This window comes from Trifolium pratense, linkage group LG7, assembly GCF_020283565.1.
Source record: "Trifolium pratense cultivar HEN17-A07 linkage group LG7, ARS_RC_1.1, whole genome shotgun sequence".
Lineage (NCBI taxonomy): Eukaryota > Viridiplantae > Streptophyta > Magnoliopsida > Fabales > Fabaceae > Trifolium > Trifolium pratense.
Window position 1 is genome coordinate 23,518,605 of NC_060065.1, and position 72,089 is coordinate 23,590,693.

General features: G+C 32.9%; 4 protein-coding genes and 2 long non-coding RNA genes across 6 annotated transcripts; 4 read left to right on the plus strand and 2 right to left on the minus strand.

Annotated features, from left to right (window-relative positions):
• Window positions 1–18,612: 18,612 nt before the first annotated feature.
• Window positions 18,613–24,581, plus strand: LOC123895602. The gene is made up of 3 exons (XR_006804440.1): window positions 18,613–18,851; window positions 19,124–20,802; window positions 24,168–24,581. It is a non-coding gene; the product is annotated as an uncharacterized LOC123895602 (long non-coding RNA).
• Window positions 24,582–26,668: 2,087 nt separating this feature from the next.
• Window positions 26,669–28,680, minus strand: LOC123895605. Its single transcript, XR_006804442.1, has 2 exons — window positions 28,543–28,680; window positions 26,669–27,396 (listed from the first exon to the last, which is right to left on the minus strand). It is a non-coding gene; the product is annotated as an uncharacterized LOC123895605 (long non-coding RNA).
• On the plus strand, window positions 28,323–32,401 carry LOC123895603 (transcription factor SRM1-like). Its single transcript, XM_045946057.1, has 3 exons — window positions 28,323–28,795; window positions 29,260–29,646; window positions 30,247–32,401. The coding sequence occupies exons 2-3, from the start codon at window positions 29,273–29,275 to the stop codon at window positions 31,013–31,015; spliced, it is 1,143 nt and encodes a 380-aa protein (XP_045802013.1). The 5' UTR covers window positions 28,323–28,795; window positions 29,260–29,272; the 3' UTR covers window positions 31,016–32,401.
• Window positions 32,402–33,517: 1,116 nt separating this feature from the next.
• LOC123895604 (RING-H2 finger protein ATL47) lies at window positions 33,518–35,955 on the plus strand. Its single transcript, XM_045946058.1, has one exon. The coding sequence runs from the start codon at window positions 34,153–34,155 to the stop codon at window positions 35,161–35,163; it is 1,011 nt and encodes a 336-aa protein (XP_045802014.1). The 5' UTR covers window positions 33,518–34,152; the 3' UTR covers window positions 35,164–35,955.
• A 3,990-nt stretch (window positions 35,956–39,945) lies between these two features.
• On the minus strand, window positions 39,946–52,523 carry LOC123895606 (AP-1 complex subunit gamma-2-like). The gene is made up of 18 exons (XM_045946059.1): window positions 52,109–52,523; window positions 50,144–50,446; window positions 49,881–50,022; window positions 49,252–49,425; window positions 48,420–48,599; window positions 47,296–47,450; window positions 45,958–46,048; window positions 45,698–45,861; window positions 45,125–45,179; window positions 44,577–44,699; window positions 44,399–44,494; window positions 43,227–43,354; window positions 42,805–42,909; window positions 42,443–42,699; window positions 41,439–41,705; window positions 41,178–41,353; window positions 40,649–40,753; window positions 39,946–40,532 (listed from the first exon to the last, which is right to left on the minus strand). The coding sequence occupies exons 1-18, from the start codon at window positions 52,138–52,140 to the stop codon at window positions 40,437–40,439; spliced, it is 2,649 nt and encodes an 882-aa protein (XP_045802015.1). The 5' UTR covers window positions 52,141–52,523; the 3' UTR covers window positions 39,946–40,436.
• Window positions 52,524–57,431: 4,908 nt separating this feature from the next.
• Window positions 57,432–60,649, plus strand: LOC123895607. The gene is made up of 6 exons (XM_045946060.1): window positions 57,432–57,592; window positions 57,674–57,847; window positions 57,959–58,126; window positions 59,134–59,331; window positions 59,958–60,055; window positions 60,137–60,649. The coding sequence occupies exons 1-6, from the start codon at window positions 57,523–57,525 to the stop codon at window positions 60,566–60,568; spliced, it is 1,140 nt and encodes a 379-aa protein (XP_045802016.1). The 5' UTR covers window positions 57,432–57,522; the 3' UTR covers window positions 60,569–60,649.
• Window positions 60,650–72,089: the final 11,440 nt, after the last annotated feature.

Below are 72,089 nucleotides of genomic sequence, written 5' to 3' on the forward strand. Positions count from 1 at the left end.
AACTTGATAACCTTATCTATAACAATGATGAATAAGGATCAAATAAGATTTGAACCTTGTAAATTAGTGGCAATTAATATTGTTTAGTACTAATAAGTGAGACACACATTTCTAGATTCCATAGATAGGAATTTTGGACTCATTTGATTTATATCATTTGAAGGGTGTAAGTTCCACTTTTGAAAATAGTTCAGTATGTCAATTACCAACTAAGACAAAGTGACATTTGATCTATTTGAAATATATACATATGAGATGTATATGAACCACTAAACTAATTATTTGCTAGATATAATTTTATTTCTTTTACTTCATTTACATTACTAATTAGCTTAGTAGATGTGAATATGTGTGGTTGACACAAAGTATGATTCTTTGAAATTGTTCAAAGAATTTATGAATGAAGTAAAGGAATAATTTTGAAAAGTATCAAGACCATACGAACAAGTCGTAATGGTAAATACTTAGATAAGGAGTATAGTAACAACTATTTATATTACATCATGTTCGACATGATTACAAATAAGATAGTTCGTTTATATCTTCGGCGACTCTTTCGAAAATTTATTTTAATTAGAGTTATTCTTTACCCACAAAAGTTCCAATAAAAGAAATCATAAAGACACCATATTTGATATGGAGGTAAGAGTACCTAGTTCGACTTTATGATAGTTTGGATTGTAAGGTTTATTAGATAAACTTAATTCCGACTTGGATGAATGTGTATTTGTGGAGGTATCCTAAAAAAAAACTTAGGAATACTAATTCTACAATGCTCACTATGACAAAAGTTCTTTTGTCACTAAAACTAAAATATTCCTTTAGAAGGAATGTGTCTCTAGAAGAGATAGTAGGAGTAATGTAGAACTTGAGTAAATTCAAGTACCACAAAATACATATCTTTTGAGAATGAACATGGAATCAGTTCCACAAGGGTTGTTATTGGATCACCAATTCGAGTAGCACAAGACCTATATAAGTCGGATATGTCATATCACACGGTTGAGAGACATGGTTTTACCATGACTCAACAAGGTGATCTGATGCTCATAAAAGATGAAAATGTGACTTATTATGAGGTCGTGAGTGACCTAAATTCTGAGAAGTGGCGGAATCTTAAATAGAGTCCATGTACACAAACCATATATTGATATTGGTTTTGACATCTAAATGGGTAAGACCCATATGATGAAATTGGGTCTTGTTGTAAAGACTCACATGGATGGTATTGTGAATACCTTTAAGGTGTGATTGGATGTGAAAAGTTTCACACAAATGATGAAACCTTTATTTCAATCATAGTACTTAAACTCATTTGATTTCACTTGCAATTGTTGTATCTTTTACTACGAGTTCTGGCAGATGGACAACGAGGTTACATTCCTTAATTGGAATGACCTTACATTTGTATTTGACATATGGATGGGGTTTCGTTAATCTAAAGGATGCTAGAAAGTGTAAAAATTACAAAATTCATTTATGAATTTGTTCAAATTTCTCAAAGTTGAATTATCGGTTTTGTTGATCAAGTTTTATGAAAACTAAGATTAATAAAGGAAATATTGTGCACACAAGAAATTCAGTGGGAGTATTTAAATTAATCTGGTATTATATGTGGATGACATACTGATCATCAAGACAATTTTCATACACTACACATGTAAGACATGATTAGGTAATTATTTCTTGATGAAATGCTTAGGTGAGACTTCCTAAAAGATAGGAATCAAAATCTATAGAGATAAATTGTTGACATATCTCAACCTTAGCCTACATACATATTTGATGAAGTGTACAGACACCTCGTGTGCTTAATTTTATTAAAATTATTGCATACGTCACATGATGTATTTTGTCTCAAAGACAATATCCAACCTCATTAAATGAGAAAGGGATGCATGAGAAGTATCCAAATACTTTGGCAATTGGATTGATCATGTACATCATGATATGTACTAGACCAGATGTACTATATGCTATTAGCATAAACAACATGTACCAAATTATTTCTAGTGATTGTCATTAGATCACCATCAAGAATATCCATGGATATCTTAAAAGGACTAATGATGGCTTCTTGATTGGATCTAGAAAGGATCATTGTAAATGAGTTACAATGATATTGATTTTCCAAATCGAAGAACAGTATACCCAGATTGTAGTCTGGAATAAACTTTATGCTCGGATGTCAACTCTGTAAGCTTACAAGCTTCAAAAGATTGATATATCTATTACAAATGTCAAATATATGATTTGAATCGTTTGTCTCATAAGATGAGGAAGAAAATTGTTTTTCCTTATGTTGCAGATTCCCTTGACCTCATTAAAGATGGTAATGGTTTAATCTTGCAAGCAACGGAAAACCAGATCTCACCAACGATTCAAATACAAGTTTTGACACTTTATTTCCTTTTGATAGAAGATCAAAAGTGTAAATTGGAAGATGTATTGGGTACCAACATAGGAAAGAGTTCCTTATCCACTAATAGAAAATCTTGCATAGAACATGCTTGATGATGACACTAGTCCAATAGATGTTGAGTTAATATTTAATTGGCTTTAAGTGCTAGTGGGAGATTGTTGGAGTAAGCCCTAAAAGCCAATCTATTTTGATAGAATCGTCTTTTGTATGATGACTTTGATTAATATATATATATTTAATATATATAAAAAGGCATTTCTTTATTATGTTTGTATGTCCAAAATGATAAAGTCCCTAGAATAGTAGAATTCATTTAACTATTCTTAAAGTATCCGTAGTCGAGTTTTATTATGAATTGGGATAATAATAAAACATAGAGACTATTATGAAGATAGACTGATGATCACATCTCATGGATCATAGGATAAGGACTTATCAAGTCTTGACATAGGTATAAATATTAGGAGTAATATTTATACTGGATTGACCCGCTATGAGAGTACTACATATAATGTTATGCAAGATGTCATAAGTTGCTCTCATGGTGATAGTGGTGTATACCACCCTCCGACCTGAAACCACTATGGACCCTAAATGTAGAGTCAGGTACTTTGTTGCTGATCAAACGTTGTCCGTAATAGGATAACCATAAAGACAGTTAATGGGTACTTCACAAAGCATGTTGAGGGACATGAGTGACCTAGATGGAATTTGCCCGTCCTGCATAACAGGATAAATGTCTAAGGGCCCAATATTGAATCGAACAAGGGTGACACAGTGTATGCCTTGTGTTCAATATAGACATAGGGGCAAAAGGGTAATTATACACATAAGCATTATCACGGATAAGGTTTGTCAGATCACAAGACAATTCCGTGACTTGGGTAGCAGTGATGTGTTGCTAGATACCGCGCACTGTTTGTTATAATTAAATGTATAACTGCCAACGTTACGAAAACCTACAAGGGTCACACACATAAGGACAGCCTAGTGTGAGATAAGGAACACCGTAAGGTACGGTGTACCTCAGAGGAATATGGAGATGTGATAAGGGTATCACATGACAAGTGTTTTTGTCTTGGTGCACAAGACAAGGAATTCTATAAATAGAACCCTTGTGATAGTGAGAAAATAACTTGAAGCAAATTCTCTTGCTAAACTCTAAATCCTAATTCCTCCCACCTCTCACTAAAAACCTTCATCCTTGGAGCTAGCACTCTTCTTGAAGGTTGTTGTTCGTGTGGACTAGCTAGAGGCGTTGCCGTTCATCTTCAACGCTCGTAATCAATTTTGATTGTGAATCAAATCTCATCCTTCACAAGAGGTAAAAGTTCTTAACACGAATCATGCTCATTCGTAAGGATCAACAAAGGAAAATTTTAAATTTCGCTGCCCTTTTTAATCACTATTTTCCTTCAGTTGAGGAACAATTCTTGAAGCCATTGCAAAACTCTTGTTGTTGTCGTTGTTGTTGTTGAATTTTTGTATGATTGGTTCTTGGTGGTAGAATCAAAGAGTGTTGTTCTCTTCTGTGATTGTAGAATGAATGAATGAATGAATAGGAATGAGAGTGAAAAAACTCAATTACTGTCGAATTTTTAGGCAAAGTGATTTTTAATACACAGAGATAGTGAAATATGGACCGTGAAACAGGTAGTATTATAGCCCAATAATATTGTTATATATTATTGTTAAAAGATTCGTACTTTTCGCACCCCCTAAATTCACTCAATCACCCCCTGAAATTCTTAAAAACTATAGGGACTAAAAGCAAAATTCTGGAAAATCTTTTACCCGTGCGATCGATGGATATAAATATAGACTATATTTTATAGTAAAAAAATTTGGTAAAAACAATGGTAAAATATCTTTGTTTAGGTAACATAAGTTATAAATGATCTTAGATATATAATTTTTTTATGATCGAGATAAATATTTTTTAAAAATACCCATGAGCGCTTAAATGAGATGGCGTAGAATTATTCTAACTAAACTAAAATCCTGATCTATATCCCTAACTTAATAAGGATGCAACAACATTAAAACGATTAGGGAGAACTTGTTGTCCACTTGGGTTCCGCAATGCTCAAGAGATTATACAATTGTGCGTAGAGGATACCTCGTTTACGGCAAAAAAAGTAAAAATGAACAGTTTCTAAAAATAGTCACTAATAAAAGGATTGTCTCCAAAAACTAACAACATTTTTAAAATCAAAATTAATTTAAATTTCCTAGAAGTTTTAATGTAAATTGTTTATCTCTATATATCATATTTTGATAAATAAAAAAAATTGAAAGGGCAATATTATAATTATAAAAATTTCATTTCATTATTATGAATTTTTTTAAAATGATCAATATATTAATAATTAGTTGTTAGATTATTTGTTTTGTCCAATTTAAATTTTAACCTAAAACCTCCAACTCCTTTAACTCTTAACTCAAATCTTTTTAGCTACACACCTAGAGCTGTCAAAAAGGGCCGGGCTATCGGGCCGGCCCATTAGCCCTATCCTTTTACACGGGCCGGGCTTCATAAAAAGGGGGTCGGGCCTTATCGGGCCGGACCTTATCGGGTCAGGCTTTTTCATGGGCCGGCCCACAGGCTTTTGTGTCGGCCCCTTAAAGAATTTAAAAAATTATTTTAAAAAAATTTATAATTTTTTTATTGTTATATTTTGGTCCTATTTTTATGCATAAATTCATATATAATTTTTTATTTTATTTTTGTTGTTTTATTGTTATTATTTGTGTTTTGTTCCTATCAATAATCTGTTTTATTCCTATTTTTAAGCATATCATCATTTTATATTTTTTTTTGTGCAATTACAATGAAGGATATAAAACTTGGAATATGGTTATTTTAAGCCTATCACATTTTTATTGTATTTATTTTATATTCTTTCTATATTTTTGTTTTTTTTTACTTAAATTACAATGGATGAATGAAAGATATAAAACTTGGAATTTTTTTTTGTAGTAATAATAATAATTTGACAAAAAACTTATTGGATTAGAATGAGATTATTTGTTAGAGATTTGTTTGTTTGATGAGGATAAAGAGGAAGATATTGTTGTTTGGAAGATTATGTGAGAAAATATAGAGATACGAATTACCTTCTTGAAGATTTAGTTGAGAAATATAACATAAATTTAGTAGAATATTTTTTTTTTCAGAAAAAAAATATTATGAAAATTAGTGGGCCGGCCCATCGGGCCATGTAGGCTTTTGCTTATCGGGTCGGGCTAAGCGGGCCGGGCTGAGCCGACCCTTTATTTGACCAGGCCCCTCAAGGCCGGCCCCTTTGACAGCTCTATACACACCCTTGATTATTACTATAATTATAACACATCTTTAGTTGAATATATATACCAAAATTGGATGAGAAACTTTTTATATAAATCCCATGGAGTATTTAAAATGAATTATGGCCAAATCTATATATATAATTCCTAAATAGTTGTGGAACCACTAATCTAACCCTAATCCACATAAGCCGCTTACATCCAATTAAATCACTCAACAATGCCACATCACTTTCTTATATTATATCATTGTCATTATTATGTACACTTCATATACTCACATCAATAACATTTATATAGATGACTTTTCAAGTTTTTTTTTTTTTTTTTGTAAATTTTCAAGTTTTTATTGTAAATAATATTCTTCACATTGTCTACTAAAATTTGATTAAGATTTTAGGTGGAGTTTATTTTTACTTTTCAAGATTTTTTCTATTTTTTTTTGTAAATAATCACCCACATTAAAATCTCAGTCAATTTATTAATTGTCTAACTAATTATTATTTTTTGGCTAAAGAAATTTTCTAATTATTTTAGTCTTATTCTTGGATTCTTTTTTCTTTTTTTGGGTACATACATATTCTTGCATTCTCTTACTTAGTGATTAGTATCAATTTTGTTGATAGTTTACTCTAGATTTCTTTAGTTGTTGGGTTATTGATTTGTTGTAATATACTAATGTAATTTCAAATATATGGTGGATAGAGAAAATTTTCGAAATGTATAAACAAATATTTACATCGATATATTATATTTAGATGATTTTTATTTTTATTATTATTATTATTATTATTATTATTATTATTATTATAATTTTGATAATAATTATTATTTCAACTTATACAAATAATTTTTCCGCGTTATAATGTAAAATAGCGCATAAAATCCGTGCATCGCACGGGTAAGGGTCTAGTAAAAATTGGATGCAAAATATTTAATATAACTGAAAAATTTAAATTTTTTTATAATTGTGAGATATAACATTTTTTATTATATAATGATAACAACTTAAGATCTTTTATATTGTAGAAAATTAAAGTTAAATTCAAGATATGTATTGATTTAAAATTTTCAATAAAACTAAATAATGTTATCTATTTGGAAAACTATTTTTTTTTTTTACATAACATATTAAAGTTTGCTCTTTTTTTTTACCTAATATATTAAATTTATTGGAAAGAGAAAGTGTGTGTAAAAAAATAAGAATTTATTGGTGGATTAAAATTAGGGAGTTAGGATCCTCTCCATTTCCAATTCTTTCCATTTCCTCCATTATTATATAGTTTTGGGAATATAAATGCAAAAATGTGACATCAAGTGGGTCCAAATGTCATTTATACACCCCCAAAATATTTAAAAACTTTGGTAATGGAAGAAATGGAAAACATAAGAAATGGAGAGGATCTCAACTCAAAATTAGGGTATCATAGGAAGTTTTTTTTTTTTTTGAATGAGGGTATAATAGGAAGATAATAAAGTGCAAAAATATACTTTTTTAATTTGATGTTACTATTCTAAATGAACACTTGGTGTCAAAAAATAATCTAAATTGACACTTAAAAAAACGGAGGGAGTAAAACATATTACCTCCGTCCCTAATTATAAGACCATGTTTGACAAAATTGTACTATTCATTTACCTTGTTTTGACCGTATTTTTTTAATAATATATAAATGTAAATATTAGCATATAAGATCTTGTTCAATTCGTTTTGATGAGTATTTTCAAAATATTAAATTTTTATAATTTTTACTTATAGACAATTAAAGATATTAGTGATTAAAATTATGCATTGACATACGTTAAGTAGTCAAACAGGGTCTTATAATTAGAGACAGAGGTAGTCCAGAGTTCAGGGCGAGTTATGGTATCAAGTGGTTTCAGTCCCCTCCCAAATATAGTTGCGAGGGATCGAACCGAGGTCCTCCCTACCAAGTTCAGCGCCAAATACCACTGAACCAACTAACATTTGGTGATGTATTGATCTTTAATATAGATTAGATTAGATATATTAGTTATTTAATTATTCAATGAATCTTTTTTTAAAAAAAAAAAAGTTATTAATTGAATTTGAAAAGCGAATAATTGTTTATAATTAAGATCAGAGGATATATAACAAAAAAGAAAATAGTTCCGTAAATATAGCTCAATTAATGATAACTATCAGAGATATATATTATTATAGAGGCAGATGTTCGAACCCTAGATTTTCTATTTCTCAACATTTAAAAATCTAGTCGCTTACATAATAAGTCGATTATATAATTTCTAGTTTTCAAATTATAACTTTTCACTTATTGCTGGACATTTTTTTGGTCAAGTAGTCTAGTCTAATTGTTATAGATTCTTAAAAACACTTGAAGCTAAAAATAATCAGAAAATAACTAAAAATTAGAAGCCGGTAAGAGTAGCTTCTCAAATAATAGTTTTTTTTTTCAGAGAAAAAAGAAAATAAGTGTTAAAAGATAGAGGTTATTTTGTAAATTTCAGGTAACATAGAACACACCTCTAGTGAAGCCTTTGTATATTCCATTTTTTTTTTATCCCATGTCTAGTTAAGCCTTACTCAGAACGATTTAATTTGTCAACATTAAATCAAAGTATACATTAGAGAGAAATAGGGTACTGCGGAACAAGAGCAAATTGTTCTAAGTTCTAACAGAGGTTGAATACACATATTTACACTGCTGCAGAATTGAAATACGGCACACAGAAAACATTAACACGGACACGGTTTCACCAAGCTTCGAGAACTTGGTTCTGTCCATAACCCACACAACTAATAAACAAAACTGACACAATTAATTTACACAACAGCTCCTAATGCTAAAATACTCCCAGTAATAACATAAACCATAATTTCTACAAAACTGACAAAAGTCAGTTCTAATTACTCACAAGTCACGGCCTCTCGTCCTCATACAATGTTTCCTATTGAGAGGTCTAACAATATCATTCACTACCGCCGGATTCATTTTTACCAGATCCTTAAACAGAACCTTCATTTTTACCAGATTTATCGTTCACATTAGCATCAGCCATTGAATCACACTTTGACATTAAAACAGGTTTCGCTATTTGAAGTTTCTCGTCTATTTGGCATTTAGCTTCAACTATAAAATTGAATCTCACAACTACTTTTAAGTTTCTTTACTACTTCTCCTGATGATCTTAATAACACTTAATTTTCCTGATACTGACTTGCTAAGGATATTAACAATACAAATATTAAGGATCATATTAAATAAGAAAAGCTATATTTATAGTGGGAAATATCTTAAATACAAGGGCCAATCACTATTTAACAATGACATGGAAATCATAGACCCGTCCAATATTTGAAACCTTTCCAACCTACCATTTTAAGGATTAAAACATTCATATCAGCTATGGTAGCAAAATTTATGCAGAAAAAGTCTCAAAACTATTATTTGCACATAGAACTTACCTAGCCTTATGTTGACTCTGAATGATTCTTTTGCTCTCTAAACCTTCTCAAAGAACCAGTGGGTCTTGCCAGAACAGCTCCTGCCAGAACTGCTCAAAACATGCGATTTCCACCCAAATTCACCCAAAAATCCCATTTTTCATGTTATAAACCCCAAATGAGTTTGTATTCAAGTGCAACAAACATATCTAAACACAAAAGGACAGTTCATTTCTCAGATCTACATCATAAACATCGAAAAAGTAAAGATTGAACACTTTTACTCAAAACACTCAAGAACACAATGTTCTTGAGTTTAATCCTTTATAAATCTCGTTTTTAACCATTAGATTCGTTCATACATCATGATAAGAGCATGTTAAACATGTTATGAACCTTAGGAACGATTTCCATCACGAAAATCCGTTATAAGCTAAAACGAAAATGGGGTGGAGGAAGTTCGGGTGAGGAGAAATCGACATTCTCCCCTTCCTCGAGTCACCCACGAATATGAAATCTACTCTCTTACCTGGATTCGAAGAAAACACGACGAAGATCTCGAATCCCTAGCTCTCCCCTTGCCCTAGCTCCTCAAGCTCTCTCTTCCTCTCTCAAGAGCACAAGAACAAAAGAGAAAATGAATTTCTCTCTTCCTCTCATGGCCATATGGCGCCACACACACCTCACACAAGGCCCATTGGGCCTCAAGCCCAATTGGCTTGGCCCAATAACACGTTAACTCTCTCTACTCGCTTAATAACTAAAGTACTCGATAAATAACTCTAGTTATTAACTTAATTAAAATGCCACGTTAAATAAAATATTTTAACACATAAAAATAATAATATGAAAATTGGGTCGTTACATTGAACACCTTTACTTGGAGCTGATTTCTCATTTGTTACAGGTTTTCTGAAATTCCTGTAAGTGTTGCGACCAGTGTCAGCTGCACCTGTCTTTGAGCGTTTGTCCATTCTTTTTAGCACCTTATTAAATTGTTTTCCCAAAAGAACCATTGCATCAGAGATGCTACTTTCAGACTTCGTGTCACTCTGTTGATCTTCTTCCTCAGCATTCGAGACAAAAGCAATGCTTTTGTTTTTCTTATCCGTCTTCTAATTTGTAGCTACCTCATAGGTTTGTAATGAACCAACCAGTTCATCCAACTTCATTTCTGTGATATCCTTTGCTTCTTCTATAGCTGTGACTTTCATGTCAAACTTCTTAGGTAAAGACCTAAGCATTTTCCTTACCAGCTTTTCTTCAGGTGTCTTTTCACCCAAGGCATCAAATTGATTATCATAATCAAGTATGGTCATGTGAAAATCCTGAATGGTTTCATCATCATTCATTCTTAGATTCTCAAACTTAGTGGTTAGGAGTTGTAGCTTTGACAGCTTCACTTTAGAGGTACCTTCATGAACAGTCTTAAGGATGGTCCAAGCTTCCTTAGCAGAGACACACTTTTTGATGAGTCTGAATATGTGCTTGTCAACACCATTATATAGTGCATATAATGCTTTTGAATTTGCAAGAGCAAGCTCATCCTCTTCTTTGGACCATTCTTCAGCAGATTTCAACTCAAGAGTTGGTTTACCATCTTTGTCCATCTTCACAGGTGGAGTCCACCCTCTCAGAACTGTCTTCCATGTCTTGCTATCAATTTGTTTTAGGAAAGCCATCATGCGGGACTTCCAATAGTCATAGTTTGAAGCACCAACCAGAAGAGGTGGTCTGGTAACAAACCCTCCTTCTTTGTCCATCCTTGCCAGAAAAAGTTTCCCTGGAGCTCACCCTAAAATTCAGAACAGGGTGCCTGCTCTGATGCCAATTGAAATTCCTGGCACACAGTGGACAGGTGTTGATCAAGGTGTATCAACACTTGTCTGTTGTAGACAGATGTTGTTACCGGTGCGCCAACACTTGTCTATAAACAGAGCACTTAACATAAAACAATAAAAACAGTAACACACAAGAGTTGTTAACCCAGTTCAGCCTAAAGCCTACTCTGGGGGATACCAATCCAGGAATGAAGTCCACTATCAGCAGTATTACTTCGAAGCTAAACTCACCCGTTTACAACTTCTCACTTAATCACTACCCAATGACACTTCTACCTAGGAACTCCTAGATATGAGACCTCGTCCCAATTCCCACCTTAACAACACAGACAACGTTGTTATAAACTTCAACGGTTACAAACGGTGGAGACACACTCCTATGAAACTAGGATTCACTCTTGCTTAAAAGCTTGCGAGCAAACCACACAACACAATAGAACAATCTCCGTACTTCAAAGCTTAGGAGAAGTTCACACTTACAACTCAATAAACTCAGGTCCTAAGCTTGCATCAATGAGACACAAGAAAGGCTCACAATTAACACTCTAAAATCCCTAAAAACACACGCTTTGTAAGACACGATTTTAGATACCTGAAACCATATGCTTGCCTTCGTATTTATAGTAGTAGAACGACTTGGGCTTCATGACAAAATTAGGGCTTCTTGAATTGCGGCAGCAGTGATATATTTTTGAAAATAATAGTTCTATTTTTGAAACACACAAATATATTTTCCAAAAATATAATTCCTTTAGAAAATATAACTAGGGTTTCGGCTGCCTCCTGAAACACATTAAACACGTGCGTCTTCCTCTGTAAGAAACCTTGAAACAATTCTTCAATCAAATCTTCAAAAGATTGAGTAGAAATTAAAACCCGCTAGCTGGCGCGCACAGATACACAGACATTTGTCACAACACTTGGGGTCAGCACATATGTCTCAACACTTGGCTAAAATATGTTTTTGCAAAATGTAGCCAACATACAAAAACCCAACAATAACAAATTAGAGACTCCCACTAATAAGTCAACAAACTTTATAAAATAGTTGTTGAAACATAACGCGACCGACTTATGTCACAATATAACTTTAGTTGTCTTTCAAAACCTTTTACTTTATGCAATCAAGTGACATAAATACTTGCAGTCATTTCTTGAGTTAGAATGTCAATTATATATAGACATCTAAAAAAAAGGATCGGATTCGAACATCCTGATGATCTCCAAAGTGTTAGATCTCCGATATGTGAGCACAAATTATTGTTCTCTATAACAATTCTTATGGTTGCCTCATTTCAACAATTCAATTATGAATTGCTAAAGTATCTGCCAAATGATCTTATTATATACACTATTTCTGGATACGTATAAGTAAGATCATACATAAGTTTCTCAATGCTAAAGCATATAAGAAAATACTTTATTTTCTAAATTTCCAGATTTTCTTTTGGACAATGATTGAGACTAAACAATCTCCCTTTGTGATTAAGGCAATCCCTTAGTTTATTGACTTTCATTTCGAATTTACTTTCAACTTTATTGATACAACTCTTTTGTGATAACCGAATGATACATTGAGAAATCTAAGTATCAAAATGCCTAATACAAAAGAGATGTGCTCAAGATCTTTTGTCACTAAACTTTTGTTAGTGATTTCTTGGTTTCACACAACAATCATATATCAATGTTGACTAAATAAAATAAAATCGACTCATTAAACTTATTAGAAATATAAGCATACTTCCACTGAATCTGTATAACCCATAACTCTCCATAATATATATCTCAAAACCAAATGAGACAATCACCTTATGAGACTTTTGTGTATAGTTCTTAACAAATAAATGGATTTCTTTTGTTTGCACATTATCTACTTTATGTCTATTGACATAAAGTTTAACCGGATTGCACTTTATTATGTTTCTTAATGTTGCCATTAAAAACACTATCTTGATATCCATATTATTTAGCTCCAAAAACTATAATAAATAACAAGTATCGTGACTGTCCTAATAGAGTCAATACTTTATGACACTTGTTACTTTAATTTTTGAAGGTATTGAGTTTGATCTTAATGAATTCATCTCTTAACTTTAATTGAGAGAAAGAACACTAATGTCCTTATGAGGATCCAAATTTACTATATAAATAGTAGCTATATGAATTGATTTAGAACCAATTCTTCCTCACTCAATTTTGTTCTTTTACCATATCTCTCCCTCAAACTTAATATCTTCAAGAGACTTTGCAATTTTTGTCGCATAATATCCATTAACATGGGGCCAAAAGTTTGTATTTCTCAAAATTTTCAACAATTCTAGATTGTCACAAGTCATAACTGAATTGACTATAATCGTATTTTTATTTAAAAGACAAATTGAATCTCTAATTTAAAATAATAATAAAGAATTTATAATATTAAAACAAAACTTAATTCACATGATGATTCACCAAATTGTCTTTTGAATACAAAGTAACAACAATCTAACAAATAGTTGAAAATCATCAATCTTCACGACTTATTTCCCCACTAGATTGATGTGTCTTTCAACATCATTGAAAATTTGTCAGTTTAGATCATATTTTTTTATTATTCTTCATTTGCCCTTATCCTTTGAGGTATTTACATAATGAGCACTATTTTATTTTCTCTTGCTTCAATATTTTCTTCATTGCACACTTTATGAAATGTTCTATTAAATAATCATTTCTAACTTTAATAGTTATAAGACTAATTGTGCAAATAAAATACTAAATGCTAAATTTTCGACAAAGTTACCTGATTGTCGAAACCACAACGCTTTAGCGAGATTAATTTACATAATATGCTCCTAATATTTTTTTCTGCTTAATAATCTGAATGAAATAGTATCTCTCCAATGATAGATTACTTTTCGCCTTATTGCTTTAGAAGCACTTTAATTTAACAAAGAAAAACATGACAAAAATTATGTCATTTCAAATAACACCTCAAATATCTCTGGAACTCAAAACTTTGTGACCATATGACTTATGTGATTTGGAGTATACTCACTTTGTAAACTTGAGTCTCACTTAAAATATACTAAATTGTGAGAGAATTTGAGTTTCTCCACCTTTACATAAGTTCTAGATCCAAGAACACAATGTTCTTCCTTTATTCCTAATCTAACATGAATTTGCAAATACATAAACTATATTAGTTTATAGAGAACCGAAATTGCTCACCAAAATACCCGGTGCATCGTTGATGTCAAGCTCCTAAAAAAAATCACATCAATTGCTAGTGATATTTCGTGATAGTGATCAAACACTGACGGTCAATATTGACAAACAATAAATCCTTATAATCGTCACATGTTTATCATTATAAGTGTGAATGTAATCCACTAAATACTTGTATGGATCTACACTAACACGACTTTATTAGGCATGTCAATAAATTAATATAGAGACATGCTCAACTTTATTTGTAAATTATAAGACGAACAAGATACCAAACGCACCATCAATCCTCAATCTTTGATTGTAAGAATTAACTGCAAGCGGTACTCTCAACGTAATGATCAAATGTTGGTAATAAGTTCTGTCAGATAATAATGTGCGCTTGATAATTTTATTTGGTACATATAAACCAAATATTTAATTTTCAAATAAAATTAAATCTTTATATGTACCAAAAAAGTATTCATGCCACAATTGATTCACATATACTCAATGATTCTTTAAATGAATAAATAGAATTCTATAATTGTATTTTCCAAAATAGAAGGAAACAAAAACTTTATATATCTGTAGTTAAACAAATAATTATGGAATCAATATTCCAAAAAATTTAAAGAATCAAAACTTTAATTTCTATACATACCAAATTTGATTAAAATATTTTGAGAATCCTTATAATTGCTATTTAACGGCAATTAGTCTTGTACAAAAAATATATATAATAATCAAATATATATACCAAATCTTTACGTGCCTTATTTCTCAAAATAAACTTCAAGTAATGTGAATCAATTTATATAATTCCAAATTCCAAATCAAATATAAATCTTAGGTAACAAATTTTCACCTGAGTAGAGTGATCACCGTCGTTTCGTGATCAAAATAATTTTAAAATAAGTAGTACAAGGTAGTGACCTTGGTCGTTTCGCAAGGACTCACGATCGGTTTAACAATATTAGAATGAATTTAAAGGTTGCAATTTGGGGTTTTTTTGTTTGTGGAAGCAATAACAGAGATTACGAATTTAATTAATATAAAAGCAATCAATCCATTGGTTTTAGGCAACTTTGTTTATCATCTATCATGGGTTCTTATATGAATATTCATACAGTTTATGCTTCGGCTGATTATAGAACTAATTTAACAAGCGAAAATCAGTTTTATAACGAATTCGTTGATTAAGCACCAGCGTGTTCGACTAACTATGGCGATGATCAAGCGTCACCAATAACACAGTTAAAAATCATAACAATAATTCGGCAGCCCTATTTTGCAAGCGAAAATAATATAACAATTTCCTATTCAGATTAATTTGAACAAGCGTGAATTAATTTGAATAGTCTCAATGTTATGAACGTGAAACAAAATAATTAAGCATCAATTGCATCAACTCATACACAAAAGAGAGACAAGAAAATTGATATATGATAAGCATAAACATAACGATTTGCTATTAAAACCGAACCTCAAGATTCGAGAACAAAGTTCCTTACACCAATGGATCAATAGAAGTTTAGTTCTCCATGGAAGATGACGGCTGCTCTAGGGTTTGAATATTTTGTGAACAGTGAATGAATAACCCTAGCTGCCTTATTTCGGTTTAAATAATACATGGAACGGGCCTGAAAACAATTGGGCCGAAAAATATAAAGTTGTGCTGAATTAAATTCGTCTGGAACATAAACGCAGTTATTTGACACACTTGCGCTCCGAACTGGGTTTTGGCCTCAACATGAAAGTCGTAGCTCTTGATCTCAGCTTTCCAACGCATCTTCCCGCGCCTCAATCCGATATTTGTAACTCCAGTTATGACCTGCGGACCGGAAGGGTGTCAAAGTGCTATTTATTCATAAATTAAGTGCGAAAATAAAATAGAGTTAGAAATAAACTTAAATATACAAACACCTTAAAATAGTGAAAATAGTAAATTAAACCATAGGAATACACTAGTACAATAGTAGAAGAATGTGCATTAAAATGCACTGATCATAGAGCTAAAAACATTTGATTTGAAAATCTGAAAACTTAAATCCAAAATCTATATTTTAGGTAACAAAATCCTTATTACTTATGGTTACACAAAAATTATGATCATGACAAACAAACAAACCCGATCAAAAGAAACAAATACAGTATGTGTAAACTATAAAATAGAAAATAAATGAACCAAATTTTATTTTCCATAACTTTATATAAGCAAAGTCAAAATCCAAATATGCTTATATATCTTTAAACCCCAAATTTTATACAGAATTGTGATTACAAGTAAATTAATCTCCAAAATTAAAGTAAAACTCTATGTTTGATGTAGAGAAGCTTAATTATCATCAAACACGACTGCTTGATGTTCATGATCATATTAAAAAAAAGAAAATACTTTCTTGTTACCTCCGAATTTTCCATAATTTAAGCTTTATCATATTCGTGTTCAAATCTTTATATACCAGACACAAATCGACTTCATATAACAAAACCAAAAAAAATTCAACTTTGCAATTTGCAAAAACTAGAACACACGAATTTGCCTAACAAACTTCTTCAAGTCTTTTAACCAATTGAAAGGCAAAGTTTCTTGATCCACATAAAACTTCAAGTAATCAACTATTCAGGAAATAAAATAAATTTCCCAGCAACTAGAGGTTGATTATAAGAATTTAAATTGGCAATATGAACCAAAATTTCAAAAAATCTTGAAACTTATTTCACCAAATTGAATACACGACCTTATATCATAGAACTAGTATTAAATTCATGTGGGTATTCATATAAAAAAATAAAATCACAAATATATATATAGGACCACATGTAGTATTTTGTTTGCCCAGAAAGAACCGTGTATCAATTACAGCAATCTTTAACACTTTCAAAGATAAGACCGATAAGCTTAAATCATGAATAACCCTCAACAATAAATTTCGATAAATCCCGATAAACCAAACATGAAGACCCGCTCTGATACCGCTGGTTGGAATTAACCTAATAATTTAATCATATAATGCTCTTAATAACAAATATTAAATCTATAATCTTACGATGACGAATCCATGAGATAAACACTCCTGAAACACAAAGAAAGATAACCGGATGACAAGCATCCGTTGGCTTGTGGTTCTTCGTCAACCGGGACTCCTTATGCCCTAAGCACTCTTCAGATGGGGAGAAGAGGTAATATGTGGTGTGTCCGGTATATTAGGGACCATAGCCTATATATAGTGTGATGGCCAATTAGGGTTCCCATTATTCCGAAATGGGTCATCCTGACATCCACTCATATTGAGCCCATATCCAATTAATTAATTTTAAATAGAAATCTAATTAGCCTTTTAACTTTATTTGATCACTTAATCAATTAAGGCTCCTAATTGATAAATAGCTAATATAATTATATAAAGATATTTGCCCAGATAAAATTATTGGAATATCATAAAATATTCCAACAATTTATACATGTCGTAGTTATAAAATTAATCTAACTAAGTGGTTACAAAGCTAAACTAATTCTAGCAAAGTGAGACAAAACAGTTAGTAACTAACATTGAGTTAATTAACTAGCTTGTGATACAAGTAATTGTTATATCCTTCTCAATTCCACAATTCTCACATGTTCCTAAAAGACCCATTGGGTGGTTTCTTCCATTCTATTGTTTATAGATACTTGAAAGAACAAACTCTTTTGATAAATGAATTTTTCCCGCTAAAATCAAGGTTCCTCACAACAAAGAGAAAGGTTCACAATCTTTAGTCTTCCGTTTCGCAAATCAGGGTTCAGGTTCATCTTCCGTCTTCCTCTCTCCATCTACTCTCGTGCAAAGCTTTCAGGTAAGCTATACTCTCTCCTCTTCCCCTTTGTTCGCAATTTCATATTGTCTCACTTTTGGGTTTTCCCTCTTTTGAACTCAAGATGATCTGACCCATTTTCTGTTTTCAACTTGTTTCAAAGATTTCTGTTTCATTTCATTTTAAATTTTAGTTTTTTATCTTCTTGGAATTTTCAAGGTACTTTTTGGTAATGTTATAGGCATTTTAAATCTTGTTTCAAAGAATTGAGTTAGATAATTTAAAGATTAGGAAACAAGTTTGAACATTTAAGGCATTGTTTGGTAGAGAGTGTATATAAGAAAGGTGTTGTATCATTCTTAGAAGGGAATGAAATTTTGCGTTGTTACAACCTGTTATTGTTGAGTTTGCTATATAAGTTCTTGATTTATTAAGCAGAAATGTTATCTAGACAAAAACCCTCCAACAAATATACAACACAGAGGGGTATATTGGTCAATTTACTAATTAAGAAACCTCCCACATGTGACATTATCCTTTCGCAGAAATGTTATCTCTAGACAAAAACCCTCCAACAAATATACAACACAGAGGGGTATATTGGTCAATTTACTAATTAAGAAACCTCCCACATGTGACATTATCCTTTCGTCATTTTCCTTTTTTCTATTTCTGTTGCTCCCTCTTCCCTTCAAGCTGCCACAGTCGCCGCCATGTCGTCTCTCTCCACTCCGCCGCCTTCTTGTTTGTGTCTTGTTTTGTCTCTCGCTCTACTCACTGCGTATGCGATCTCTCTCGCTCTCCACGTTGCAATGTGATCTCTTTCTCACTCTCCTCATTGCAATTTGTTATCTGAAGCTCTGTTTATCTTAAGGTAAGCATTCTTTAAAAATGAATTAGGATTAGGGTGAAATGATTTAGGTTATAAATTGGGGTTCAATGATTTTAGTATTCTCACAATCTATGAGCATTCATCATCATTGTGCACAAGTTATTTGATAAAATGCTTGAATGGTTGGATTTAGAAGGAAAATGGTTTTTTTTTTCCTTGAAATTGGGCTTAATGTGTCCAGCTTTGGCTATTGTAGTCAACTGATTTAGTTGCCTAATGTCAATGTGTTGTTTTGATCATATGTCTACATGAAGCTTTTGTTGCAATTGAAAAAGAAATTGAACCCGTTGATGAAAGCATGATTTGGTGGAATATGCAAAGTTGTTGCCTCTGTACTGCTGCCTATTTCCTGCTATCACTATAAAGCCAAGGTGAAGTCCTAGTGCCCGTTACAGAGGTCCGGAACCTGTAAGAGATTTTATGTATTTACAAATGAATTCAAAGTTATACAAGTAGTTACTTGATTTGATTTAGGCTCCGTTTGATCAAATTAAGCTATAAGCTAGCTGAAATGATAATGGCTTGTGAGTGTAATACTTGAAATGATTATGTGTGTGGCTTGTAATGAAATTATAAGCTGAAACGTTTTCTGCAATATCTGTTTTGCTGCAAAATTCTAATGTCTGCACTTTTTGTACAGAATTTATTGTTCTTAATTGAACTTAAGAAGAGGTATTGGTCGTAGGAAACTGGGTTAATTAATATTTGTTCTGTTGAGTCTATCTTAGGGATACAAAACTGAATTGGGACAAGCTTATTATTATTTTTCTTTTTAATACTTATACTTCTGCATAATAGTTCTAATCTTATGAAGCTTATCTGTTTTAGAATGATAAGCTTAAGGTTGAGTTTAGAGGACCTGGGCTGTAAACAACAGACATAAGCTTGGCTTTGCACTTAAGTGAATTAATCTACTCAAATATGCATTAAAGACTAATATTGAGAACTGAAATGGTCTTCAAGTTGTTTGGTCACTAGGCTTAGAGTTTAAAACTTGCATGCAGAAGTAGGGAGCATGATTCTATTTTCTACATAATTGCCGGTGTTGCAGTTTTGGATGATAATTTTAGTTTAATTTTGGTTTGAAGTTTTTTAATATTTTAGAATGATATGGTTGGTTTAAACTGCTGCCACTTTCCTGCTATCAGTATAAAGCCAAGCCAAGGTGAAGGCCGTTACAATTTTTGTTTCTTGTCTTTCTATTGTGTAGATCAAGGTTATGAACTTTTTTTCTTATTTCATTTGATTCCTTATCTAAGTTTCTATGGTTTGTGTTCTCTATGGTTGCTTCTACCATGGCATTTACTAGACTGATTTGGTCTTTTCAACTGTGATAATTGGTTTGAAGGCCAAAAGATCAGAACGATCCATTTGGTAAGTTTGGCCCTGTCAAGGATGTTTAGGACACAATTTTTACCATATCATGTAAAAATATTTATCTACCATTTAATTTTTTCTGTGATGTTCCTCTAGACTTATAATATATATGTCTGTAAGTATGCTGCTGACATGTTTCATATTAAATTTGGAAGCATTTGGTGGCAAGTAAAATGTCAAATATATTATAAAGTGTTGTTTTATAATGAGTATTATAATTTGTATAGCACAAGCTCTAAAGAGTGATGAATAGATCTATCAAACAAGCTACAGAAAGCTGACATTAGAGGAAAAAAACCAGACCTAATATTTATTTTGGATGATGAGATAAGATAGAATTGCAGATCGGTGGATTTGGAAGCATGCTACTGGTGGTGGTTACACGGTCAGCAGCGCGTACAAATTGCTCACTACTGTGGTCCCTCCACAGTTCAATCTCCTCCACCGCCGTTCATTCTCCTTCACAGTTTAATCTCGAACCACAATCCGTCAAACCCTCCGCAGTCGAAGAACTACAACCCCTCCTCCGTTCTCTATTGTTCTTTGCATTTCCAAGGTATGGAGTAACTTCATCTCTCTACCGTTCCAATGTATTGATTGATTGCATGTTGTTTCTCTTTAGCTTGCTTCTATACTGCGTTTTCTAACTAATGGGTCAAACAAGAGATGAACTTGATGACAACACAATAATTTTTTAGTTAACCTTTGTGAAGTTCAATTTGCAATTTGTGGAATATAGTGAGGCTTAATTGAGAAATTAGAGTTAATTCCTTTTGTTTGTCTTTTATATACGGGAATAAATACAATTGTGGATACAATATGTAACACCCAAACCCATTTTTTATATATTTCTACTTTTAGTGAAATCTTTTTCAAAATACGCGGCGGAAAATCAAAGTTTATTATTATAAAAGTCATGGTTCGAGCATTACACTCTTCAATCAAAATAATACTAATGTAATTAATTAGTAAAAACAATGTTTATACAAAATAATCTTCTTTATCGAAAGATACAGTTTTTACAAATAAATATCAAAAGTTATAAAGACTCTATAGTCTAAATACAACCCTTTTCCCCGTGTCACAATCAGAGCAGAGCTTCACCAACGACTCGACATCGAATACCCCAAAACCTGTAAATCTGAACCCCCAACGGTCCAGCACATAACACATAAAAGAGAGTTAGACAACATACTCAAAATATACAAGTGTAAGTAAATGGTACTTAAACACTTCTTCATAAAAACATGCATAATCATACATTATACATATACATCACCATCATTCATGCATATTCATATATCATGCATTATTCTTCATTTATCCCGTATAATTAGGAGTTACAACCTAATTGTTCTCACACTTCACTTATAAGCATACATCATTAATCTCATTCAATTATAAGCTACGAAAGGTTATAACCAAATATCAATCATAATTCACAAGATATTGAAGCCAATTACATTTAAAAATCACCGGACAATCAACACATACATCAAGTGTAACACACATAGACAATTATCACAAATTCCAAACAAATGTGTCACATATCAAATATCAAATAATGTACACATATTCTAATGCAATCTAATGCCACAATCTTCGTGCTATGTCCCCTAGACATATCTAATGCATGTGGTACCATCTTCTTTATTAGAGTATCTCACCTCTAATATCCTTCTTTATCGGATAAATATAATCTGATATCCTTCTTTATTGGAATATCCAATATCACATATATTCATGAATGCATGTATATGTTTTTCATGAATTCACTCACAATCATTTTAATTAGCATTAAGCTCTTCCTTTACTAATGTGGAACACTATCCAACATTACTTCTTTATTAAGATAACACTATACCTTAATATACGTATTTATCGAATAACATAATTCGATATCCTTCTTTATTAGAATCACATTTTCCTAATATCCTTCTTTATTAAGTTGATTAACACCTTAATATACTTCTTTCATATTTAAACAAACATCATCAACAATCATCAACAACAATTATATTACACAAATATAATCAACAATTCATCACAATACAATTAATCATGGTTATAAACACCTAATTGTATGTTAGAATACCCTAATCACATGTTACAAGTGTCCAATTACACTTAAACAATTAACAGAAATGTTGCTGTCACAGTGCTGTTCGCTGAGCGAGGGCTTAGCGAGCCGTAGCGAACCTGCCCTGTTCGCTGAGCGAAGGCCTAGCGAACCACACCAGTGGAGCTCATGCTCGTGGCGAGCTGTGGCGAGCCGTAGCGAATGGCTCCTGCCAGAAATGCTCAAAACATGCGATTTCCACCCAAATTCACCCAAAAATCCCATTTTTCATGTTATAAACCCCAAATGAGTTTGTATTCAAGTGCAACAAACATATCTAAACACAAAAGGACGGTTCATTTCACCGATCTACCATTTTTACTACGAAAAAGTAGAGATTTAACACTTTTACTCAAAACACTCAAGAACACAAAGTTCTTGAGTTTAATTATCCATAAAATTCGTTTTTATTCAATAAATTCGTTCATACATCATGTTAAGAGCATGTTAAACATGTTAAGAACCTTAGGAACGATTTCCATCAAGAAAATCCATTCCAAGCTAAAACGAAAATGGGGTGGAGGAAGTTCGGGTGAGGAGAAATCGACATTCTCCCCTTCCTCGAGTCACCCACGAATATGAAATCTACTCTCTTACCTTAGATCGACGAACTCACGAAGATTGCTCCTCGAATCTCTCCTTCAAGCTCTTGCCCTAGCTCTCCTCTTCTCTTCCTTCTCTCTACTTCACAAGAACAAGAGAAATAATGATATTTCTCTCTCTAATGGGCTATAAATAGCGCCCACCTCTCATGAGACAAGGCCCATTGGGCCTCAAGCCCACTAACTTGGCCCAACTCGTGTTAACTCTCACTAACTCGCGCGTTAACTAAAACTCTCGATTAATAACTTAAAGTTACTATCTTACTTAAAAGTCACGTCACCAAATAAATAAACACTTACATAGTGAATAATAAATTTGGGTCGTTACATAATAGAGGAATTCAAAATATAAATAATATAAATAACAAAAAAAAATACAAATATTGATGAAGAATACTAATAATCACTACAAAAAAGTTGTGGAATTGCGAGAGTATGACAGCGGCAATTTAGTTGCAACTGTCGCCGCTATTTTGGTTTGAAGGTTGGCGACCATTTTCTTTAAACCGTCGTTGACATTGATTGAATACATGCCAATGAAAGATGAATAAGTTTAATTGGAAGTGGCTAAAGAATTGAAAACTGTATATTAGGATCAATAAACTTTCACATTTAACTTTTACCTATGAAACTTATTCATGGACAAAACTTTAACTTTTGGTTGCTTACATATGCTCTGCTGCACTTTTTATTTATATTGCTCCATCTCATCTCTTTGTTGAAAATATGTATATTGAACATGCCATGTGATCTTACTTTGGTAGTTGAAATTAGAAGTTACTTGAATATTATTTTCTTATTCAATAAATTAAGATTTGAAGGATTTTTCATGTTTTCTTTCTTCACTTTGCTGCTACAACATACCTTGGGATTTTTCATGTTTTCTTTCCTTACTTTATTCTATAATATTTTGTGTGTTTGATCTAGTCCTATTTTCTTAATTGTCTTGTGAGTGTAGTGGCTAGTGCATTTACATGATTGTAGATAGTGATCGAAAGACTGAAAGGTGAAGATCATTATTGGGCTAAACTTTTTTAAAATCAACAACCAAACATTATCTTGCTGGATTGTTATATAACAGTGTAGATGTTGTGGGATCTCAAGCTTTTAGCTTTTTTTATCCTAAATATTTTTATGTGATCGTTTGATAATATTTGTTTTAATGTCTGAAGTCTCAACTTGTGCGTATTTAATTTGCAGCATAAGCTAGGTCAGGATGCTTGAAAACAATGACAGTGGGATGTAGGTCAGGATGATGTAGGGCAGCAGGACGCATGCCATCAAAGAGATTCACATGATGTAGCCAACTCCAAGTTATCATATGGTATGATTAGCTTGAAGCAACTAATTTGCAAATGGTGTCTGCTTGACATGAATTATCTGAAACAACACTCGTTCAACAAGCTTAAATGGGCAGTAAATACATTGAGAAGTTGAAGTTCAAGTTGTCTGATGAGAGGAAGAAAAGGAATTGACTTATCATGATTTTGTTGTTATCATGAGAATTGTTTATTGCATATTTAATTACTTAGTATTTAGGGGGAAACTTATGGATTTTATTTGTAATGTCATGTACTTGAAATAATGTTATATGTTACTCTTGTTTTCTGTTTTGATTGTTTTTTAACAACTATGTAAGGTTGAACATGATATTATTTGTATCATAGTGTGTGGGATATAACTTGGTGTGATGCACAAATTCTATGTTGTCTCCTTTCCCCTAATGTCTCAAGAAACTCTAGGCTATTCTCATGCTTCGAGTCTCCTATCTAATCCTATTTGTCCAATAATGATCTTCACATAATGTTAAGACAAAGTTAAAGGTGCATGAATTTTTCTTGTTTGAAAGATTTTAATTCGGTTAACCATATATGTTGCCAAACTCCCAAGGTATCTACACATAATTTGTATTATTAATAATCGAAAGCAATCTCACTATTTGATCACAAATGTCATTGTATATGAGACACACTTTTAACGGTTTTCAGATGAAAAAGTTAAAACAAAGTTAAAGGTGAATGATTTTTTCATGTTTGAAAGATTTTAAGCTAGTTAACCAAATCTATTGCTCAACTCTCAGTTATTTACACATAACTCCACATCTATACGGTTAATGATTTAAATGAATCTCACTATTTATTCACAAGGGTCATTGGACATGAGACACATTTTTAATTGTTTTCAGATGAAAAAGTTAAAACAAGTTAAAGGTGAATGATTTTTTCATGTTTGAAAGATTTTAAGCTAGTTAACCAAATCTATTTCTCAACTCCCGAGTTATCTATACATGACTCCCCACATCTATATTTTTAATAATTTAAAGGAATCTAATTATTTGTTAATGTAACTGATACCTTGTTTTATCATGTTTGGAAGGTTTTAAGTTAGTTAACCAAATTTGTTGCCAAACTTCCCAATTATCTACACATAACTCCCCTCATCGATATTTTTAATAATTTAAAAGAATCTCACTATTTGTTCACAAGTGAGATTGTACATGAGACACACTTCTGATATTTTTAGATGAAAAGGTTAAAATAAAGTTAAATGTGAATGATTTTTTTCGTTTTAAAGATTTTAAGCTAGTTAACCAAATATGTTGTCCAACTCCCCAATTATGTACAATTGACTCCCCACATCTATATTGTTAATAATTTAAAAGAATTTCATTATTTATTCACAAGTAGCATTGTAAATGAGAGACACACTTCTGATTGTTTTCAGATAAAAAGGTTAAAAAAAAGTTCAAGGTGAATTCTTTTTTCATGTTTAAAAGATTTTAAGTCAGTTAATCAAATTTGTTGTCCAACTCCACAATTATCTACAGATAATTCCCTACGTCTATATTGTTACTAATTTAAAGGAATATTACTATTGTCGATACAAGTGTGGGGAGTTATGTGCAGATAACCGGGGAGTTGGAGAACATATTTGATTAATTCTCTTAAAATCTTCCAAACTTGAACAAATCATTCACCATTAACTTTGTTTTAATCTTATCATTTGCAAATAATCATAAGTGTGTCCCATATACAATTTTACTTTTTAACTAGTGAGATTTCTTGAAATTATTACTAATATAGATGTGGGGAGTAATGTGTCGATAACTAGGGAGTAGGAGAACATATTTGGTTAACTGATTTAAAATTTCCAAATTTAACCAAATCACCCCCACCTTTAACTTTATCATCTGCAAACCAACAGAATTGTGTCCCATATATAATGCAATTTGTGAACAAATAGTAAGATTCCATGAAACTATTACCAATGCAGGTGTGGGAAGTCGTGTTCAGATAACTGGGAAATGGGCAAAAAAAAAGGTGAATGATTTTTTCACCTTTGAAAGATTTTAAGATGATTAACCAAAGTTGTACACCGACTCCCCAATTATCTGCACATAACTCCCCTCATCTAGATTGTGAATAATTTTAAAAAATATCACTATTTTTTCAAGAGTGGAATTGTACACGAGACACATTTCTGATTGTTTGTAGATGATAAAGTTAAAATAAAGTTAAAGGTGAATTTTTTTTTTCAAATTTGGAAGGTTTTAATCCAGTTAACCAAAGTTGTTTCCCAACTCCCCCGTTATCTACACACAACTCCCCACATCTAGTGTGAATAATTTCAAGGAACATCACTATTTGTTCAAGAGTGGACTGTACATGAGACACACTTCTGATTGTTCGTAGATGATAAAATTAAAACAAAGTTAATCGTTAATGAAAAGAAAATGTTATTTTTGAGTGCTCTCAAAGCCATCAATTGCATTCTATTACATAAAAATTACTTCAACTTAGTTCAAATCACTTGATACATTATGGCTCTAAACAACTTTACAAAGCCAAAACCACTAAACTACAAAGCCATTTGCAATTTGCAAGAAGCTCAAAACCATTAAACTACAAAGCCACTAAAACCCCTCACTGGTACAAAAATTAGCACAAACCAAAATACTAAGAAAGAAACTCTAAAATGGCTTCAACCAAAACAAAAAGCATCCCACACAAACTGACGAGACACGCAGTCTACATACCACTAAGCACAAAACCAAAAAATAACCTTGCAAGCCCTGAAGCGCACAAGAAGGCCAACAGATACATGCAGTTCTCAACAAAAGCAAAGCTAATGAACAACTTTCAAACACCCTGAAATGTAGCCAACATCCACACTGCAAGCACCAACTGCATCAGCAAAAGAAACACAGCGGCAACATTAAAAAGCACTCGTTTGCTAAAGGTCCTTCACTCCATTAGCAAAAATTGTACCATTTCTATCCTTCCAAATAGTCCAAATCCCATAGTCTTGTATTTATCCTTTGCCAATGAGAAAACTTCAAAATCTTCAGAGTAGTATCAATGCCTATTTGCCTTTGAGTTGTGAAACCTTTGTTCCTCAACAATTGAGGGTGTTTGGTTTTGACATTTTCCTGAATTAAACAAAACAAACTTGAAACACCAAACAGCTCAACTGAACACGTTAGAATTGACATTCAAGAAGTTCAATTTTGCACCAAAGCAATACACAAAGCTTTCAATGAATAATTTTCAATAATAACCCTTATAGTACTTCAGGGAATTTAAATCATATTTCTCATATCACCACTAATAAATTGTAAACCACACCAAGCAAGACAATACTAATACAATTGCCAAGATTCATTCCAACAACCAAAGCCAAATCGACAACCTGCAAAATACAAAACCTAGCAATAATATAACTAAAATGACATTTTAGGAATCCACGCAAAATGCACAAAGCACCGGACAACAGGCTCCACAAAATCTCACAAAGTAAACTTTCTTGGACAACCAATGATTCATCAAACATCTTATAACTCTCCCAACCAAAATATCGATTGATTCAACAACTACAATGGAGAAGGATAAACATATGCACGTTAACAACAACTTGTAATCTAACAAACAAAACTGTAATTTTCTATAAAATCGCATTGCTAATAACTAAGGCTGCGAATTGCGCACAACAAGAAATCACTGAATCCACTTATCCGAAGAAACACATAGCAGCACTTGCAGTAAACCTCACAATATTGTATCTCCTACTCCACTACTACAACATAAGTACAATATACCATTCAAATAACATATCCAATGATTAACCTTTCTCTGTAAGCTCACCCTCATCAAAATTTACTTCCCTGCAAGATTATAATTTTATTTTGACAGTGTCACTTATCTAAAATAAACCTTAATTTCACTTCAATTGTTTTAGATATTTGCAATTTATAATTTAGTCATTCCTTTTATATTTTAACTTCCAGAAGATGAGGTAACACAAAATTAATCCCATATAACTAGTAAAAATAAATTCCATCCCATAGAACAACAAATTATAAAATTTAGGGTTTGAAATTAGGGGTCATTTCACAAAGAAAAAAATGAAGTTATCTTATCATTTTCCAGAATCATCCACTTGAAAATATTCTTTATAATTATCATAGCAAGTAACTAAAACCTAATAAGAGAATAGAATAAAAATGTATTTGGTAGAAAAGAATTAGAAAGAAACCATAAAGTGACGAGAAGGTAAAGAAGAAGAAAGAAGAACATACTATCTTTGAGAGTGGCCAAAAGCTCGTTGGAAATTTTGAAATACAAGGGGGTGAGAAACGAAGCATAATTGTTGAGGAACGCCGTGTCGGTGATGTTCATCGCAATCATGCTTCTCGAATATTCCAAAACACAAGAGAGGAGCCGGCAAAGAAAAGTATCGACGGTAGTGAGATTTGGAAGAATGGAGATTGAGGATAGCTGTGTTAAGAGGAAAAGATAACGAGAGAGATAAAAAAATAAAATAAAATAAAGGTATACCTGAACAGTACCGTATTTTTGTTGGGCTTTGTGTTGGAATAACATTTCTGTTTATTAAGAGCCAATCTTGGTGCTGGTTTTCTGTTTCTTGTTTGCTGGTTCTGATCATTTGCTGCAATGATAATTTTCTGGACTGGTCTTTAGTTCTATGTTGCTAAGTTTTGATTTCTCATCGATGCATGAACTTACATAGCCATTTGCATATTTATGCTGTCTTTGCATCTGTAAATTTTGATGTTGAATCAGTTATATTCAGTATTATAGCTATAATTAAGTTAGAATCAGTTATATTCAGTATTATAGCTATAATTAAGTTAGAATCTCATCCACTGTTATTCAAATAACTATCTTATTACATTCAGATTTTCTTGTACCATTGTTTGTGTTGAAGAAAATGAACGAATCATTATTATGTGCCATTTCATAATGATTTACGGAGTCTTCATATTTTTTTACAGTGGATTTAACTCAATGGCTAACGAGCCTAAAAATGCACAGCTGACATTGCTCTATGATGGAAAAACTTTTGTGTTGGATGATTTTCCTGCTGACAAATTGGACGACTTAAAGTCAATTGCCAAAACTCTGACTCAGCCTGGAATTGAAAATGCGTTGGCAAATCATCCCGAGGAATGGGAGCAATTTGCGGCCTATGTAACTGGGAAATGTTTGGAAGAAGTTAAGCGTCATTATGTGGATTTGATTGATGATGTCAACCACATTGAATCTGGTTATGTGCCTCTGCCAGCTTATAATGAACTGAGAACTGTCAAAAAGGGAACTGAGACTTCAAGAACTGTTCAAGAACGGCGAAAGGTTATTCATTGGACAGAAGCTGAACATAGGTTAGTTAGTTTATCTTTGCTTTGGTATTAAGAGTACATCCTGTTTGGATAAATGGCTTATTTACAGCTTATAACACAAGGGCTTATCATGATAAACATTTATGTACAAGTTAAAATAGTTAATCCAAACAGGCCAATAGATAAGTAAAAATAGTTAATCCAAACAGGCCCTAAATGCACAATGAATGCTATGGTGGACTGCGGTGACAGATTTTTTGACAACTGCCATAACATAACCAATTTGTGAAGGGTGTTGTGACGTTTTATGGTGTATATGGCAGCTTAAAATGGCAAATAGCGAATGTTATAGCCGCTATTTGAAAACACTTCGTACTAAATAGCGAATCACAAAATCATAGTAATCCGAGTTGTGCCTTAAATTTTTTCAACTGATGTTTGTTAGAGAAGTTTTCATTCTTGTTATGACAGTTATGACTTTTTACTAAACCATGGCATCTGGTCCTCCTTAACCAGTTATGTAGCATTTATCTAAGGTCTTTGTCAATAATATTAATCTCAGAGATTAATTATATATGGCTACCAATAACATACTAATCATAATTATTGTTATAATTAAGTATTTTCAAATTTGTCCAACAGGTTATTTCTTCAAGGCTTGGAGAACCATGGATGGGGTGACTGGCAAAGTATATCAAGGAACTGTGTGGTAACAAGAACACCTACACAAGTAGCAAGCCATGCTCAGAAATATAAAATTCGACAGAATTCAAAGGAGAAGAACAAAGAAAGAAAGCGTTCCAGCATACATGATGTCACCCATGTAAAAAATGATGACATTTCAGCACCTCAAGGACCAATTACCAGTCAAACAAGCGGTTCTGCAGCAAGTTCTTCTGGACAAACAGCCGAACAAGCTCCTACATCCCCACCTGCTGGAATTTATGCTGCTCCTAGGATCGAGCAACCTATTGGAGGACCTCTTGTATCTGCAGTTGGCACTAAAGTGAATCTTACTGCTGCTGGACAATCACCGGAACAAGCTCCGACAACCCCACCTGTTGGAATTTATGCTGCTCCTAGGATCGAGAACCCTATTGGACGACCCCTTGTATCTGCAGTTGGCACTCCAGTGAATCTTTCTGCTGCTGGAAAATCAGCCAAACAAGCTCCTCCAACCTCACCTGCTGGAATTTATGCTGCTCGTAAGATTGAGTACCCTATTGGAGGACATCTTGTATCTGCAGTTGGCACTCCAGTGAATGTTTCTGCTGCTGGACAATCAGCCGAACAAGCTCCTCCCACTGGAATTTATGCTGCTCCTAAGGATCGAGCACTCTATTGGAGGATCCCTTGTATCTGCAGTTGGCACTCCAGTGAATCTTACTGCTGCTGGACACATGGCTTATGAACTTGGACCGGTTTCTGGGACAGTTATGCCATATGACATATCCGATGCAATATACATAGAAACTTGACACATGGCTTATGAACTTGGACCGGTTTCTGGGACAATTAGATCATTATACCGCGGTAGTCGACATTGTTTTGGAGCTTGGACTTGTGGTATCTTATGGACCATAGAATTTCTCTGGCTTTAAGGCATTTGAGAGAAATTGAGGACTGACGAAGAAAATGATAGTATGGTTGAGATCACAAACATATCATTTTCTCGCTACACTCTACACAAATGACTAGTCGACGGAGTTTGGTGGTATTTGTAACCATGGAAGGTGTTGTGTCGATAATGATATAATTACCGCTATGATTCGATATCATTTAACTTTTGTTGGACGGAGTCTTAATTAGATGTTGCATCTTGGGATCAATGTGGCCACGTTAAAATATGTTGTCAACCCGAGAGTCGTTTTCAAAATGTTTTCTTCAAATTAAATATACACAATTGATTTTGCCCAAGTGAGAGAATGTTAGAATATTTTCTAATATTCTGTGGGCTGCAATCAATTGTGAGTTTTGGTTTTAATAAAAACGGGTTGATGTTGTTGTGATCCATTTGATGATGCTTAAGCCCGATAATTGTGATCAGTAATAATGGGCTTGAACACTAATTTTGATTTGTGTAGAAACAAAGTGTAGGCCCAACTCTAGAGTCCATGATGGGTGGTACTAGGGTTGTTATCTTATAAATAGATAGGCTAGGTCCCCTTTGCCGTCACGTTGTCAAGCTTGCATAAGTTGAACGCTCATTTGTTGTCTTCCCCATCAAAGACCTCAAAGACTGGAGCATGTGATTAGGCAGAGGAAGACCTTGTCTAGTATATCGATGTTTTCGATATTGGTGCGCTTCCGGTAACGATGGTTTGTGATTATGATTATCAAGTAAGTGTGTTCTAATTTCATATAATATATCGATCTCTAAATTATTAATTATTACAGGATTTGCCAAAGGACTTGGTTTATGCAGTGCTTTTGTGGCCGAGCTTTGGGGCGTGCTAGAAGGACTTAAGTATGTTCGGCGGTTGGGATTTCAGAAAGTGGAATTGCATATTGATTCAAAAGTGGTGGTCCAAGTAGTGGGAGCAAGACGGTTACAGAGTTTGTCAGGTGCCCGTCAGGTGTCGCCTTAGCAAAACAAATATGGCGTTTGTTGGACTTGGATTGGTGTGTTGAGATATCGCACTCATATAGAGAGACAAATAAGTGTGCCGATGCCTTGACCAATCTAAAATGCACTCTAGTTCATGAGATAATAGTTTTTGATGATTGTCCATCACATATTAGAGATATTTACCATGCTGATAGATTAGGAGTTACCACTCCTAGAATGATTCTAGTGTAATCCTCTTTTTTTTCTGGGCTTGTGCGGTTATGCCATCATGTTTACCAAAAGAGAGAGAGAGAGAGAGAGAGAGAGAGAGAGAGAGAGAGAGAGAGAGAGAGAGAGAGAGAGAGAGAGAGAGAGAGAGAGAGAGAGAGAGAGAGAGAGAGAGAGAGAGGGGGTTGTGGGCACAATGAGATAACAACTTTTTTGTCGAGAACAGTCACAAGTTTTTAGAAAAATTTTACATACCTGAACACTTTTTTCCAAAGTGTTTAAGTAACCAAAAAAAAATATTGGAAAAATTTTACATACCTGCACACTTTTTTTCAAAGTGTTCAGGTAAAAAAAAAATTAGAAAAATTTTATATACCTGAACACTTTTTTCCAAAGTGTTCAGGTAATAAAAAAAATTAGTACCTGAACACTTTTCCAAAGTGTTCCGGTAATAAAAAAAAAAGAAAAATTTCATATACCTGAACACTTTTTTCCAAAGTGTTCCGGTAACCAAATTTTTTTCTTCGGGATTTTAGTTTATATATGAGGGCAAATTCGTCCATTCAAAATTAATGTTGGGGTAGATGGACAATTGTGCCTCATATGAGTTTTTACCAAAAGCCTCATATGAGTAGTATACATCTCGATTAGTCATAAGTCATAACGTTCCCAATATTATTGGCCCTAAAAATCTCTTGTTGATTAGCATAATGTTCTCAATGATCATCATCAAAGAACACCGATGACAACGTTATGACTAACCGACAACGGACTATGGGTCGTTTACACGTGAAATGACAAAAATAATAAAAACTAAACCAAAAAAAATGAGAAGAGAAGTGGAGAGGTGAGCGAGTGAGGTGAGAATGGTATTTATAGAGTTTTTCAACGCGTTTGATTGACCTGCTATGTCATAGCCGTATCGGTGGCAAATCAAAACTGCTCACTTGGCAAGACCATTGACTGTGATCAAAGACCATAAAAAATTGAGCATCGATCAGTTCACATTTTAAAATACGAACTCCTTTTGTATGATAGGTTGAACAATGTTTTACCATTTATTTTTTATTTTGCAATGTCCACTACTTAAATAACAGATAAAAATGGAAACGTAGGGGGCACTTAATAATCACGGGGTGTGAAATGAAAGTTTCTTGTGTTTTATATGGGATAAAGTGTTCTAATATCCAAAACCAACAATACCTAGGGATTTTGTTAGTAACTCCGTTCTCCGTTCCTCTTTTACCCGTAACACACAAACAAACAAACAAACAAACAAACAAACAAACAACTAACCAGGTAGCTGTTAGAAGAATCATAATTTCTGTACCAAAAAAAAAAAAAAGAAGAATCATAATCATAATTTCCAACAATTAAGGTTAATCATCTTCAACCTTAAAAATTCTCAACCATGTAAGTTGTAACTACCACCCTATACTACTCTTCAATAAGCTACACAAATTTGACTAATCATTTTTTCATTTTTACCACTTAAGTCAACTATCTTTTTCCTCTTTCTTTTAGGATTAATGCAAGAATTCAAGTTCTATTAATTGTTTTTCACAATGTATGATTTGGGTTAAATCTCAAAAGAAACAAAGATTACATCTTTGTTTAAACCAAACATCATCACTTAAACAAATGTATTGGGTTCATACTCAAATCTACAATATAAATTCCCTTTGTTGTTGTTGTTGTTATTGTTGTTGTTGTTGTTGTTGTTGTTGTTGTTGTTGTTGTTGTTCTTGTTTTGATTACAAGAAACAATTAGAATGAACACTTCAGTTATTTTCATCATAGTAATTTTAGCTATTGTGTTTTTCATTTCTGGTGTCCTCCAACTGTTTGTTAAATTTCTCATAAGAAAAAGGTCATCTTTAACAATTTCTCAATCCAATAACAACCCTCAAATGTCTGAACCTGATCCTTACCAAAGACAGTTACAACAACTTTTCAATCTTCATGATTCAGGTTTAGATCAAGCTTTCATTGATGCTTTACCAGTTTTTCTTTACAAAGAGATAATAGGTAATTTGAAAGAACCGTTTGATTGTGCTGTTTGTCTTTGTCAATTCACAGAACAAGACATGTTGAGATTGTTGCCTCTATGTAATCATGCTTTTCATATTGATTGCATAGATACATGGCTTTTGTCTAATTCAACTTGTCCTCTTTGTAGAGGGAGTCTTTATGAACATGGGTTTGGCTTTGAAAATAATCCTGTTTATGACTTTGAGAGTTTAAGGGAAGAAGAAGATAGGGTTTTTGACAGTGTTGTTGGTGAGGCTAATTCTGTTAACAAACATGCAGAAAATCATATAATGAGTGGTAAAAGGGTTTTTTCTGTTAGGCTTGGAAAATTTAAAAGCTCAAATAATGGAGAAGGGGGTGTGGAAAGAAATGAAGGAGAGAGTAGTACTAGTACAAGTATTGTAGATGATGTTAGGAGATGTTATTCAATGGGTTCTTACCAATATGTTGTTGATGATTCAGATTTGGTAGTGGCTTTGTGTCCTAATAGAGGTGAAGGAGGTAGCAATAATGCTAGTATGAGAAAATTGAAAGGTGGGTTTTCTCAAAATGGGAATTGTTCCATTGATGGTGGGGATATTGAAGGGAAGAAAATCAATGTTGCTAGGAAAGGTGAAAGCTTTTCTATTTCAAAGATTTGGTTATGGTCTAGGAAGGATAAGGTATCAAGTTCATCACAATCTCATTTGGTTAATTCTAATGTTAATTCAACTTTGCCATGGATGAATAGAGAGCTCAAAGAAGCAACTTAGTATTTTAGATAACTTCAAATTTTCAACTCATTTTTCTTCTTCATACTATTATGATTTTACTCTTTTGTCTGTTATACTTGTAAATTATGTCATGTAGATTTAATTAAGCTATATCCTTTGAATGAGAATTGTCTTAAGTGTTTGTATGGAAAGTATATTCCTTTTATACAAAATCCAATTTCTGTACTGTAGTGTAATATTTACCGTTGTAATTTTTTATTGTATAGACAAATGTTAGTATTTTCTCTTTCATTTGAATTTGAATCTCGATACTCTTAACTTTTTCGACGGTAGCTCAAATCCGATGAGCTATCCGATCCTCAATTTACCCTTGTAATTTCCTATAAAGATTGTCAAAATCCTCAATTTACCCTTGTAATTTCATATTGTCAAAATCAAGCATATGTTTTGCTCTTATGATGATGCCCTGGAAATTATAGCCGGAAGAGTTTATGAAGGAAAATGAAAACAAGAGAGAGTAATAATTAGCAGAAACATCAACTAGACCATATGATTTCAAACATTTATGAAGGTGGACCCTTGATGCCACTATGATGTAATGTTATATCTGTGTCACAAAAGTGGCATTTTTTAGCAATTACTTGCAATGAGTTGGGAGATTAAAGTGAAGTCAAAATTGGGAGTTGCTTTTTGGATGCTTTGGTTTTCTCTAGAGGTTTACTTTAATTAAACCTATGAGTTAAAAAGAAACAAAAAATGGATTCCATTCCTTCTCTTTCTTTCTGTTTAAGCTTTCCCTTTTAGTTTGAATTTAACATTTGATTACCAAGATGACAAAAGATGAGTGAAAAGTTGGATTAATATTTTTTTCTCATCAGAAGGACTTCAGAGTTAAGATTCTAGACATGATAACAGTTGTTTTCCTGTTAGTGCTCCCAATCTGATTATTGCACATTTGGAGATCTGAAATGTGGGTTTCTTCTACATTCTTTTCCATTGAGTTATAGTATTCCGTGAGTTGCACCAATTCACACACAATCTCCTTAGGTTAACCTAGTTTCAAAAAATTCGAACTAGAGATCTTCCACTTAAGAGCACCTTTGCAAATATTAGCCGACTGGAAACCAATTGAACTATGAATCAACATTGTCTATGATTTGATTATTTAAACGGTTTGATCACGATTTTGTTTTAACTCAACCGAATAAAGCAGTTGAACCATGATTAAAGCAATTGTTCCTAATGTAGTGTGGTGATGCTAAATTAGGACCCTTGGCTGGAACCCTATAAAAGGCAAAAAGAACAGAAATAGCTTCTAGTTTTAAGACAAAAGCACATCCTATATTGTTTTATACCATTTTGGTCAACTCTTTACACCAAGTAAAGGCAAAAAAAAAAAAAACCAAGTGGACCTTGATGCGGGGTCTAGGAGATGAAAATTTGGAAGGTTGTCCATCACATCATTATTTGACCTAAATTGACAATGGCCACATTAAGTAGGTACGTAGTCACCGTTGGAAAATATAGCACTAGAGTTGAAGAGAGTGAATAGACAAATTAATCTTTGAAATTGTAAGCATCGATCAATATAGTTTTTGAATTTTAAGAATCAAACATACAAATTTTAAAATTGTAACATGTTAATGAAAACTATTCATCCATTAACCTAACCTCTTTTGTTAGAGAATGTTAATATGTGATCTTTTATGTGTATTTCACTTTAATGTCACACAACACCAAAAACCTATATGACACGTTAAATTCGTCAACTTTATAGCTAACACCTCAGGATCTAAACATATTAAATAACTTATACTTAAATTTTAGTATATGCAATTAAGTCCTAGTGATGTTGGATTAATATGGGACTCGTGTTAAAGGTCACGTATTCAGTTACTCCACTGGCCTTGTTTATATTTTTTTGAGACTAAAAAAATAAACACTTTTTAAGCTTATATTTAAAGCTGGAGAGAATGAACAATTTATCTTATGACCAATTTTTTCATATTGGATTTGAAGATCAGTTTATCTCAGTAGAAAATGAGCCGATAATAAAAATTAGGCAAAATTATGTCTGCAATTTTTTGAGTTTATCTTTATTTCGGATTGATCGTTTAAATTATTTTTTTCTTTTCAAATTGATCTTTTATGTTTCATTTCGTTTGCATTATTAATTTCTAAGTTCCGTTCTTCTTGTACTGTTGTCCTATATGTAATATTTTGTCGTGACCGTGTGAACCACAACTTTTATTTCACAAAATAGATGAGTAGCATTTCAAGTGCTCGTTCATCATATCTGACACTAGGAATGAATTACTCATTGTTTTAGGTTTGCGAATTCGACATATTGATCCTTATTGAAGACATTATTGCAAAAAAATTAGATACTTTTTTTTTTCAATACAAAAAAAATTAGATACTCTGATTCTAGAGTTTTTTTTATTTGGGAATTTATATTTAAAGGAGAAGAAGTGAAAGGAGAAAGTAAAATAAAATATTTCAGGAAACATGTTATCACCGTTATCAATACAAGGGAGGTAAATGTAATTAATTGTCTTTGTAAATGATATAAGAGTTTAAGATTTTTCCTGTCTTGGATGAGCGCAGCTATGCTCCATTTTGGAGAGCTCCTTTTATTCCTTTTCACTTCACTCTAAATTTTTTATTATAAAAAAATAGTAAATGATTATACTGGAAAAGAACAATAATGTAAAGGAACAATCCAAAAAGATTGTCAAACTTAAAACGAAGGCCAGTGTAATTTTTGCCTAAAAACTATTGTTATCATTAAAACAAAATATTTGTTTAGTATGGAGTGGTTGGCTTTGGTTGTATCTAAATTTCATATAGAGAAGGTACCGACAACTCAACTCAAGACAGAGACTAGACCAATTTTGTTTTCGTTTCTTAAAAGTAATTAAGAGAGTGACTCAAACAAATTGTTAATACAGTATAAACCAATTTCACTGATCACTTTCAACTCAAATAAAAAAGAATAACATTGGCAAAGTTTGAGGTAGGTGTAACGTGGGACGAATAAAGCAAAGAGTAGTTGAATTGTTTAGCCTTCAATGACAGCAGAAAATTGTTAAGTTTTATGTGTTTCATTGAATGTAGAAAAGTTTCAGCATGCACACATGGTCGTGGTGTTTTATCTATTTATTAATTTTTTTTTATAGAAAGGAGTTTAAGTTTATTAGTAATTAAATGTGGTAAAGAAACACCTCTTTCATCATCTAGAAGAACCAAACTAAGTACTAAGTAGTAGAGGACAAAGGGGAATCTAAGAGCATTCACAATGGAGCACTCCATTTTTTAGTACTTAAATGGTTCCACATGGACACATCATCAATTTATTATTTTTTTAATAATAGTACCTGATAGGTACTCAACCCCTCCAATGGAGCATTTCTTAAAAAGTTCTAAAATGGGTCCCATCAATAACTTCACATCATTACAATATATTTAATTATCTATTTTATAATATAAATTGATTGAATTAATGATAAAATTTAAAAATTAGTATGGACTATTTTTTTATAATTCGAAAAAATAATTAAAATTTGAAATTTAATTTAAAATAATATTGCTAAATTTTAAGAATTACATAATTAAAAAATAATTTAAAATAATTAATAAAATGGTAATTTTGAGAGGAGTAGAATCCTTCAATTTGGTTTTGATTTATATGATAGGAGTATTTATTTTTTTTCCAACGGTAAAAAGAAACAAACAATGACTACCGACGTCTATATATGGTTGACATTAAATTTTTATGCCAATTTAAAAGTTGTGATTTTTTTATTTTTTGAATATATTAAATAAAGTGGGTCCCATAAAAAGAAGAGAGAGAGAGTTCTTATATTAGAATTGGTACCTATTAAGTACTAAAATGTGTTGTGCTCCAATGGTAGTACCTAATAAGTACCATGAGTACCTAATAGGTACTACACCATTGGAGATGGTCTAAGGAGTCCTCTCCCTCTAGATAGGACAAGTGACTTTTATTTATTAGCTATGAAATTCGCACAACGATGTCTTCTTTGAAAATACGAATAACTGATGTTCTTCAATCTTTTTGCTGAAGTGTAGATCATATCAATATAATTTTAGAATTCATCTAAAAATGAATCCATTAGACACCGAGGATACGGTCCAATTTAATGACAATGCGAACAGCTGAAAAATGTGACCAAGTTGCGTTACTCTGTCCAATTTGTTGTAAAATCTCTCAATGAATTTACCTTCGAAGTCTCTAATGAGACTTCCACAAGTCGTGCTGCCATGGTTGTTAATAAAAGAACCTATGAAGCCTCGATACTCCAAAAATGGTGAAGTATCGTGTCCAATACGTGTCCGATACCGATACTCGTCCGATACGTCCCGATATTGTTTTTAACGTTCTCAACAACCATTTACAATTTACAATAGCTCTACATAGATTAGACACGCTAGACTTATGTGTAAAGGAAGAAATGTTGAGCATACCACAACCATAATTAGCCTTCATGATTCTAACTCGAAGCTTTATTGAGTCAATGATCACTTTGCCTTAATACAGGCCTCGGTCATTATTCCATCCCAATTGACCTGTAATGAATTTGTAGACAAACACTTGTAGGTTGATAGGGCAACAAGAGCTCCTTATGTTTATAATTCACTTGGGATTTAGATGCATAATTTATAGCAAAATATTAAATCAGCATCACTGTGGCATCAGGGTTTTAAAGATAGGTCAGAGATTTTGTAACAGGAAATTTTTCCTTTCAATTTAACAGCCAGAAATCAAGCAAGAAGCATAACAGAGAGAAAGAGAGAGAATCAAATAAGAATTACCTGATATAATTTTGGGATTAAATCTTGAGGGAAAAATGTTACATAAAATATTATATAACAGTTGTTAAACTCTAAAATCCGTATGAAACATCAAACTACTTTCAACACTATGACCTAAAACAGCCAAACCGGGAACTACATATAGGAAAAAAAATCAAGCACCTAAAATGTTCTCAACATGACACTATACTTGGTGCCTCGAAAGGCAAAATTTGATTTCTGACATTTTCATACAGAAATTTTTGTACTAATGTACATAAAATATGGAAGGAAGAAAGAGAAACATCGGAAAGTGAAATGTGAGGCCACCAAACAGACCACAACTTTGATCAAGAGAGTGGTTCCAGTTGCTTGAACCAGACTGGTCCCTCATTTGAAAGAATGAAACACGAAAACAGCACAAGTAACATGAAAGGTGTAAAAAACATGGGGTTTTGTGCATCACCAGAATGATCACTGGCGTTGACCATTTCGCCTCATAAATCACGAGGAAAATTAGTGATTTGTCCTTCTTCAAGTTTATCCTCGCCATTTATCTTGTATGTTATTCTTATACGCATGACAAGAGATTTCTGTAAAAGAATAGTTTCTTGCCGTCAGCCTGACAAGTCTGCTTGAAGAAGGCTTGACCATAAAATAATAAGGAACATGGTAGAGCACACATATTTTATAAACAAGGAAAATTTACCTTTCCATGTTGGCTGTTAGTAACTTTTAAATTTTGCGTGATTGACCCCTTTCCGTTAGCAGGGAGAGTATTGCCGCTAGCTGGGTCTAAGAGCAACTGAAGAAACTGAAAATTAAAATACCAACACACATAAGAAATTGGTGATTGGTGATAAATAAAACCAGTAAAACTGCCCATGATTTTCAAATTGTACATATGTAGCACCCAAACGCCAACAAGTAAATACACTAAAAAAAAGGAAATCATTCAGGTAGAGACAATTGTATTGGTAGAACTCTTCTCTTTAAGAGAAGTAACAGCCTCGAGTTTTGGTTTAATGGTTACTTTGTGTTGTGAACTTTATACAATTATATATCAAACAAAGGAATGGGAAGATATTTTCAATAGCAATTGGAAACCATGGAACTTAAAGTTAATAAATATCATGAGAATATTGTAAGCATTTGACGAGTTATATGTTAAATTCTTCTATGGTGATGATCTTAACAGTACATGTGTAGAAAGCACAACAGCATACACACTGGCATACCTTTGGAACTGCTGCCTGGAAAACAAAATCTGTATATGCATTAGAGGACAAATTCATAAAGGTAGCTTGGACATTTGTTGTTTGTGGGCTTCCTGGCTGTTTTGAGAGATTGAATGTCAACCTCAAGGAGCTACTCTCAAATGCAGTTATGGGCGGATAAACCAGTCCATTGTTTTCTATTCAAGACAAGAAAAATGGATAATTAGTAATTAGACTTAATATCAATCAATGTTGCTTTTACAATTGCTACACAAATTTTACCACTTGCTGGTGGGCCAGAGGCAAAACCATCCAATAAATCTGTCATAGAAGCCGCTCCAGTATTTGAAGGTGCCCGTGAAGAAAGTGAAACTGATGAGAGATCATCCAGTGATGAAATTGGTTCCCTTTTACTTGTACTGGGAGATAATATATCAATTGTAGATGAGTTTCTTTGAACAGGAAGTGATTCAATAGGTGCGGAAGGCGATCCAATCGACAAAAGATCCAAAAGAACATCTGTGCTGTTTTTTGAAGTATGAATAGCACCTAAATATCATACATTATAATAAGTTAGATCGAACTGTCAATAAACTCCCGCCTTCAGAAAAACATAAAGATGCATGCGTCTTTTTGTTGCTGTCTCAATTTTTCCATTAGTGAAAAAAGAACTGTTGCATTTCATAAATTACTTCTAATCTCAATGTAACCAAACCCATAAAACACAGTAAATTTCATTGAAATATTTCTTAAACCGACAGAAGAACCCTATATCTTCTACAACCATTAGTTCCTTTGTTTTTTGTAAGGAAGTGGTAGTGCCACGTGTTTGATGTTCTTTAGTTGCTTTGGCTGGAAAAGAATGCCAGAATTTTCATGGGAACTTCTTCATTTTTGGATAACATTTGGGATAGTTTTTTTTCTTCCAAATTTGCCTATGGTCTCTATAGAGATGTTTCTTTAATAGACATGCAAAAAGGTTGGCATGCCCTTTTACGTGATTAAATCATTCAGGTTCTAGGTGTTATATTTTGTAATTTCCTTAGGAGGATGTCTTGTCCTCTTTCTTTGTATTCTTCTGTTCCTCCTACCTTAAATTTTCTTTTTTCACCTTGAAAAAAACTGCCAATTCTATATTGATTTGGCCATTGGCCATTGACCAAATCGTTCAAAATATAATAAGAGCTACTTATTTGTGGAATAAACTACAATGCCAAGTCTTAAAGAAAAAATATTTACTTATACATGCATTATTATATTCTATACGATAAACCGCAAACACTAACCAGGTTGTTGTGACACAACTGACGGATCAACACCAATAAGATCATTAAGAAAATCACCACCCGAAGAGCTTGGTGCAGGAGTATCATCTGCACTTAGATCAAGCAGATCTAGAAGAGGAGCCACAGATTTGACTGCTCCATTTGGAAGATTAACTGAAGGTCCTGTTGGAGTTGAAACTGCGTCTGGCAAAGACCCAGCCCTCCTAGCATTGAAAGTCGCCTCATCCAAAACTGGCATCCTTTCTACAAGTGTAGAACTGCACATCGATAAAAAATTCCTAATTATGGGATTCCTCTTAAAATATGGCAGTAGAAATTCAAAGTTCTCGACATATTATAGTAAGCAATTTGATTAGCCTCACCTAATATTTTGATGCTTTGCAATAATGGAATTGAACTCTATCGATCTTTGCTGCAACTCTAACACTAAGTTCCCTTTGTACTGAATGATTATTTCTCTGATTCTCCTATACATATGGAACAAAAGAGAGATTAAAATTTAAATGACAAATGTACAAATACAAGCAGATATGAGATTATTATAGGTATTTGAATTATAAAAGAAGTGAAGAACATGGATGAAAAAGAACCATTATTTGTTATAGAGATGAAAACACATGCATATGGTCAATCAGGTTATGTTTCAAACAATCTTAAGCCCGATCACCTGGGCATATACTTGATGAATATTACATTCCTAGAAAGCAAATGCAGTAAAGATGAAATATATTCATTTTAAGGTCTAATGTATAGGTAATCACAAACATTTGAAATCATATCATACTCTGTACAAGAAGGAAACCGTGAAGAGAGCTTCAATAAGGCAACCAAAGCCATTTCTTTTGTGGTAAGATCTGATGAATGGCGTTTTAAAGCATGCTCTACAACATCCACAGCATCTGACTCAGTCACCTGCTCATATGAAATCGATGAAGAATAAAAGACAATTATAGAAGACTAAAAACAGAAATGTAATGAAAGATTATTGATTTGTATATTTTCCGACGTGACTACTATATGGAAATGGAAACAGACTACGACAGGCATCAATAGTCAAACCATTGCTAAGGTGGCCTGATAATAACTTACATCTCTTTCATAAAGAAAGGAAAACACACAGAAGGAATTTGACATTGTCACATTACTCCTACATAATCAAACTAAGAAACAAGAATTTAAAAAGTGGCGCCAAGCCAGCATCTAAATTTTATGGTTTTAGTGCCAAGTACATATCATGCCCAGAATTCTGCAAATTAGCAAAACGAATGTTAAACATAACAATAACATGCAAAAAAAAAAGGTGATAATATTTTCCCATTGCCTTCCTTTACAATGATAACAAAAGAAACAGGAAAAGAACGAGATAATTTATTTCAAGTTTCAACAGTGATCAAACAGTACTGAGACTGATGGATTTTATTTGTTTTAAGACATCAGTAATGCAAGGTAAGAGTTCTACTAGAAGAAGGCTCACCAGGAAGGGTACTGCTAGAACATTTTTTTTAAATATTTTAAAAACTATCAGAACTCTATCATCATTGATTTATGTCATGAATATTCAACAAAATATTACCTTTAGGGTAGCACCTATTGCGAAAAAATAGTAGATCTTAGGTGGACCTTATGAGCCTCGGTCAGAAAGGTAAATCAGATGGAGGGTAGCCCAGTAGTTAAACTAGAGGAGCTAAGAAAAAGTATATGTCAAAGTCAACTAAGAAAATGTCATTTAAATGGTCTATCATTAGGCATGGTTTCCAATAGGACATTAAGATATTTGATCCTTGAGCAGACCTCACCTCAATAGAAAAGGCTTTTGTTGTTATTTAAAAACAGTTAGAGCCTATTTTGTGTTTAGCTTCCAGTACCAATATGAAAATTTGAATATGATATTTTGTGTTTCTACCTGAGCAACAGTAGAAACATCATGAATAAAATGTCAAGAATCCATTCACTTACTGTTATCGGATCTTCTATGTCAAGCATTTCAACATTATTGATTAATAAGTCGCCATACTCTCCAAGACACCACATTGCAACACGAACGAAGGTTTCCTGGTGGAAATATTCATCAATGTTATGGCATAAATGACAGCAGAAGAAATCAACGGTATTGATATATTTTGTTAAAGAGCACCTCTTCTGTTGACGTCTGAAATGCCTTATATAATGCTCTTACGGTGTATCCATGAAGGTTGGAAGCGTTGCTTATGACAACAATTAAGGCATGCCATACTTCATCTTTTAGGAAATTTCCGGCCTATTACCACATAGCATAGAGATCAATACTTGCACTTAATTTCTAAATTAATAGAAAGGCTCAATATGGACACTACTACAAGCATCAAATTAGTGATACAAATATACAATACAACGCTAAATTTATCTAGTGATGACTTGTGACCACTACATAGAAGCAGCAGTTGAGCTTGGTACTTATATAGAGATAGAGACATAAAAACATTAATTCAAAAAATGTTATACATGGGCTGTCGGGAAAATGTAATAAGCTGCCATGGCAATCAATTTTCATGGGATGTAGCATGTCAGCTGTAGAGATGAGAAATAATTAACTATTTATCATACATGGAAACACATCAATGATTAATACGCAAAAACTAGCAAGGATCAGGATTTTCATATTGGAGATTTTAGTTCACTGCAAAAGCTTGTTTAGAGTCATACCTTGGACAAAAGCTTAAGCATCTGATCAATGTACCAGATCTTCTCATGGGAAAACCTGAAGTGCAAATAATTGAATGTTAATTAACCAAAACATATTGTAGGGTCAACTAATAAAGGGGAACATACTCATGCAAAATGGGGCAGGTCGCTTCTATTTTGTTTACCAGAGAAAAGAAACCGGGTGAATAAAGCACAGAAATATCTATAATGCATAAATTCCAGGATCAAATACAGACAAGATGTTTCGTATTGTTAACACAAAAATAAATGAAAAACAAAAACAGTTCCTAAAGTTTCTAAGAATTAATCATCAACAAATGCCATAACTTTTAAACAAATCAATCCATCTTGTATTAACGGAAAGTCATGAATAGCCCAAGAAATATTTTAATTAATGCAGAAAAAAGAAAGAAAAAAAAAAAGAAATCGGATTTTAATTCTAATTCTATTATTAAACAGTCAACTCTAACTTGGTTTTCCCCGCCACCCAAAAACATGAAAAGGAATACAAATGATATAAAATGTCCCATGTGCTCTGAAAAAGGAATGTTATTGAGAACCTCCTAGACTCACTTTGAAACTATTGAGCAAATTTTGGTAGTAAGGTCCTCCCTGAAATCTTGATCACTGACTTCAAGATAATCTACTAGCTCTTTTGTTAACGGCTTCACATTGGCTTCATTCACCAAAATATAAACAAGTTCAAGGGCTCTTTTCCGAATTGAAGCATCAGAATCCTAAACAAGAAGTCAAGTCACTCTCTTCTCAAGGTGCAAAAGAAAACTCAGCTTCATCATGAAATAATGAAACAAGAAAGACTGCTGAAGTAATACCTTTACACATTCCAGAATTGTTGCACGATGTCTCTGCACTGCCTGAGTGTCAGCACTCACAGCCTTCATCAGCATGTTCAATGCCACATATCTGAAGGGAGAAGTTGGAAATTTCAATTCACTTCAATAATGAAGACAAATTACAGCAATCACAAAGCAAAACATTAAAATTTAAAAAGAAAACAAAAAAGGATCGGTTGCGTATAGGTCGTGGCGAAAACAATATAGGAACTAATCTGTCTGGCTTTAAAAAGTAGTAATTGTAAAAGACATAAGACATTGCAAGGGTTTCACTAACCTATGTCAAGATATAGTGAACGATTATCAATGGTAGTCATGCCATATAGCCCAGAAGAGAAAGTATTGATATACAAGCTACCAAAGTAATTCAATACGTATAAATCGTCATAGAAGGAAAAAGTGGTTTCAAATTATTCATTTTATAGGTTTGGACCCACAATTAGAAGTCCTTGTGTCCGAACATAAAGAGAGAACTTTTGTTAAGGGTCTAAGTAGCTTCTGCGTCTCCATTAAGAAGTGCTTTCTGTTTGTAAAGTAATATAAAGTCTTTTTTGACAAATGACCCTTAAAAAATTGAATTTAAACAATATTTATTCCGTAGTCTTGCCTTTACCCAAATGATTTCCTTTTTAGTAATCTGACAGCTTATATGTACCTCTGCTTGTATACAGCCAGAAGTAAAAGTGAAATCACTTGGACATTTCTCAAGACAAGCACAAGCTAAATGTGAATTGCTTCTGACAAACATGATTTTCACAAAAAGAAATTTATATAATACAAACTTCAGAATAGAGCCAAGCACACTCCATGCCTGTATCAGATAATTAATTAATCTTCAGACCTGCTATTTGTCATAATCATGCATAAATCATCGTCATATTTTTCAATTTCCAACAATTCTTCCTCTTTTTTATTCCTTTATTTTCAAAATATATTAAACCAATGAAAAGCAAAATCGGTAAGGTAACAATTCATTCAATCAAATGATCAACTGTTCAGTCTCCTATGGATTGTCTCAGGAAGCCTTCAATCATTGTAAATATGCAATTTTCAAAAAGAAAAAATGCTTATGAAGCTTGATGTTACATAAACAGCACATATCTGTAATGATTTAACTTAATTTACTTTTATTTACCTCATTCACCTACAGTTCTGTTTTTAAGACTCAGCTTTTTTAAGTTTCATTTTGCTTACTGGACTCTCAATGGCATTAATATATTCTATACAGCATCTCAGCAATTAATGAAGGAAGGAACCTACATAACTTAATTTAACTGATTTAGAAATAATCCAGATGTTTTATTTCCTGAAGAATACCTGATATTGTTATCCCGATTTGACAAAAATCTTCCTAGGATATTGATTGCAAGTACACGCAATCCACCATTATCTTCAATGCTCATTATTGTTTGAACACACTCATACAAAATGGCATTCCCGGCAACTTTGTTTGACTCGGTCTTTGAAGCCACCTAAAAGACATGCAAGTTGAAAAATTTAACCATAAATTTAATAGTGAAAAAAACAGTAAATAAAAACCATCAACTCATTTACCATTGTATGGATTTGATAAAGAAAAAACAGAACCAAACAAATACAGCAACAACTAATGAAATTAATTTGATTATTGCAGCAAGTGGTTAAAAATTAATTATGAAAAGATAAGACTTGGTGCGTGAAAATATTGAAGAATTTAACAATGACCGAATTATGGATGCATAACTACAGCAGAATATTTAATTAGTCTAGGCCCAAACATTTTAGCATCATTGACTCCAGGAGGCCCTATATTCCTTCCCACTTGTAACCCTCCCTACATAAATAATTGATTAGTAGAATACAAACCTCGACTATTGGAGTAGTATAATGTATGTACTATAAAAAAATGCCCTTAATCCCACTGGTATTGGGTGAACAATAGAAGATGATCAATACTAGGAAATGGTGAACATAACAGAAAAGAAATAAAAAAACGAATAAGAAGCATCTTGAGGGATTGCAACATCCCTACCAATTGAATCACTTCCTCCCCCATAATGATTTCGGTAATCTTCTCTCGTCTTAATTTTGTTATAGCAATAAGCCCTATTCCCAGTCACTCAAACAGTCTGTTATATCAAATTAATGATAATCCTATTCATGATTATTGCTATTCCGGTTCTCCTCCTTGCTCAAGTCCTTCTTCCTATTGTATACTTGGGTAACCGTCAGCGTCAGTGGTCTAACACAATCCTTTTTCAAGACACCTTCATCCACTTGTCTTGGCATGCAATTGAAATAATTTGCTTATGCCAAATTGCATACAAGTGGAGAAGAAAATCCAAAAGGTGTAAATTTTTAACAAATGAGGTCATTAATGAAAAACTGCACTACAAATAATCCAGCCATCACAGCAGGAGAAATAACAGTGAAAAATAATAAAATTGCTGTTGTGCACTGACCTGGGCAAGTATATCGTTCATAGAGTCGCTAGCATCTGCATCACCTTCGCCCAATGCCCGCAACAGTCTTAGCAATTTGATATGGAGAAAAGGGTCTGTAATGCCAGCAATATCATACTCTGGTGAATAAGGACTATTTGCTAGATCCTTTAGAGTTCTCACCAAACCTTCTGTGCATTTCTACAATAATTTTTCAGTTTTTTATTACAACTAAAGCTGACCACAGTCAAATACTCAAATCCACTTGCAGATATGTTTTATATGCCTTTACACAAGAACATACTCCCTCCGTTCCTTTTTACTTGTCTCTTTTCTAGAAAAAAAATTCTTCCTATTTATTTGTATTTTTCAAAGTTCAGTGCAACATAAAATATTGTTTAGTAATTATACCCTTAACAATTTATTGTAGAGAATTAAGCAAAATAAGATCATAAATGATAAAGGGTGTTATAAGAAAAAAATATATTAAAAGTAACAACATTTATTGTTTCATCGGTATGCATAAATTAAAATTACCTTAAAACGATAACTAAAAAGGAATGGAGGGAGTAATATTTATATTTATATGAAGTCTTGCTTGCAAAGACTAACAAGTGATGCCATGATGTAGAAAATTGCAAGCCAGTCATTTGAAACGAGATTTTACAAACATCGTCATGTTAACTACAACACAGTTAAATTTAGTAATAATAGCAACAAGACTGCATATGTGTTTTTAGATATTGCAGCAAATGATGATTTTATCACTCAAGTTCGTCAGTTCAAACCACAAGTACATGCTACAAAATACACCATGTCAGAGACAATAATTATAAGAAAGCAAGGAAAGTACCTTTCTAATATGTTCAAGAGCTTCGGAGCTGATTTTACATAGCTCTGTACAAAGCTGAACCCCAGTGATCAAAACTCCATGATGCTTCTCCCTCAGTAAGGCAGTAGCAGGATTTACAAAATTTTCTGCCAAGTCTGGGACTTTCTTTATGATTCTTAGAGAGCATATTGCTGCCTATATAAAAGTGAGTATAGTCAAAATACTATAATGAAAATCTATAAATTTGGCATATTGTAGGCTGGTGGAAAGTCGTACAAGAACAACAAATATGTCTCAGAATTTTGTTTCTTTACTGGTAGAAGATCCATACAACAAAAGATCTTTTGAATCCACAAATTAAAAACCATCAAATAAATGAAGAAATGAGAACAAATAATAAGCCATTATCTTGCAGAATAAAAGCAGAGAAAATTCAAAACTATCTACTTTACGTGAAGAGCAAGTTGTTGTCATAATGTGTAGGAAGCATTATGAAGCCATAAAATAAAAAGCATTCATGGCCAGTTTTCCTCTCCTGAGCATTCATTGATGTATAACTCCAAATATCCAATATATATGCACCCAGTACAAATGTTCCTAAAGTGATAAAACAATCTTATAAAAGGACGTGAAATATAAGGAAAAGTCACCTTTTTCCGAATATTTGGATCCCTGAATTGCAGCAACCTCTCAACCTCTGGTGCAAGATCACGAGCCATTTCTGCTGAACAAATGTTCCCTAAAGCACAAAGAGCAAGCCCCACTATATACTGATTTGTATGATTGAGATCTCTGAGATTTAATTAAGGTTTCTATAATCCACCTTTGATATTGCTCTCTAGAATATTTGTAAAATGGAATATATAAAAAATAAGGAATAAAACAAGTCAAATATTGACTTGAAACTGGATACTGTTTCAAAGAATTGGTGACCAACATTAGAACTTCTTGTCTTTCGTCAACAAGCAACATAAGGCCAAGGTAACCTATTCTCTTCTCTGGAAATCCAGGAGATGATATCAACTTGAGGCATTCCATTTGACCAAAATGTGTGGGGTAGCCAAGCATGTGGATGAACATTAGTTTGGACATATTTCGATGCCTATAGTGTTGATCATTTGCATCAATTGAAGCACGAATGGCGGCACATTCTTTTCTTACAACACCACGTTCCTCTGCTGCTGTTTTGCAAGCACGTATGGCCCGAATCATGTCCCTAAAAGAGGGGATATGACCAAGATGGTTAAAAGATACTAATAACAATTAAACTATTATGCACAAACTATACAACAAACATCAATCATCTTTGAAAAAGAATATATGTATATATATATAAGTTAACTGCATTTGATTTTGCACACAAAAAGTACTACGGAAAATTTCAATCACAACCACAGGTCCACAGGATATAGGAGGACGGTTATTTCAATTTGTATGTATTGTGTTATGAATCTACTATGTCATGTAACACTAGAAAGAGCAAAGTTATCCCAGAAGGGATGGACAAGAGAATCTCGTTCTCAGTACAAGAGGGCTTCCAAATCTCTATATACCATCAATGATAAGCCGACGAAACAAATCATGAGTGGAATACCATAAGGAAGACAATGTAAAACTCTATCCTAAAAACTCTGTAGAGGCATAGTCTATTGGTTATTACTTTCTAACTACAAAGAGCCAAAGGAAGCATATTGGCACAGCACAAGGCTGCAAAGCCGCTAAGAAACAAACTGCTCCAAATTGTTGCCCCGGATTTCTAGTTATTCTTAAATCTTCACCGTTTCCATTCTTGTTACATAAAATTGACATATGCATGCACTTATCTGAAAATATTCTGAGCAATGAGTGATTGACTCTAGTGACATCCAAATCATATTCATCAGATTAGTTGTGATACATTAAAGGGAGAAAAATAAAATCTTATTCGTTAAGTATACCTGTAAAAGCCAAAATACGGTCACACTTATTCTCTTTTCAACAAGAAACATGTGGCATTTTTACTTAGTCACAACTCACAACAGTTGCACTTATTCTAAAATACAGTCACACTATAATGCCCCGTTTGCTTTGTTAACATTTTCTATTTTCATTTTCTAAAATTTGTGTTAATTTTACTTACTAACAAAGAGATAATAAACCCTTGAAGTCAACAATCATGTGCATTTTTTCAAAACAAAAAAAATGTCAAAAACTTGTCTTCATTATTTCCACAAATGCATCATCCCGAGCACACTCCCAGGTCCCAAGTCAATACCACCAGACCAACTCAAGTGGGTTGTCTTATATCTTGTTATTAGCAAGTTAAAATGAAAAACATTGTAGAAAATGAAAATAGAAAACATTTTCACAAAGTAAACCGGGCCTAAACTCTTGCGACTAAGTAAAACTGCCACATGTGCAACTACTTTCAAGTAATAGTCATTTTTTTTTTTTGAACCATAGTAATAGTCATTTTTAACCCAATTTGGGTGGGCTAATTTAGCTTCTTCAAAATCATTTTTAAATAGCAGTGGCACTATAGTGTTATACAACATAGCAGAATTTGAACAAAACACTATTTTCTGCAATACGTTATTTAGTACAAAGTGTTTTCAAATGGTAACTATAGTGGCACTATAACACTGCAGCATAGCGGAATTTAAACTAACGGTTATTTTCGGTGATCTGCCATTGACAACATTACTAATAGTCATACAAGATCTTGCAATTGGCAAATGTCATCTATAGAAACTCAATTATACAATAATAATGACACAAAATTACTAATTAATTAGCTTAATTATTTACTAGTTGCATTAGTGGTAAACAAATTAACAAATTTTGAGAATCTTGTTGAGGAATGAAAATGAAACCAGCAAGAATTTGATTGCTATCAAACCTGAGACGCGTGTCTGAAGAGAAAGGATTCATGGTTGGAAGTTGAATTGGATCAAATTGGATTGAAGATGAGTGAGATCCGAATCGCTAACGATGAAGGAGATTTGGATCTGAGTGCGGTGTGTGTGTGTTGAGTGTATGAATTTATTTTCTCGTTGATTCTTTCTCTTTCTGTTAGCTGTTTCTTCCACTTGCATCCATTGTTGATTGTTATGCAATGAGAACGTTGATCGATTTTGGATTGTTTCTGTTTTTGTATGAATTTTTCTGAAATGAAATGAAAAGAAAAAGAAAAATGTGTAATTACAACTTTCTTTTTTTGACAGTTAATTATAACTTTCTTGTGCTTCAAAAAAAAAATTATAACTTTCTTGTCACTATAGTATCCTAACATTAATTAATATTGTATCCCCCATAGGCCACACTTCTCTCCTAACAAATTTATTGTGTAACCGTGAGCTTAACTCAGTTGGTAGGGACATTGCATTATGGGTGTGTTTGGCAATATAAATAAGCTAGCTTATAGCTTATTATATGAGCTTATAAGCTTGTTTCAAAAAAATTAGAGGTGTTTGGTAACAAGCTTTTTGTACTAGCTTATAATTTTTTTTCAGATGCTATTTCAAGTAGCATTTGAGCTTATAGCTTATAGCTTTTTACACTTTATTCCATTTTTACCCTTTAATTTAATAACTACCCACTCTAAAAAATAAACTATCCACTATCAATTATGTAATTTTATATTTAATAACAACTTTAAAAGCTAATTTTACCAAACACTTTAATTTCAATAAGCTAGCTTTTCAGCTATCCGCTATAAGCTAGCTTTTCAGCTATCAGCTAGCTTATTAGCTATCAGCTAGCTTATAGCTTATTTTTACCAAACAGACCCTATATGTGCATGAGTTTGGGTTCGAACCCGGAATACTTTACTTATTTATCTTTAAGATGAATTTTTTAGTCACTACACTACTTGACAAAAAAAATACTAGTGTAAAACCCGCAGAGTGGAAATTTGCTATTTTGTGTTTTTATTCAACATATTATTCATTCATGATACTTTATAAACAATATTGGGAAAAAAACACAACCAATACATAGACAAAGCACGAAATGTGTTTTAGGTTGAATTTATTTAATTTAATTACATTGTTACGATTACTATTTCATGGCTTCCTAATTTTGGTTGTTATTGAACTTTTGCTTCGGTTTTTGTTCTTTCTGGATTGAACAAGAGCTTCAAATTCACAACAATTGGCGCCCGTTGTGGGGCTTTGGTCCAAATTATGACAAGTGAGCACCATCAGAACTTAGTGGGATATCGATAATTTTTTCAGAGACAACAATTTCGCGTTGTGAAAAGTCAATTGGCAAGTATTTTGGTTCAACAAAAGTGTAGCAATGATTTGAAGGATGAGAGACATTTATATGGGCAACCATAAGTCAAGTGGAGAAAGACCAAAATGATAGAGAAAGCCACGCGTGCTACCATTTTGTATGGTGACAATGTATTCAGGAAAGTCGTCAAGAGATTCAGTTTCATTTCATATGATATCAGAAAGGATAACCTCCCGTGACATTACATTTTTACATGAGGGAGTCCAGTGGGTTCATCCACATTTCATTCTTTGTCTTTATTAATTTTAATGTTAATTTTATTAATTTGAATGGACATGATCACACTAGACCTCTCTTTTCAACGGAGAGGATCCAGTACTCAATGATATGGTTCTGAGACATTCCAATCATTTTGGTAATTAATGAACATATGAAGATGATGATAAATGTATGAAGAAAAAGATAGTTTTCTAGGTTTTATTATTTTTAATAAGAAAAAAATGTTTTGAAAAATAGAATAATTCTATTTGGCAGTATTTTTATAATAAAAGAAATGAAAAAAAGACTTGTATGTATGCCAAACACAAAAGATAAATGACTTAAATGATAAAAATAAAATAAAAAATATAAAAAACCAAAATATTAAAAATAAATAAGATAAATGACATCGTATAATTTTGTCTAAAAAGTATAAATATCGTACTTACTCTCGTAAAAATGTAGGAGTTCAATATGATGGCAAAATGGATTACTCGCCCTGCTTTAGATAAGGCTAAATTAGTCATTTTACTTTTTGTATTTTAAAAATTCAAGAGGTCGAAGGTCTGTGAAATGTGTGGGGGAGAAAAGAATTTCATAGAAAAAAAAATTAAAGATATTTGAGGCCGTTTGTTATAGCTTATTTTAGAAAAAAATTATTTTTTTTATAAAAATAATCACTTTTAATTGTTTTGTATCTGTTTTTTAAAATAATCAGAAACTGAAAATAATCAGAAAACAGCTAAAAATGAGAAGCTACTAAGAGTAGCTTATAAATAATAGATTTTTTTTAGAGGAGAGAGAAAAAAAATGTTAAAAGAAGAAAGTTATTTGTAATTAAAAAAATCACTTTTATATGTTGTATCCAAACAAACTAAAAATTATTTTATTTAAAAAAAGTGATTTTTATTATAATAAACAAACATAAAGTAAATTCAACTTTTCTAAAAATCTCTAAAAACTAATCTCTAAATTATTTTATATTAAAATCACTATTTTTTTAATCTATAATAAACGGACCCAGTCTAAGAAAGTATGAAAATTAGACATTTAATTTGGTTAGCAACTACTTTGTGTATTTCGTGTTTGAAAAACAATATTATGTTTATTGGGAGATAGGTAAATTATCAATTTTAGTGGAAAAAATAAAGTTTATCTCTTGGTTATGATTTTATTGAACGAGATGTACTTCTTTTGTTTTGTCTAGTTGGTGTATTTGTCCAATAGATTACTTGCCATATATAATATATAGGGGTAGAAAAACGAATTAGACTCGTCGGACCGGCCCGTTCGTCAATTTTACGGGTCGAGGTTTTTCAGCTTGATGTCTTAAGTTGGTTTGCCCCGCCTAGAAAATGGGGTGGGGTGGGGTGGGTTGGTTCGTGAGCATTTTTAAAAACTTTTTTCTTTCTTTCGTTTTTCCGTGGACTTGACTTTTACGGGTGAGTTCAATCCAATTTTTTTTGTTTCTTTTTAACATTTTTATAAATTAAACTTGTGTTGCTTCCATTCACAATTCAATTTATCTTTTATATTATAAGCTTGTATACACAAGCAAACTCTAAACCCTAATTTGTTTTCCCGGTTTTCCCTCCATTTTATCTTGCAATTTTTATTAAAAATTAATACAATTTTGTCTTGACTAGGATTCGAACCCACAACCCTTCAATGCAAGGCAATATTTCCAACCATTATGGCAAGTATACCAATTGTGATTAAAATTATGTGCAATAATTGATAAGCACCATCAATTTTAAAAGTATATCATATCAAAATTATTGTTGACTATATTATTCATCACGAAATATTTTTATGTCTTTCCTGATCAATGATTTTTTTTCTACCGGATCATAAATTTAGAGAATAATTTTCATGTGAGATTTGGAAAGTTATTATCACGTGTAATTTGGAAAGTTATTATCAAACTCAATTCTACTAAATCAATTTTTTTTGCAATACAACCAAACACAACCATAGTCATGTCACTAATCACATTCATTATTTTGTTTTTAATATTGCAGATTTAATATTAACCGATGATCAATTGATATAATATGCACTAGCAGACCAATTATGATTTAAATTATGTCCACAAAGTGTTAAGCTCCATCAACTTTCATAGGAAAGATTTCATACGACAATTAAGCACCATCAATTTTCATTGCACAATTTAAACAATTAAAAACCGATAATCTCTTATATTATAAGCTTGCTAACATAAGCTAACCCTAAACCAAAATTTTTTCCCCTCATTTTCTCTTTCTTTTTATTGCAGCTTTATATTAAAAATATACAAATTTATCATCGAACCTGCATCTCTTACTTACAATAAAACGTTTCAACTGCTAAAACATGTGCTTCAATTATGAAAGAATTTAGGAATCCTAATATGTTAACCCTGTTTTCAATAAATTTGAACGGCGGAATTAATCACAATTTTTATTTATTTATGGATGTCTACTTAAGTTATGTTCTTGATTATGTCTTTAATTATTTTTTTTAACCTTTAATTATCATCAATTTTTTAACCTTTAGTTATCAGCAATTTTTTTTAATAAGTAAACAAAACGATGGGGTTCAAAAATTATTTAAAAAATATATAAACTATAAAATAAGCACATAAACAAATATAGAATAATTAGTCCATGAAATTCCCTATACTACTCTTATTGAAAATGCTATTAGAATTTTTGTATTTTATTTTTTATTGTTACATATTACACCTAATTAGACTCATGCGTGCATGGGTCAAAGTTCTAGTTTTGAGAATTGTTTAATGTTATTAGATTTTTATTGGTGTTTGGTTTTATTTTGAGACTTGTTTAATGTTGTTCAGATTTTATTGATTTTTTATTTTATTGAGACTTCTTTATTTTGAATAATGGCATTTATATTGTTAGGTGTGACAAATTAAAATCAAATTAACAAGTAATATTTTACATGAAATAATTTGGTTCCATATTGAATTATTAATCATTACCATGTACTAGTATTAACTAGTATATGATTTGAGTTTGTTAATTTTTTTTTTGATAATCAGTTTGTTAATCTTTTGATTTATTTTCTACTATTCATCGTTGAAAAATATATTTTTTTCAATAAAAAAAATAAAGAATTGTAAGTTATATAGTAAATCACTAAATCTATAAGAAAAAAAAGATTGTTTGGCGGACCGGCCCGTCAATCCACCAACTTGCCAACTCGTTAATAAATAAAGTACGCTTGACTTTTAAGCTCAAACAAATAAGTTGGTCCGCTTTATCTCACACCACTTTTAAACCGAGTTAAACGGACCGGATCTAAACGGGGTGGACCGCACGCTTTACTGCCCCTACATACTTTTTTTTTGACCGTTGCCCCTACATACTTTGTCGCCCCTACATACTTATAACTATAAGAATAATTTCTTTTTGAATTGCAAGGATATATATTCGTAAAAAGAAAATATCTTATACTAATTCTCTTTATAATTCATTTTTTTTTTTGTCTGTTCATAAGCGAAATGACAAAGCCATTGAAAACTCACACATACAAAGTAAAGTAATTGGAGTTCGAATCCCGGTCATGACATCCGACATTAGCAATTTTGACATTTTTTTAGATTGAGTTAGAATTTGTGGAATTATAATTCATTCTTCTACTGTAAGAAAAAAAAAAAAGATATTAACAAATTTTCCTGTAACATTATTTCCTAAAAAACTATTTAAGAATCTAAAATAAAATCTTAAAAAAATGTGATAGGAACACGAGTATGTTAAAGTGAGAAACAAACAACATTGCTCACTCTTTCATCAAAGTAAGGAAGGACTGAACTGAACCATGGCTTCTCCTTCCACCTTCGTTACACTCCATCTTTTCTTCATCATTTTCACACTCTTCTCTCTCCATGGTAACTATTTCTAATCATTCTATTTCTCTTTCATTTTCCATTTTCATTTCTTTATTTTTTATTTTAATTTCATTTTTTCAGTTCAACCAAAACGCGTCATTTCCGAAGACGGTTACACCATCACCACCGTACTCGACGGTCACAAGCTTCACATAAACCCTTTTTCCGTTCTCCAACGACCCACTTCCTCCGATCTCATTGTCCTTGATTCTACAAACAGCACTTTCTACACCGTCCAATTACCAATTTCCCAAGGTTCATTCTTTTTTTTTTGTCTTCTGGGCTGTGCTAAAGTTTTGATTTTTTTTTCTTCTAGGGTTTGTAATTATTTCTATTTTGATTTTAATTTTATTTTTTCTGTTGCAGAAAGTGTTTTTAAGAGGTTTTCTGGAAATGGGTCACCTGGAGGATATGAAGATGGTGATGTGGGTTCTGCTCGGTTTGATAAACCTAGAAGCTTTGCAGTTGATACAAGAGGGAATGTTTATGTTGCTGATAGGCTTAACAAGGTGATAAGGAAAATCGGCATCAATGGTATGTTTGCTGATAGGTTCCATTTTGTTTGTGTTGCTTGGTTTTGTATATAAAGTTTCAGTCTTTAGCTTTATGAATTTGCCTTGGAATGGAAATTGTGTTAGTTTGTTCTATTATTATGGATACATAGTTGAATTGGAAGATAAAGAAGAGTTGAAGTGGTAAGCAACTTCAAATTAATCTTGAATGAATGGAATTAGTCTCCAGGGAATAGGTAAATTGGTCGTTGAATTGACAAAATACATTGTTGACAAAAAAGATTAGTTGAATATGGAATTGGACATAGGTAACTTTTACGATTAGGGATTATGACATGACACGTTAATTCAATATGGAATTGGACCCCTTTATGTTGATCACACATCAATGCTGCTACCGCACTATGAACTAATTTGCCAATGAAATTAATGTTTCTCAGGGACTAATTGGACAGTAGTTAGTAGTCCATGCACAATCGAAGTTACTGATAAATTAGTCTTCAAGATTTTGATGTCGGATCAACATGTCTAGTTAACATGTCACATAGCCTGTAATGGTAAAAGTTAACATAGGGACCATTTTGGATGACATTTTACAATTTCGGGGATGTATATAACAATTCTCAAAAACGACGCTTACAATTTCAAGGACTAATTTGTGTATTCACTCAATAAGTCTCAAACTCAAAATTGATAATTAATAATAGTGTTGATTCAAAAAAAAAAAAAGATAATTAATAATAGTCATTAAATGCATTGTTGGGGTGGTGAATCTTTTTTTGGGTGAATCCAAGTATCTCCTATATCTTAGCCTAGAGCTAGAGACTAATCCCTCGAGTTATGTCTCCCATAGGATGATGTTCTATATACAGGTTTGATATCAAACTCCTGACCACATGCTTAACACACTCAGTTAACTTGGGACTTGGGAGGTGAATCTTGTAAATCTTAAGATGGATGATATCTTTTATAAGCAAATAATGTAAATAATAATGAACATCCCTTTTGTCTGTTTCGGTCTTTGACTAGGTGTCACAACAATTGCTGGAGGGTCTTCAGAAAAGACAAACATCAAGGATGGACCAGCACAAAATGCATCATTTTCAAATGATTTTGAGATAACTTTCATTCCTTCCCTGTGTGCTTTACTGGTGTCAGATCATATGCACCAGTTGGTCTGTCAGATTAATTTGAAGGAGGAAGATTGTACCCTTGGATCTAAATCTGGTGAGAATTTCAAATTTGGGGCATTTTCTAATATGAAATTTTTCTTTTCACATTTTAATGTTTTTTATTTACTATTCTTCTTAGGTTAAAGCAATTGTAAATCAATTTTTTCTACACAAATTAATAATTTGTGGAATGAACATGTGATTAAAACCATCCTTGCAATGATTGATTGCATTGAAAATTTGAAATCTGCAGAGTCATGGTGTTCAGGATTGAAAATCTACCTATGAAATTAATATAGGAATAAAATTCTCTTTTTCATTGAGCTTCATAATGTGGCTTAAGATAAACGTTTGCGATGCTTAAACAATCAAATGTCTGAATTTTCTAATATTTAGTATGCAAGAGCAACAGAACAACGTCATCTAATTCAGTGGTTACTTGATCTAACTTCTAAGATTCTAAATAAATTTTATTAAGGGGATGCTTAAGTTTTGCACCAGTGTCTAGTTCATCCGTAACCAAACTAGAATAATATACTTGCTTGAGTGAATGCACAAACATATATTTACTGCATTTTTATTTCTTCTATTACATCCTCCATCTTAATCTTTGAAAGAAATAAGATTATTAAACCATGGCTACGTCACTTATTATAATGAAAAGCTATGTCTTTTAAACAGGGCTTGGTGCAGTTATGACTTGGACTCTAGGATTAGGACTATCGTGTATACTCGGCTTAATAATCGGCATTGTGGTCCGCCCTTATATCATCCCTCATGTAAGCTCCTTTTAACTTGTGAAGATTTTATGCGGCAAAGTGTTTACTTACACACCAAATCTAACTGAACTATGTAGACAGGAACATACCAGTCGTTACCATTTCATCGCGACATGGAAGCATTGCCAAACCAGTCCGGGGAAGATAGTACTGACAGTCTACTCCGGCTTAAAAAGCGCAGTTGCTAGCTGCAGTTGCTCCTCCATTTTCGCACTTGCATTGCGACTTTGGAAATTGAGTCTTTCACTTCTTGTTTTCATGTTTAATATCGACTTTGTTTCTCCAAGGCGGCCTCATCTGGAGTCTGTGTCTTTGCTAGATTTAGATGCCTACAATAGTGGTGAGATATCAAAGTCAAGTAAGTATTTTGACCAATTGAAGGATTTGATGAATTTTGATGAAGACCTTGTGGATTCAACTAAGGATAACAAAGGCAGAAAGGCACCTAAAGGTGGTAACATTCTTCATCAAGATTCATCTGTGTCTAATTTAGGTATTGTGAAGAGGATATGAAGTTTGTTTGTATGATGGTACTGTTTTATGTAAATAGTATGCAAATATTTTGTCATCTAGATATCATCTTTTTTATAACAACCTTGAAGGGTAAAAATAATTCACAATCACACCGGCACTTTCATCTTGATTAGATTGATATAACAACGATAAAATAGTGTGTCATTATGCCTAAACTGTCACATGGTGACTAGTCCAAGAAATGACTATCATTAAAAGAACATGAATAATCATATTTGTTTTCGTCTAAAAAACTTAACCTCCAAGTCTGGAAGTAAAAATGAGTTGGTCCTAATGTTAGATATAATTGAACAAAACTCGGAAAAACCTAATGAATAAACGGTCTACTAAAACTTGGGACGCGATCAAATCATTTGTTGATAAATTGCTTCAAACAAGGCATTCTAACATACATTGGTCAAATATTAATTATATTATTATTGTGTGCATAATAATAAATGAAGTCTCAGTTACAAAACAGCCAAAGAAACCAACCAAAGTTGTTAAAAGTATAATGCCTAAAAAACAGCCAAAGAAACCGATATGAGTTGCAACATAGTTTTTAATATTATGTTTAAATTGTGTGCATAATAAATGAAATCTCAGTTACAAAACTCCAACCAAAAATAAACTCTATATAATCAAATGCTTATATGAACATTTTCATTGAACAAGTAAACAAATATATAATATTATAATATAATACAACACTTTCTTTTTCATTCTCATGAGTCATGGCAACATCTAACAATTATATTATTATTATTTTAGTAGCTTTCTCTTTTACTACAACACTAGCTACACTTACCGTTTCTGAACTACAAAATTTGCATGAATGTGCAAGCAATACAGGAGAACTGTGTGGGCAACAATTTTATAACAAATTGTTCACTGATAATGAAACTGTAATTACTAGAGATTGTTGTTATAAAATTCTTCAAACGGGTTATTCTTGTCACATTAAAATGACCGTGTATGTTCTCGAAAACAATCCAGATTTTAGAAATGCAGACCGGGTTGATTATCTTACCAGGAGTGATCAGATTTATCAAAAGTGCAATCGTGTTACCGAACCTGAGGAGTCAATTTTTTTAGCTAAGTGTGTAGAACAAATTGGTTCTGAATGTGGAGAAGAAATATTGAACAAACTGATTCATGATGGAAACGTAAGTAAACAATGTTGCCAAAAACTTGTGAAAATGGGTGAAAAATGTCATACCAATATGGGGAAGGCTTTGGTTCGTACTGCAGCTATGAGGAATTATGATGCAATTCTACTTTTAAAGAAGAACAAATTAATATTTGACCAATGTACGTTAGAATTAATTTAATACTAATCGTAAAACATGCTCAATTATTAAATTTATAATCTTATTGTAATGCGAAAACTAAATAAACATATGAGCATGTATATAAAATAGGATTTACGACATGTTGATTTATCAAAGAGCAGTATTAGTAATACCTGGATAGAAGAATCATTAAATATGAACAAATCATTTATTCTAGGATCTCAGCAGTAATCCTAAAACACAAAGGTTTGACAGCTTGTGTGGTTCTAGGTTCATCCACACATTTGAGCTCATATCCAATTAATTAATTAATTCTAAATAGAAATCCAATTAGCCATTTTAATTTTATTTGATCACTTAATCAATTTAGGTTCTTAATTGATAAATAACTAATATAATTTATATTTGGCCACATAATATTATTGGAATATCATAAAATATTCTAACAATCTCCCAGTTGGACAATATATCGTAATAATTATATCATTATTTCTTAGACGCGCATCCGAATGCTATTTATCTTTAGATTTGAACTTTACAATCTGATCCATCTCATACATCAATAGTGAAACCACCACGGCTATCGTCATTGACATATAACGTGACGGAACCCCGACGACCTCCACATCAATGCACTTGATGACATAGATCGATATGGACGAGTGACATGAAAATTTCATGCAATGTGATCTCTATATCATGCATATTGAACTGTCTTAGTTTGCAATTGTGAATCCACATGATGCCAAGACATTTGCAATTAAACTAAGAGATAAATGGTAGATAGCTTTTTCCCACTCATTTGAATAGGAGGAAATTAGTTTCACTTCACTTCAATTAAACTAAGACATTTCAATGTTAATTGTTAACAAATACACAAAGAAGCAGCAATATCATTTCACTTTGTCTCTGCCAACACTTTTATTCAATTTTCGATCACTAACAATTGTCTTTGTCTCTGTTCAAAAAAACAATTCTCTTTGTCTCTCATAGTCTAACACAAATCTTAGCTGCTTCATGTATACAATGTTTTTTTTTTTGAAGCATCTTCATGTATACAATGTTATGCAACTAATGTACTGTAAATCATATTTAGTTTAGATAAACAATAAACAATAAGTATAATCCAACCAACGTGAATGGGAGGGCCGACCCAGAGGCTGGGCAAGAAAGGCTATGGCCCAGGGCTTCAATATTTTGAGGGTCTAAAAAATTTATAATTTTATCACGCCCATTATTCAAACGATATGCTAAATATTTATACTGAAATCTAATGTCACAAAGTATCAATTTATAAGTATTTATACTGATTATCTTACCGGAAAACTTTACTAAACCATTCCGAAATTTTCCATTTTAGCCACGGTTTAACCGTGGCAACCATGGCTAAACATCAAAACTCAAAACATCAAATCTCATTTTGTTGAGTTTTTCAGTATGTAACTTTGCTCAAATGTAGGGGTGAAGTAAAATAATAAAAAGTGTATAATGGGAATATTGAGTTTTTTTGTAGGGGTAAAGAGTTAAATGTTAGGGTAGGAAAAAAAATTTCCCTAAAAAATTTATAATTGGCTTAAATGCAGTTTTACCCCCCCTGTTTTGATTAAATCGGAATTTTCCCCCCTGTTTTAAAACGCGGATTTTTACCCCCCTGTTTTATATTTTTTTGGATTTTGCCCCCCGTAAAATTCTGCTTTCGAGTCACAACTTCAAAGCGTCGCACACAATTCAATTTGGATCAATAATTCACCAAACATATACCGAAATGACCGTAATCAAGTTATCTTTCCACAGAATCAAACCTCACTAAATTTGGAGTTACAAAGATAGATTAATTACCGTTTTAGTGAAGGCATGTCCCCCAAAATTCTGCACAAAATCTGCTTTCGAGTCACAACTTCAAAACTCCGCACAGAATTCCATGTGGATCCATAATTCACCAAACTGGTACCGAAATGACCGAAATAGAGTTAGTTTTCCATAGAATTAAACTCCACTAAATTTAGAGTTACAGAGAGAGATTAATTATCATTTTAGTGAAGATCTGTCCAAATCAATTATTGTATGGAACTACTACTGGTATTTTTGTCATGTCTCTCACCCTGTAGCTCATTTTTCAATATTATTTACATGTCCGGAAAGCTAACGAAATTACCCTTGTTTTCATTTAAATTCCGTCAAATTTGGAGTTACGATGTGTTTGGTAGACGATGTTGAATTTGAAGGTCATAAGTGGATTTCTGCAAAATTAGTAATTGGACCGACCTTCACTAAAATGGTAATTAATCTCTCTTTGTAACTCCAAATTTAGTGGGGTTTGATTCTGTGGAAAGCTAACTCGATTATGGTCATTTTAGTATCCGTTTGGTGAATTATTGATCCAAATTGAGTTGTGTGCGAGGCTTTGAAGTTGTGACTCGAAATCAGATTTTGTGCAGAATTTTGGGGGACATACCTTCACAAAAACGGTAATTAATCTCTTTTTGTAACTCCAAATTTAGTGGGGTTTGATTCTGTTGAAAGATAACTCGATTACGGTCATTTCGATATCCGTTTGGTGAATTATTGATTCAAATTGAGTTGTGTGAGAAGCTTTGAAGTTGTGACTCGAAAACAGAATTTTAGGGGGGGGCAAAATCCAAAAAATTATAAAACAGGGTGGTAAAAGTCCACGTTTTAAAACAGGGAGGGTAAAATTCCGATTTAATCAAAATAGGGGGGCAAAACTGCATTTAAATTGGCCAAGGCTTAAATGCAGTTTTACCCTCCCTGTTTTGATTAAATCGGAATTTTCCCCCCTGTTTTAAAACGCGGATTTTTACCCCCCTGTTTTATATTTTTTTGGATTTTGCCCCCCGTAAAATTCTGCTTTCGAGTCACAACTTCAAAGCGTCGCACACAAATCAATTTGGATCAATAATTCACCAAACATATACCGAAATGACCGTAATCAAGTTATCTTTCCACAGAATCAAACCTCACTAAATTTGGAGTTACAAAGATAGATTAATTACCGTTTTAGTGAAGGCATGTCCCCCAAAATTCTGCACAAAATCTGCTTTCGAGTCACAACTTCAAAACTTCGCACAGAATTCCATTTGGATCCATAATTCACCAAACTGGTACCGAAATGACCGAAATAGAGTTAGTTTTCCATAGAATTAAACTCCACTAAATTTAGAGTTACAGAGAGAGATTAATTATCATTTTAGTGAAGGTCTGTCCAAATCAATTATTGTATGGAACTACTACTGGTATTTTTGTCATGTCTCTCACCCTGTAGCTCATTTTTCAATATTATTTACATGTCCGGAAAGCTAACGAAATTACCCTTGTTTTCATTTAAATTCCGTCAAATTTGGAGTTACGATGTGTTTGGTAGACGATGTTGAATTTGAAGGTCATAAGTGGATTTCTGCAAAATTAGTAATTGGACCGTCGTTCACTAAAACGGTAATTAATCTCTCTTTGTAACTCCAAATTTAGTGGGGTTTGATTCTGTGGAAAGCTAACTCGAATATGGTCATTTTAGTATCCGTTTGGTGAATTATTGATCCAAATTGAGTTGTGTGCGAGGCTTTGAAGTTGTGACTCGAAATCAGATTTTGTGCAGATTTTTGGGGATATACCTTCACAAAAACGGTAATTAATCTCTTTTTGTAACTCCAAATTTAGTGGGGTTTGATTCTGTTGAAAGATAACTCGATTACGGTCATTTCGATATCCGTTTGGTGAATTATTGATCCAAATTGAGTTGTGTGAGAAGCTTTGAAGTTGTGACTCGAAAACAGAATTTTAAGGGGGGCAAAATCCAAAAAATTATAAAACAGGGGGGTAAAAGTCCACGTTTTAAAACAGGGAGGGTAAAATTCTGATTTAATCAAAACAGGGGGGGCAAAACTGCATTTAAATTGGCCAAGGCTTAAATGCAGTTTTACCCCCCCTATTTTGATTAAATCGGAATTTTACCCCCCTGTTTTAAAACGCGGATTTTTAGCCCCCTGTTTTGTATATTTTTGGATTTTGCCCCCCGTAAAATTCTGCTTTCGAGTCACAACTTCAAAGCGTCGCACACAACTCAATTTGGATCAATAATTCACCAAACATATACCAAAATGACCGTAATCAAGTTATCTTTCCACAGAATCAAACCTCACTAAATTTGGAGTTACAAAGATAGATTAATTACCGTTTTAGTGAAGGCATGTCCCCCAAAATTCTGCACAAAATCTGCTTTCGAGTCACAACTTCAAAACATCGCACAGAATTCCATTTGGATCCATAATTCACCAAACTGGTACCGAAATGACCGAAATAGAGTTAGTTTTCCATAGAATTAAACTCCAATAAATTTGGAGTTACAGAGAGAGATTAATTATCATTTTAGTGAAGGTCCGTCCAAATCAATTATTGTATTGAACTACTACTGGTATTTTTGTCATGTCTCTCACCCTGTAGCTCATTTTTCAATATTATTTACATGTCCGGAAAGCTAACGAAATTACCCTTGTTTTCATTTAAATTCCGTCAAATTTGGAGTTACGATGTGTTTGGTAGACGATGTTGAATTTGAAGGTCATAAGTGGATTTCTGCAAAATTAGTAATTTGACCGACCTTCACTAAAACGGTAATTAATCTCTCTCCGTAACTCCAAATTTAGTGGGGTTTGATTCTGTGGAAAGCTAACTCGATTATGGTAATTTCAGTATCCGTTTGGTGAATTATTGATCCAAATTGAGTTGTGTGCGAGGCTTTGAAGTTGTGGCTCGAAAGCAGATTTTGTGCAGAATTTTGGGGGACATACCTTCACAAAAACGGTAATTAATCTCTTTTTGTAACTTCAAATTTAGTGGGGTTTGATTCTGTTGAAAGATAACTCGATTACGGTCATTTCGATATCCGTTTGGTGAAATATTGATCCAAATTGAGTTGTGTGAGAAGCTTTGAAGTTGTGACTCGAAAACATAATTTTAGGGGGGGCAAAATCCAAAAAATTATAAAACAGGGGGATAAAAGTCCACGTTTTAAAACATGGAGGGTAAAATTTCGATTTAAACAAAACAGGTGGGGCAAAACTGCATTTAAATAGGCCAAGGCTTAAATGCAGTTTTACCCCCCCTGTTTTGATTAAATCGGAATTTTCCCCCCTGTTTTTAAACGCGGATTTTTACCCCCCTGTTTTGTATATTTTTGGATTTTGCCCCCCGTAAAATTCTGCTTTCGAGTCACAACTTCAAAGCGTCGCACACAACTCAATTTGGATCAATAATTCACGAAACATATACCAAAATGACCGTAATCAAGTTATCTTTTCACAGAATCAAACCTCACTAAATTTGGAGTTACAAAGATAGATTAATTACCGTTTTAGTGAAGGCATGTCCCCCAAAATTCTGCACAAAATCTGCTTTCGAGTCACAACTTCAAAACTTCGCACAGAATTCCATTTGGATCCATAATTCACCAAACTGGTACCGAAATGACCGAAATAGAGTTAGTTTTCCATAGAATTAAACTCCAATAAATTTGGAGTTACAGAGAGAGATTAACTATCATTTTAGTGAAGGTCCGTCCAAATCAATTATTGTATTGAACTACTACTGGTATTTTTGTCATGTCTCTCACCCTGTAGCTCATTTTTCAATATTATTCACATGTCCGGAAAGCTTTCATTTAAATTCCGTCAAATTTGGAGTTACGATGTGTTTGGTAGACGATGTTGAATTTGAAGGTCATAAGTGGATTTCTGCAAAATTAGTAATTCGACCGATCTTCACTAAAACGGTAATTAATCTCTCTCTGTAACTCCAAATTTAGTGGGGTTTGATTCTGTGGAAAGCTAACTCGATTATGGTAATTTCAGTATCCGTTTGGTGAATTATTGATCCAAATTGAGTTGTGTGCGAGGCTTTGAAGTTGTGGCTCGAAAGCAGATTTTGTGCAGAATTTTGGGGGACATACCTTCACAAAAACGGTAATTAATCTCTTTTTGTAACTCCAAATTTAGTGGGGTTTGATTCTGTTGAAAGATAACTCGATTACAGTCATTTCGATATCCGTTTGGTGAAATATTGATCCAAATTGAGTTGTGTGAGAAGCTTTGAAGTTGTGACTCGAAAACATAATTTTAGGGGGGGCAAAATCCAAAAAATTATAAAACAGGGGGATAAAAGTCCACGTTTTAAAACATGGAGGGTAAAATTCCGATTTAAACAAAACGGGGGGGGGGGGGGGGGGGGGGGGGGGGGGGGCAAAACTGCATTTAAATTGGCCAAGGCTTAAATGCAGTTTTACCCCCCTTGTTTTGATTAAATCGGAATTTTCCCCCCTGTTTTTAAACGCGGATTTCTATCCCCCCTGTTTTATATTTTTTTGGATTTTGCCCCCCGCAAAATTCTGCTTTCGAGTCACAACTTCAAAGCGTCGCACACAACTCAATTTGGATCAATAATTCACCAACCATATACCGAAATGACCGTAATCAAGTTATCTTTCCACAGAATCAAACCTCACTAAATTTGGAGTTACAAAGATAGATTAATTACCGTTTTAGTGAAGTCATGTCCCCCAAAATTCTGCACAAAAACTGCTTTCGAGTCACAACTTCAAAACTTCGCACAGAATTCCATTTGGATCCATAATTCACCAAACTGGTACCGAAATGACAGAAATAGAGTTAGTTTTCCATAGAATTAAACTCCACTAAATTTGGAGTTACAGAGAGAGATTAATTATCATTTTAGTGAAGGTCTGTCCTAATCAATTATTGTATGGAACTACTACTGATATTTTTGTTATGTCTCTCACCTTGTAGCGCATTTTTCAATATTATTTACATGTCCGGAAAGCTTTCATTTAAATTCCGTCAAATTTGGAGTTACGATGTGTTTGGTAGACGATGTTGAATTTGAAGGTCATAAGTGGATTTCTGCAAAATTAGTAATTCGACCGACCATCACTAAAACGATAATTAATCTCTCTGTGTAACTCCAAATTTAGTGGGGTTTGATTCTGTTGAAAGATAACTCGATTACGGTCATTTCGATATCCGTTTGGTGAAATAATGATCCAAATTGAGTTGTGTGAGAAGCTTTGAAGTTGTGACTCGAAAACATAATTTTAGGGGGGGCAAAATCCAAAAAATTATAAAACAGGGGGATAAAAGTCCACGTTTTAAAACATGGAGGGTAAAATTTCGATTTAAACAAAACAGGTGGGGCAAAACTGCATTTAAATAGGCCAAGGCTTAAATGCAGTTTTACCCCCCCTGTTTTGATTAAATCGGAATTTTCCCCCCTGTTTTTAAACGCGGATTTTTACCCCCCTGTTTTGTATATTTTTGGATTTTGCCCCCCGTAAAATTCTGCTTTCGAGTCACAACTTCAAAGCGTCGCACACAACTCAATTTGGATCAATAATTCACCAAACATATACCAAAATGACCGTAATCAAGTTACCTTTCCACAGAATCAAACCTCACTAAATTTGGAGTTACAAAGATAGATTAATTACCGTTTTAGTGAAGGCATGTCCCCCAAAATTCTGCACAAAATCTGCTTTCGAGTCACAACTTCAAAACTTCGCACAGAATTCCATTTGGATCCATAATTCACCAAACTGGTACCGAAATGACCGAAATAGAGTTAGTTTTCCATAGAATTAAACTCCAATAAATTTGGAGTTACAGAGAGAGATTAATTATCATTTTAGTGAAGGTCCGTCCAAATCAATTATTGTATTGAACTACTACTGGTATTTTTGTCATGTCTCTCACCCTGTAGCTCATTTTTCAATATTATTCACATGTCCGGAAAGCTTTCATTTAAATTCCGTCAAATTTGGAGTTACGATGTGTTTGGTAGACGATGTTGAATTTGAAGGTCATAAGTGGATTTCTGCAAAATTAGTAATTCGACCGACCATCACTAAAACGATAATTAATCTCTCTGTGTAACTCCAAATTTAGTGGGGTTTGATTCTGTTGAAAGATAACTCGATTACGGTCATTTCGATATCCGTTTGGTGAAATAATGATCCAAATTGAGTTGTGTGAGAAGCTTTGAAGTTGTGACTCGAAAACATAATTTTAGGGGGGGCAAAATCCAAAAAATTATAAAACAGGGGGATAAAAGTCCACGTTTTAAAACATGGAGGGTAAAATTTCGATTTAAACAAAACAGGTGGGGCAAAACTGCATTTAAATAGGCCAAGGCTTAAATGCAGTTTTACCCCCCCTGTTTTGATTAAATCGGAATTTTCCCCCCTGTTTTTAAACGCGGATTTTTACCCCCCTGTTTTGTATATTTTTGGATTTTGCCCCCCGTAAAATTCTGCTTTCGAGTCACAACTTCAAAGCGTCGCACACAACTCAATTTGGATCAATAATTCACCAAACATATACCAAAATGACCGTAATCAAGTTACCTTTCCACAGAATCAAACCTCACTAAATTTGGAGTTACAAAGATAGATTAATTACCGTTTTAGTGAAGGCATGTCCCCCAAAATTCTGCACAAAATCTGCTTTCGAGTCACAACTTCAAAACTTCGCACAGAATTCCATTTGGATCCATAATTCACCAAACTGGTACCGAAATGACCGAAATAGAGTTAGTTTTCCATAGAATTAAACTCCAATAAATTTGGAGTTACAGAGAGAGATTAATTATCATTTTAGTGAAGGTCCGTCCAAATCAATTATTGTATTGAACTACTACTGGTATTTTTGTCATGTCTCTCACCCTGTAGCTCATTTTTCAATATTATTCACATGTCCGGAAAGCTTTCATTTAAATTCCGTCAAATTTGGAGTTACGATGTGTTTGGTAGACGATGTTGAATTTGAAGGTCATAAGTGGATTTCTGCAAAATTAGTAATTCGACCGACCTTCACTAAAACGGTAATTAATCTCTCTGTGTAACTCCAAATTTAGTGGGGTTTGATTCTGTGGACAGCTAACTCGATTATGGTAATTTCAGTATCCGTTTGGTGAATTATTGATCCAAATTGAGTTGTGTGCGAGGCTTTGAAGTTGTGGCTCGAAAGCAGATTTTGTGCAGAATTTTGGGGGACATACCTTCACAAAAACGGTAATTAATCTCTTTTTGTAACTCCAAATTTAGTGGGGTTTGATTCTGTTGAAAGATAACTCGATTACGGTCATTTCGATATCCGTTTGGTGAAATATTGATCCAAATTGAGTTGTGTGAGAAGCTTTGAAGTTGTGACTCGAAAACATAATTTTAGGGGGGGCAAAATCCAAAAAATTATAAAACAGGGGGATAAAAGTCCACGTTTTAAAACATGGAGGGTAAAATTCCGATTTAAACAAAACGGGGGGGGGGGGGGGGCAAAACTGCATTTAAATTGGCCAAGGCTTAAATGCAGTTTTACCCCCCCCTATTTTGATTAAATCGGAATTTTCCCCCCTGTTTTTAAACGCGGATTTCTATCCCCCTGTTTTATATTTTTTTGGATTTTGCCCCCCGCAAAATTCTGCTTTCGAGTCACAACTTCAAAGCGTCGCACACAACTCGAATTGGATCAATAATTCACCAACCATATACCGAAATGACCGTAATCAAGTTATCTTTCCACAGAATCAAACCTCACTAAATTTGGAGTTACAAAGATAGATTAATTACCGTTTTAGTGAAGTCATGTCCCCCAAAATTCTGCACAAAAACTGCTTTCGAGTCACAACTTCAAAACTTCGCACAGAATTCCATTTGGATCCATAATTCACCAAACTGGTACCGAAATGACAGAAATAGAGTTAGTTTTCCATAGAATTAAACTCCACTAAATTTGGAGTTACAGAGAGAGATTAATTATCATTTTAGTGAAGGTCTGTCCTAATCAATTATTGTATGGAACTACTACTGATATTTTTGTTATGTCTCTCACCTTGTAGCTCATTTTTCAATATTATTTACATGTCCGGAAAGCTTTCATTTAAATTCCGTCAAATTTGGAGTTACGATGTGTTTGGTAGACGATGTTGAATTTGAAGGTCATAAGTGGATTTCTGCAAAATTAGTAATTCGACCGACCTTCACTAAAACGGTAATTAATCTCTCTGTGTAACTCCAAATTTAGTGGGGTTTGATTTTGTGGAAAGCTAACTCGATTATGGTAATTTCAGTATCCGTTTGGTGAATTATTGATCCAAATTGAGTTGTGTACGAGGCTTTGAAGTTGTGGCTCGAAAGCAGATTTTGTGCAGAA

Bases quoted from the DNA above. Each gene is read 5' to 3' on its own strand.
- LOC123895603 (XM_045946057.1), top strand. From the start codon at position 29,273: ATGGCTAACGAGCCTAAAAATGCACAGCTGACATTGCTCTATGATGGA. The intron at 29,647-30,246 runs GTTAGTTAGTTT...TTTGTCCAACAG, and splicing joins TGGACAGAAGCTGAACATAG to GTTATTTCTTCAAGGCTTGG.
- LOC123895604 (XM_045946058.1), top strand. From the start codon at position 34,153: ATGAACACTTCAGTTATTTTCATCATAGTAATTTTAGCTATTGTGTTT.
- LOC123895606 (XM_045946059.1), bottom strand. From the start codon at position 52,140: ATGAATCCTTTCTCTTCAGACACGCGTCTCAG. The intron at 45,180-45,697 runs GTGAGTCTAGGA...TTTGCACTTCAG, and splicing joins ATTTGCTCAATAGTTTCAAA to GTTTTCCCATGAGAAGATCT. The intron at 42,910-43,226 runs GTATGATATGAT...CCATATGTATAG, and splicing joins CGGTTTCCTTCTTGTACAGA to GAGAATCAGAGAAATAATCA.
- LOC123895607 (XM_045946060.1), top strand. From the start codon at position 57,523: ATGGCTTCTCCTTCCACCTTCGTTACACTCCATCTTTTCTTCATCATT. The intron at 57,848-57,958 runs GTTCATTCTTTT...TTTCTGTTGCAG, and splicing joins CCAATTACCAATTTCCCAAG to AAAGTGTTTTTAAGAGGTTT. The intron at 58,127-59,133 runs GTATGTTTGCTG...GTCTTTGACTAG, and splicing joins AAGGAAAATCGGCATCAATG to GTGTCACAACAATTGCTGGA.